The 72,089-nt window shown below is 37.0% G+C and overlaps 2 protein-coding genes across 2 annotated transcripts in view; both read left to right on the forward strand.

Annotated features, from left to right (window-relative positions):
- The first annotated feature begins 9,269 nt into the window (after positions 1–9,269).
- Positions 9,270–56,823, forward strand: ZBTB41 (zinc finger and BTB domain containing 41). The gene is made up of 11 exons (XM_004375328.2): positions 9,270–9,365; positions 9,988–11,224; positions 21,885–22,092; positions 23,129–23,198; positions 25,143–25,290; positions 30,218–30,347; positions 35,240–35,335; positions 36,982–37,088; positions 38,558–38,663; positions 48,494–48,582; positions 53,032–56,823. Exons 2-11 carry the CDS (start codon positions 10,105–10,107, stop codon positions 53,685–53,687), a joined length of 2,730 nt encoding a protein of 909 aa, XP_004375385.1. The 5' UTR covers positions 9,270–9,365; positions 9,988–10,104; the 3' UTR covers positions 53,688–56,823.
- An 11,175-nt stretch (positions 56,824–67,998) lies between these two features.
- The window catches only part of ASPM (assembly factor for spindle microtubules), a 55,219-nt gene continuing 51,128 nt past the window's right edge, over positions 67,999–72,089 (forward strand). Inside the window, exon 1 of the mRNA XM_023730368.1 lies at positions 67,999–68,775. Coding sequence (XP_023586136.1) covers positions 68,479–68,775 — 297 coding nt within the window. The 5' untranslated portion in view covers positions 67,999–68,478. The remainder of the gene's footprint in view (positions 68,776–72,089) is intronic.

Genomic DNA, 72,089 nt, shown 5'->3' on the forward strand with positions numbered 1-72,089 from the left:
AAGTACCTGCCGCAAACCACGTTAATTCTTTATTTGCTCATCTATTCTATAACATTCCTGGGAAGTTGCGGAAGAGCAGAGATAAGGGATAGGAATCAGAGAAGGAAGGTTACTAGGAAGTTCAAAAGAATGGGCTTGCGGTATATATTTTAAAGAGGTCTCTGAAAACCCTCTACAAAGTGGGAAGCACTCTTTCTGCTGAATTCAGCAATTAATTTATGGATAGTTCCTGTTGTTTTCTTTGGTTTATGAATAGTACAAAATAATAGCTGTCTAAAACCCAATGAATATATTTAATGTCTTATACCTCATATCTTAGTTATCCAGTGCTGCTATAACGGAAATACCACAAGTGTATGGCTTTAACAAACAAAAATATATTCTCTCACAGTTTAGGAGGCTAGAAGTCTGAATTCAGGGCACCAGCTCCAGGAGAAGGCTTTCTTTCTCTGTCAGATCTGGAAGAAGGTCCTGATCATCAGTCTTCTCCTGGTCGAGATCTGGAAGAAGGTCCTGATCATCAACCTTCCCCTGGTCTAGGGGCTTCTCAGTGCAGGGATCCCAGGTCTAAAGGAAGTGCTTCAATCCTGGCTCTTCTTTCTTGGTGGCAATGAGGTCCCTCTGTGCTCACTTTCTCTCTCCTTTTATCTCTTACAAGATAAAAGATGATGCAGGGCACACCCCAGGGAAACTCCCCTTATATCAGATAAGGGCTGGAACCTGTGTAAGGGTGCTGCATCCCACCCTAATCCTCATTAACATGACCTAATCTTGTCTCCTTAACATAACAGACAGCTCACTCCCAAATGGGATCGTAACCATAGGCATAGAGGCTAGGATTTATTACGTGACACAAAATGAAGTATAATCAAACCACAAAATGGAAGACAATCACACAATACTGCGAATCACGGGCTAGCCAAGTTGACACATATTTTCGGGAGACACAATTCAGTTCTTGACACCTCATAATGCATGGAAACATTTAATTTTATTTGATCTTTAAATATTGTCTCATAGAAACTCTTCAAATAAATAACTAACGGTTTCATCTAGAAAATTGATCTGATTCACCCGTCACCATAAATAAGAGTCATATATAAGAATCTCTAAGCAGAAGGCATTGTCTGCCCTAACTATATAAATGAGTTCCAGCAATCAGTAATCAGTACTCCTTATTCTCACACCTCCACATACAAATTACTCTCAAGATTTGTATTGTATGACACTACCGGGATCAAAAAATACTTTTCCTCTAGTTAGCAGAGCACTCCCTAAGGCAATGTTCAACTATTTTCCAACGTGCTTGTGTTTTCATGAGAAGGTGACAGACCTTCTCATTCTTTGCCCAGCATGTGACATGCTCTGGCTTTAGAGTCTGAAGTCTAGCAGATGCCATCACATTAACCATGAAGATACATGTTTATATTAAAAGAGTTAAAAATATAAAAAAGTAGAAGAAATGAATATCATATATTACTCCATTGCCCAGAGAGAATCTCCATTAATATTTTGGGGTAATGTGTTCCAGTATTTACTCAGTGCAATTCTTTACTGTACATGTGACCATATCATACGAACAAAAAGTAATCTATTTTTTTCTGCTTTAAATTACAATATAAACATTGTTCTCTGTACATTTTTGCTTTTACAATGTATTCAGTTGGAAATTGTCCTGATACGCTGAAAAATTTATATATAACTTTGTTTTATTCCTGATGCCCAGTCTTTTACTCCAGTCTCATTTACTACTGGAAAGTCTATCTTTTTGCCACAGATTTCAACTTTTAATGTCTTTACGTAGTAAATTTGCCTATGAATTTGAATCTGTTTTGGGACTTTCTATTCTATTCGGTTTCATTCTGTGTCTCTGTTCATGTGTCTGTCTGATACATACTTTAACTGCTTTAATTAGGATTGTCATACGATACTTTATGTGCACTTAAAGTACACAATTTTATGAGTTTTGACATGTGCATACACTGGTGAAACCATTACCACAATCAAGATAATGAACAAAAGTTTCCTTGTGCCCTTTTGTAATCTTTCACTTCCTGCCCTCCCAGCTGTCACCAAGCAGCAAACTGATTGGCTTTCTGTCACTGTAATTTGCAGTTTCTAGAATTTGGTATAAGTGGAATCATTTAGAATATGCTTTTTGTCTCCTCTTATTCAGCATGATTATTTTAAGATTCATCTATGTTGTTGCCTGTATTATTAGTTTGTAGTTTTTATTGTTGAGCAGCATTATTCCATTATATAAATATATAATTTGTTTATCCATTTACATGTTGATGGACGTTGGGGTTGCTTCTAGTTTTTGGCTATAACAAATAAAACTGCTATGAATTTTTGTGTACAAGATTTTGTGTGAATATATGCTTTTATTCTCTTGGATAAGAGTGGAATGGCTAAGTAGTATGGTATGAGTAACTTTATCTTTTTCATAAATTGCTCAACTGTTTTCCAGAGTGCTTGTATCATTTTACATTTACTTTAGGAGTATATGTGAGTTCCAGTTGATGCATATCCTCTCCAACATTTGACATTTTCCGTCTTTATTATTTTAGTTATTCTACTGGATGTAAGTGAGATCTCATTGTGGTTTTAATTTGCATCCCCCTTAAGACCAAGGAGGAGCCCTGGTGGTGCAGTGGTTAACGCGCTTGGCTGCTAACCGAATGGTCAGCAGTTCGAACCCACCAGCTGCTCTGTGGGAGAAAGATGTGGCAGTCTGCTTCAGTAAAGATTTACAGCCTTGGAAACCCTATAGGGTCACTATGAGTCAGAATCAACTCCATGGTAGTGGGTTTGGTTTTGGTTTAAGACCAGTGAAGACAGTTCTGGTGGCACAATGGTTAAGAGCTTGGCTGCCAATCAAAAGATTGGTGTTTTGAACCCACCAGTCACTCCTTGGGAGAAAAGTTCTGGTGATCTGCTCCTGTAAAGATTACAGCATAATATACCCTATGGGGGGCCCTGGTGGCACAGTGGTTAAGAGCTTTGCTGCTAACCAAAAGGTCAGCAGTTCAACTCCACCAGCCCCTCCTAGGAAACCCTATGGGGCAGTTCTACTCTGACGTATAAGGTCGCTATGAGTCAGAATCGACCCAATGGCACACAACAACAACAAAATCAATGATGTTGATCATCATTTCATGTGCTTATCTTCTTTCATGAAGCCTCTGTTCAAATATTTTGCTCATTTTATATTCATTTGCTATTTTTCTTATTAATTAGTTGTAGGAGTTCTTATTATATTCTAGGTATATGACCTTTGCTGGACACATGTTTTTCAAATATCTTCTTCCAGTCAGTGACTTGCCATTTTATTTTCATAACATTGTTTTTTGAAGAACAAAGTTTTTAATATTAGTAAAGTCCAATGTATTGATATCTTTGAATGTACAGATTGATTTGGGGGTAAACATATTTACAATATTGATGATTCCAGTCTATGAATATAAATATTTCTTAAATTATTCAGGTCATCTTTAATTTCTCTGAGGTACATTTCAGAGCAGGAGTCAGAAGACTATGGCCAATGGGCCAAATTTCACACATGGCCGGTTTTTGTGTGACCCATGAGCTAAGAGTGTTTTTTACATTTTTAAAGGATTATAAAAAATAAAGAAGAATATGGGGCAGAGACCGTATGTGGTTCATTAAAAAAACAAAAACAAAAATAAAGCCAGTTACAGTCAAGTCAATTCTGACTCATGTCAACCTCGTGTTTTGGAGTATAACAGTGCTCAACAGGGTTTTCAGTGGCTGTGATCTTTTGGAAGATTGCCAGGCCTTCCTTCCAAGGCACCTGTGGGTGGATTCAAACCTCCAACCTTTTGGTTAGTAGCCAAGTGGTTAACCATTTGTGCCACTCAGGGACTCATAAATTCTAGGATTGTTACTTCCCGGCCCTTTACAGAATAACATTTGCTGACCCCTGTTGTAGAGAATTGTGTAGAGAGGTCTTGAACATAATTCATTGAATTTATTCCCAGGTATTTTATATTTTGATACTATTGATAAAATACATTTTTATGATTTAACTCACTGAAAATGTAACAGGCCTAGTATAAAGTAGTTGTTCAACAGATACTCAATGAATAAATGAAGAAAAACATTTTAATTTTCAGAAATAAACTTGCAAACATGTGGAAACAGCCTGTTAAAGGATGTTAAGACCACAACCAATCAGCAAAAGGAAGATACTGAGGAGACTTTCCGGAGAGTGCACATTCCATTTCTGGATCTGGGCTTTGTGCTTCTGTTCTCTTCTACCTGCTACTTCCTCTGCCAGAGATCTCTAATTTCTTATGGATATGAAAGTTGATACTACATGTATAAAGACATTACTTTTTGAATTCTCTTGTCTTATTGTTCATTGCTGATATAGAGAAATACTATTTTATTTTGTTTCAGCCTTGTATCCTGCAACTTTATTAAATTAATAATTTATCTGTAGTTTTTTTCTAAGTATTCAATCAAGTCTACAGTAAATAATGAAAATTTTATTTTTTTCCTGTCCAAACCTTATAACTTTTGTTTATTTCCCCTGTATAAAACCTAAATTAAAATGTCAAGTCAGAGAGATATTAGAAAGTATCCTTGGCTCATTCTTAAATTCTGTGGGTATTTTTAACATTTTATTGTTAACTATGATATTTGCTATTTGTTTCTTCTTGTAGATTTCATTTATCATATTAAGAAGGTATTAAGGTATTTTCTATTACTAGTTTGTTAAGGTTTTTAAAAATCATGACTGTATGTTGAGTTTATCAAGTATTTTCTGCATCTGTTGAAATGATCAACATTTTTCATCTTTTATTCTGTTAACATGAAAAATTACATGAGTTTATTTTAAAATGTTAAATCTGGTTGTCATGGATTGAATTGTGTCCCCCCAAAAATGTGTGTATCAACTTGGCTAGGCCATGATTCCCAGTGTTGTGTGGTTGTCCTCTATTTTGCGATTATAGTTTTACATTAAAGAGGATTAGGGTGGGATTGTAACACCACTCTTACCCAGGTCACATCCCTGATCCAATGTAAAGGAGTTTCCCTGGGGTGTGACCTGCACCACCTTTTATCTCTCAAGAGATAAAAAGAAAGGGAAGCAAGCAGAGAGTTGGGAACCTCATACCACCAAGAAAACAGTGCCAGGAACAGGGCACTTCCTTTGGACCTGAGGTTCCTGCGCAGAGAAGCTCCTAGACCAAGGAAAGATTGATAACATAGACCTTCCTCCAGAGCCAACAGAGAAAGCCTTCCCCTGGAGCTGACGCCCTGAATTTGGACTTGAAGACTTCCCTTGGAGCTGATGCCGTGAATTTGGGCTTCTAGCCTAGTGGACTGTGAGAGAACAAATTTCTCTTTGTTAAAGCCATCCACTTGTGATATTTCTGTTAGAGCAGTACTAGATGACCAAGACACTGGTATTCCTGTATTGAATACAATTGAGTTTTCTCTCTCTTTCTCTTACACACACACGCACACACACACACACACACACACACACACTTACTTTAATTTGACTATGTTTAGGAGTTTCGCACTTAAGTTTCAGTGAGTTTAACCTGTAATTTTTAATTCCCGCAATGTACTTGCCAGGTTTTGGTATCATGATTATGCTGGCCTCATCAAATGAAGTATGAAGTGTCCTCCCTCCTTTTTTAAATAAATTTTTTTGGCAGAGTTGTGCAAAATTGGCAATATTTAGTAGTATTTCTTAAATGATAGGTAGAGTTCACTTATAAAACCATCTGGAATGGGATTCTTCATTTGTGGGAGGATTTTTGATTATGAATTCAATTTATACACTAAAAATACGACTATTCAACTCTTAATTTATATTTGATTCTAATTTTCTGTTATGTTTTCCTAAGAATTTGTCTGTTTTTACTAACTTTTCAAACTTATTGCCATAAAATATTTTATAATATCCTCTTGTTAGTTTTTTAATGTGAGTAGACCCTATAGTGATACCACCTTTTTAATTCCTCAGGTTATTTGTTGCTCGTTTTGTTCTTGACTATTGTTGCCAGTTACTTATTTAATTTCATGAGTCTGTTCAAAGAATAAGCTTTGTTTTTCAAATAATTTGTCCATTTCATATAAACTGCCAAATTTATTTGATTTTTTTTTTTTACACTGGTGTCTTGTTAATTTTTTAATATCTGTGGGACATGTAATGTTCCCGTTGTCATTCATGATATGGGCATTTTCTCCCCTTGGTCAATCTGGCTACAGATTTATCAATTTATTTTTATTCAAAGAACCAATATTTGGCTTTGTCAGCCTACATATATGAATTTTTCTATTTCATTCATTTCTGACTGTATCCTTTTTATTGCTCTCCTTTTACTTAATGTTTAATTTACTCTGATTTTCTAACTTCTAAAGTCTCACTTATATGCAGTCTTTAAACATATAAAGACAAACATCCCTCCGTGCGTGACTTTAGGTATAGCTTACAGTTTTCCTATGCTGCATTCTCATTCTCATTTGATTCAGATACTTGCTGATTTTTGCTGTGATTTCTTTTTTGAATCATTGATTATTTGGAAATGTGTATCTTAATTTTCAATCTATGGAAACTTTCTTATTATCATGATTATTATTGCCATTTATTGATAACCTAATTACATCGTAGAGAGAGTATTTGCTTATTCTTTTTCTGTTTTTTTTGAAATTTGTTGTTAATTTCTTTATGGCCTAATACTTGATCGATTTTTGTAAATGTTCCATATGTATTTGAAAAGAATGTGTACTCTGCAGCTGTTGGGTGCAGTATTTCACATGTGTTAATTAGGTCAATATTGTTAATCATTAAAAAAAAAAAAGCTCCACAGTCTTACTGCTTTTTTATTTGTTTGTTTTGTTTACCCAATCATTACTGTAAAAGGTATGTTAACCCGTTGCCGTCGAGTCGACTCTAACTCATAGCAACCCTATAAAAGATGTGTAGGTGGGTTAAAAAAATCTCCCACCATACTGTCTCACTCCAGTTCTGTCAATTTTTAAAGAACAGATTGATGCTATTTTGTTAGGAGCTTGTATCTAATTGGGAGTCCTGGGTGGTACAAACCATTAACTTGCTGGATTACTAACTGGAAAGCTGGTGGTTTGAACGCACCCAAAGTTGCCTTGCAAGAAAGGTCTGGAAATCTACTTCTGAAAAGTCATAGCTTTGAAAATCCTAGGGAGAACAGTTTCACCTGTAACACAGAGTCACCATGAGTCAGAATCAATTTGATGACAATTTTTTTTCTTAAATATAATTATTTTGATCATTGCTGCATTCATATTTATAGTCCCTGCTACATTTCCAAGATTTGGGTATTTATAAAACGTACTGTTCAGTTTAATCAAGCATGCTGTAACAGGTTAAAGACTGGCAAATTTCTTCAGAACAGTTAAATTGATTTGTGTATATAGACTCACTAATAATGGAAAGTTTTTGGAATTTTTAGATTAATTGAACAGGACTCATCTAAATAAAGAGTTGTCATTATGTCTTTAACAGGGTTTACACAACAATTAAGAAAAAAAATCTCTTTAATGGTTTATGCATGCATTTGCTCTTTTATTAATAATCCTGCCATAGGGTTATCTACTTTATAAGTACACTTTCTAAAGTATTCAAAATTTGCACTATTGTTTCTCTTTATTGTATATTTCTCTATTTTATTATTAAAATTTTTTCTTTCTGTATCTTTGGATTTATTTTCTACCTTATTTCAGTTTTCTGTTTATATATATATATGTAAACCCAAAAACCCACTGCCATGGAGTGGATTCCAATTCATAGCAAGCGTTGGTGGTGTAGGTGTTAAAGCGCTTGGGCTGCTAATCAAAACGTCAGTGGTTCAAACCCATCAGCAGCTCTGGGAGATATGTGGCAGTCTGCTTTCATAAACGATTTACAGCCTTGAAAGCCCTATGGGGCAGTTATACTGTCTTTTAGGGTCGCTATGAGATAGATGTATATTCACAAGTGTATATAACTATACGATTCCATCTATATTCTAAGTACTAATATATTGATAGCTTTCACTTCTCAGTTATTTTGATAATTTTTTATTTTTTTAAATTTCTTCTCTAAACGTGTTAAACATACTTATTTTCAGTTTCTGATAATTTCAATATCTGCAGTCTTTCTGGATCCCAAGGCAGCAGATATTGTTTTTACAGTTCATTCTTTTTTTTTTTTTTTTTCCAGTGTGGTTATTTTTTGCTGGGGGCAAAAAATTCATATTACGGGTGGTATGAATCCTTGTCAGAATCAAGGTAAGTGTGAATTTTGGGTGGGGATTATCATGGAAGTTTTTTTTTTCTTCTTCTCATCCAATTTGAGGACAGGCACATTTCCCCCAAAGTCTCCCTCTCTCCTTGGGAGGTTTTTTTTTTTTTCCCTTCCTGGTTCTTCCACTGAGACTGTTGTCCTAGGTTTGCAGCTATGTGTGTGTGTGGGGGGGGGGGTGGCCTCTAATTTGCCCACTCATCCTATTCGATCTCCGCCTTTGTCTTATTTTCCTTGTCTGTAAAACCACATCGTCTAGGATCTTCCTACTCAGATGTGGTCCTGAGACCATCAGTATTAGCATCACCTAGGACTGCTAGAAATGCAAACTCTCAGGCACTGACTCCAAAAGTCGTCCTCTTGGTTTTTTTTTTTTTTTTTTTTTTTTGGCTTCCCTTCCTGTCCTACCAGCTGCACACTTACACTTACGTAGATTTTTTTTTTCTGTGTACAATAAAAAGTTTAAAAAGTAACAGTGTTAGGGGTTTAAATCAGAAAAATAACTGATGTCAAGACCACTTCCTTGATGCGTGCCAGTGTGTTTGCTAGATGCGGCTTCGGGGAGATGAGAGTGTTGCGTGGTTGATTGCGAACTATTACACGCATCAGAAAAAATAAAATCTGTTCTGTACTAATGCTATTCTTCCTGGGTCTCTCCACCTTCTTCTAAGAAACCCCATCAGTCTTGCCTCGCTTTCCCTTCTCGCAGCAAAGCGCCGTCTACTTCAATCAAGGGAAGCCACCAAGCCACTGCGAAAACCCAGAGTAACGGATTTGGGGCGTAGCTAGCGCCTCCGAAGTAAGAACCTGCCGAGCGTGTGCAAAGGAGGATGCGCGCACATGCGCAGTGGCCGACGTCGGGCTGAGAGTTGGTCTCTCTCCAGGCGCCTGGGAGGCTGCGCGCGCGGTTGACGTGTTGGGTGGCTGCGGAGGCGGAGAGGCGCTGGGAGGGGAAGTGGGATGGGGGGAGGGGGGTGAACCCGGAAGTGGGTAGGCGCTGGAACGATCGCGCCCGGAGTGGAGCTCAGCGGCTGGGAGCCAGCGAGGGAGCCCCAGGTTCCCGGTAATGGATCTGTGGGGCGTTTGCCCAGGGAAACTGGGGCGGGAAGGGTAGCGGGTTCACCTTTGGCGAGCGCATTCTGCGCCTGGCCAGGGCCTGTTGAGTCGCTTCTGCTTCGTTTAGTCTCTCCGGTTGACCCCACTCCTACTCTGCGCCCCTCCCGGGGCTGTCTGCCGTCGGGTGGTTTTGGCCGAGGGACGCTCTCTGTCCCTCAAGAGCTGTGCCTCACGCGCCCTGGGGAAGCATGATAATGGAGAGACTCAGATTTCGCGGCCGCGACGGCCTTATTGTCACCATCCCAGCGCCCGTAAACCATGACTGCAGCACCCCTCAACCTGCACCGTCAGCGCTCTTGGAGGGATCCCTTTCTTTACTGACAGATTATTTCCACCCTGTTCGTAAATAAGGCTTGGAAAGTGTGCCCCGGCTTCCTTAAAAATTATTCTTTTGTTGGCTGCCTTTCCTATACCGGCCCTCCTTGTTGTCCGCTTAGCCACGCATGTGAGTGTGAACTGAGACTGTATCATAATTCAGTTATAATTTAAAAATGATTCGTTGACAAATGCGATTGAATGACGTAGGATTACTTTGTCATGGAGTTATTTTATGTGGTTCTTTTTTGCAGACCATGAAACCCTCGGGCACGCCCCTCCGGAAGCTGTTATCTAAGACAATCTAGTTTTCTTTCATATTTCCCTTAAGACACTTATGAAGTTTCTTGTTCTGAAATTGCTGTACTGCAATGAAGAAAAGGAGAAAGGTTACTTCAGATCTTGACGAGAAGATCCATCTAGGCTATCATAAAGATTCTTTAGAAGGAAATGGTGCAGTGGAGTGTGACCAGGTAACCTGCACTCCTACAGAAAGACCAATTCCTGAAGCTCTTCGCTGTTACCAGGACCTTCCTCCCTCTCCTGATCAGAGAAAACTTTTGAGTTCTTTGCAGTATAATAAGAATTTACTGAAGTATTTAAATGATGACAGGCAGAAACAACCGTCTTTCTGTGATTTACTTATCATCGTAGAAGGAAAGGAGTTCAGTGCACATAAAGTAGTCGTTGCTGTTGGCAGTAGTTATTTTCACGCGTGTTTGAGCAAAAATCCAAGCACAGATGTTGTCACTTTGGATCACGTAACACATTCAGTTTTTCAGCATTTACTTGAATTTCTATACACATCAGAATTTTTTGTGTACAAATATGAAATACCTCTTGTTTTAGAGGCTGCAAAATTTCTGGACATTATAGATGCAGTTAAGCTACTAAATAATGAAAACGTTGCCAGTTTTCAGTCTGAGTTAACTGAAAAGTCATCACCAGAAGAAACACTAAATGAGTTAACTGGAAGACTATCAAATAATCATCAGTGCAAATTCTGTAGTAGACATTTTTGTTATAAAAAGTCTTTAGAGAACCATTTGGCTAAGACCCATAGATCCCTTTTATTGGGGAAAAAACATGGGTTAAAAATGCTGGAGAGAAGTTTTTCTGCAAGAAGATCAAAAAGGAATCGAAAGTGCCCTGTTAAGTTTGATGACACCAGTGATGATGAACAAGAAAGTGGTGATGGGTCAGACACTTTGAATCAAGAGAATTTTGATAAAGAAAAGTCAGATAGAAATGATTCTGAGGATCCTGGAAGTGAATATAATGCCGAGGAAGATGGGCTAGAGGAGGAAATGTCAGATGAATATTCTGACATTGAAGAACAAAGCGAAAAAGATCAGAATGATGCAGAAGAAAAACCTGAGGCCGGTGATTCTGTAGGAAATATTCATGAGGGGTTAACTCCAGTAGTCATTCAGAACAGTAACAAAAAAATATTGCAATGTCCTAAGTGTGATAAAACATTTGACCGAATAGGTAAGAAAAGAAAGCTTGTTTTTTGTCTCTAATAACTCGTTTTTCATTGAATTTTGAAGGTGATAGTTAAAATAATTAAACACTGAACTTTGAAAGTAACTTTTTAAAGAATGCTGAGCAAAGGAGAATGCTTCAGTTTTCAACAATATTTTACCCTGTTGTTTTAAATTTGTTGTGATTTCAGGAATTAATTTAAATATGGTAGGCTAAATCAGGTTTTTTTTTCTCTTCCTCCTGTCCCAATGGTAGGTGACAGATTAGTAGTTCAAGTATTTGGTATGAAAGACACCAAAGTATCAATAATTATGTATAGCTTTGATTTGTTTGCTAACTTAGTTTCATAGAGAAGTGCCATTTTTGGGTTGTTACAGAAAGTTGAATTAGATTATATTAGATTGTAATTGAATAATTTGTCTGCTATTTCCCCTTGATGAACATGGTAATATGTGAGTTATAAATATAGTTAATTTCTCAGAATCTAGTACTGTTTAGAAAATGTTTAAAATATTAGACATTAAAAGATGACTAATATTTGCTAGTGAAATAATTTTAGAGGTGTCTTATATGAAATATTTTAATGTGAACTTTTTAATTGCAACAATTAAGCTATTTCAGGTAAATCGAAGTTATGAAATTGTGAAATACATTCAACTGCAGACAATGATAAAAGGACATATAAGTGGAATTTAACCTTGTAAAGTTACTTAATATAGGTTAATACATCTCCAGGTGTCTTTTAGTGTTGAGTTACTTATGTTATTGGTAATATTGGTTTTATATGGTATCAGTAATCATTTATTGTTAAAATATACTATGGTATATGCTATGGCATAACAATGGGTAACCTCTTTTTGTTTTTTGTTATACCTTTTTAATATTTTCCTCCCTGAATCGGAATGCTTTTTAACAATACAGTTAATAATGATTTATTGCTTTTTTACTTTTATACTGTTGTACAAACGTAAATAACTTTTCTGGCGTAACAATCAGTTGGAAGGGCGTACATGTACAAGTAACTTGTTAAAGTCGGGGGGGTAAGTGCTTTTGTAGTGCTATACGCAAGTACTATAAGGAGTACAGAATAACTTTTTTGGGTTAGGTATGGAAGAACATTCCATCTTTCTTAGACTTTATACTTTTGGCACATACTTCTGTATTTTGCCTTGATTTGACCTAATTTGACTTGAAGATGAGCGAGCAGGGAGGGGTGGTTCACACAAGGCATTGTAGGCCCAGCACGTAGATCTCAGACTCTTCCGTTGAACACCAGGCCTGTGAGATGCTTTATAAGAGCAGAATTCTGTGTTCAAGTAAGATTGGGAAAACTACATACTGTGATTCACAATCTTTGTTAACTCAGCCAAGTTCTTTAGTAAAGAAACCTGTTATTTTTGCTTAACCTAGCAGTTCCTCAAATCATTTTACCACCTGACTGTTTTTTGGATTACTTCTTTTAATGTTCTAGGAAACAACAGAGTTCTGTATACACAATCTGGAAAATACTGCTCAAGGTTAAGGGCTTACATACTAAGAGAAGGAGTTTTATGGCTTTTTAAACTAAGGTCAGTCTAGATAAGAAAAACCAAACCTGTTGCCATCGAGTCGATTCCAACTTATAGCAACCTTACAGGACAGAGTAATACCGCCCCATAGGGTTTCTGCGGGGTGACTCGTGGATTCGAATTGCCGACCTTTTAGTTTGCAGCGATAGTTCTTAACCACTGCACCACCAGGGCTCCAGTCTAGATAATAGTGGGAATCAATAGATCTCAGTGTAGGCTTTTGTGCAGCCTGCCTTTCTGAATGTGTTTTACATAGTGCTCTTCTTTTATCCACTCCCTCTTTTGATTAGCCTCATTGAAGCTGCTTTTCCCCAGTACTTTCTCATCTCCATTACATTAGTATGTGTGTGTATGTGTGTATCGTACTTATACTGGTTAAAAAGCGTAAGCTGTAGTATCAGACTGCCTGGGTTTTTTGAATCCTGGTCTTGGGTGACTTGCTTAACCTGTTTGTACTTTTGTTTCCTCATCAGTAAAGTGAGATGATGCTACTGGTACCTTCTCATAGGGTTATGATAAGGAATGGGATAGTCCTTGTTAGTCACTTAAAATATTTTGTGAAATTTAGAAGGTATTTAAAGAATACTAGCTGCTTGTATTCATTAATTTAACATATTTATTGAGTGTCGCTAATCTGCCAGATACTGCTAAACAAATATGAAGTAACATGTTCTCCATCATCAAGAATCTTAGAAAAATACAATCATACTACAGTAAAGATAGTTTTGTGTAGAGAATTATATAAAATGTAGACTAAGTGGACTGGTGGTTGGTAGAATGAAAACAGTATGTAGAAGGAGAAGATGCACGTGTCTTAAATCTCTTATCAGAAAGGAGCGCTGGTGGCGCGGTGGTTAAGTCCTGGGCTGCTAACCAAGAGGTTGGTTCGAACCCACCAGCTCCTCCATGGGAGAAAGATGTGGCAATCTGCTTTCATAAAGATTTACAGCCTTGGAAACCCTATGGGGCAGTTCTACTCTGTCCTAGATGGATTCTATGAGTGGACGTTAGACTTGGCGGCAATGGATTTGGTTTTAGGTTTATCTCTATTGGAAGTCCTACTTCTCTCCAAAAAAAAAAAACAGTTCAAGGTCACCTTCCAATCATCTTCTCATTCCTTTCATGGGAATCTCCTCACATTGCTTTCATAGGATTTGAGAATGTCCACCTAGAATTTTGCATGTTGTTTATCTATTTCATTAGATTGTTAGTATAAAGGTTACTCTTGATTTATATCCTTTGTAATACCTCAGAAAACTGAACACATTGCCATCAAGTCGATTCTGACTCATAGTGACCGTATAGAACAGAGTAGAACTGTCCCATAGCATTTCCAAGGAACAGCTGGTGAATTTGAACTGCTTACCTTTTGGTTAGCAACCAGGCTCTTAACCACTGCACCACATGGGCTCCTGTAATACACCAGGTCATTTCGAATAATAAGTTTTCATTAAGTGCTTGTTTAATTGAACTAATTTGAAAGGTTTGGTCTCTGACGTGTAAGAAACAAGTTAGGCTTCTTTTAATCTTCTAACTTGGCTGCCTCAGAATGGGTTTATGAGAGATAATGAATAAGTATGAGACCTTCTGCTGGAACCATTAGGTCCACAATATGCATTCTACTAATTTGATTCCGTTACTTTGAATCTTTGATCCTTTCTGATGTATTTAATAGTTGCTTGGACTGCAGGTCCAGATCCAGTTGTATTTTTACCTAGGCTACCAGCTGTCCTCTTCTCAGTTATTCTCATGCAAATAAGAATCCCTTGACCTTTCCCCTTATACCAAAAACCTAGTGGGTGAAAAGGCAGAAATACGGAGAAGATGACAGATGGAATAAGAGAGAAAATTTGGATAAGATTTTTCACAGAATTTATCTTTTTTATTCCTACAGAGAACTAAAATCTTTCTTTGGATTAAATTCATAATCTCCTCTGGAAGTGGAGAATATTTTCTACTTTTTTGTTAAAAATGTGACTTGCTATTAATGAACACTAAGAGAAGTACCATCCTGATAGAGATTCCACTTGGTTCTTAATAGAGAAGAGTTGTAGCAGGAGCAAAATTCTATACTTTAAGGCTAAATATTTTATAAGGATTCTTTAAGGTATGCTGTTAAGAGTAAATTCAAGGTATAATTTTAAGATTAATAACATCAGATATATAATGAGCTAATTTGATGATGATTCTCTTTGCAATAACTTTGAAAAAATTTGATATAATAATTTTTATGACCGAAGGGGGAGTAAGCTCTGAAGCACAAAATCAGATCGGTTAATGTGAAAATACCTTTTGTTTGTGCCTCCTGATTTGGGACATAATTCATATTGGGATTTAGTTTCGAAAAATACTGTGAATACAATTTCTTAATATCTAGTTTGCTTTCTGTTGATGAACAAGAATGGGTGGGTGTAGTTAAGTATTCTGTGAAGGAATATTTTTTTTTCTAAATGAAACTTTATTTGATAAGTTTGAAGTAAAAATTTTAACTTATACATTATTTTGTATCCCCTTTACCTCCCTCCCCGTCGAAGAAACAGATGTAGATGTTAAGGGTGTTTATGCTGATGAATCCCTCCAGTCCTCAACTGCACTCCTCCACCTATTGATTTAAACCTGAGACTTTTTTGGGGATTTGCATTTTTTTACCCTCTAGCTCCTTGAGATCTGCTGGGCCCAGAGTTTCTGCAGAAGTTGTGTCTCTTCTGTTTTTGTTCAAAAATTTAAATCCACAGAGGCCCTGCAAGACCTATGTGTGTAAAATTTGAATTAATAACTTAAAAAAGAAAACTTCCTTCACTTTAGAGATTCCTAATGTCCTTATAATGACAAATTTCTGTATTTTCATTGATCTTTTTTGACTTTGCTGAGTTTATTTTAAATGGTTGTTAAAAGTCATTCGCTTTCTCTAATTTTGGCTATTTCGGTTTAAATTTCCAAACGTTTTCTTTTTCGTAGTTAAATCTTTTTGAGTCTACTGGTCTTAGGAAGATGGAAGTTGAGTAGTCAAAATAGTTTAAATTTTTAATTTAACTGCGATTTTGATGGTTTTAATATTCAACTACATGTAAGCATAGAAGAAATTCTTGACTTTAATTGAAGAGAAAACAGTACTGTTAATTTAACATCTTTCCAGCAAAGACACTCTCATAGGAAATAAAAGATTTGGTGAAAAAATTTCTCAAACTTGAAGATTTTTATTAAGTTCCTGTTCCTGTTCACTTGGAAATAAACATGAGACAATTTAGACATTTGAAGGTTGATAGGTTATCTTTTAATCTTGAAACTCTATACTAAACATGTACAGTCAATCCCTAGTTAAGAATGAGCCTGTTCTAAACATCATCTATAGGTAGTTATTTAAAGACTAGACTGTATACTTTTTTCATTTGTGTAAATATTTTTTACCTTGGGTATGTATTACTTTTTGGAATGCTGGTGGTGCAGTGGTTAAGAGCTACAGCTGCTAACCAAAAGGTCGGCAGTTCAAATCCACCAGCCATTCCTTGCAAACCCTATGGGGCAGTTCTGCTCTGTCCTATAGGGTCGCTGTGAGTCGAAATCGACTCGGTAGCTAATGGGTTTTGGTATGTGTTACTTGTGTAATTTAAAAAGCAAGTTTAAAAAAAATGAAATGTGGAAACTTTCACAATCAAAACTTTTTTCTTTTAAAAGTCCATACAAAGATGTTCATACAATGACCTGTATCTTTTCCAAATTAAAATATGGGGTACTAGTACAGACTGATAATGTTTGGGTTCTGACTTTGGTGCCTCATCTCATATCTAATTGGTGCATAACAAATACTGAGGAAGGAATCAATATAAAACATGCCAGATTACCATAATAGAGAAAGAATAAAATCAACTCAGAAAACATTTTCCTAGAGAAATTATGTTATAGTAGTTGTTGCAGAGCTGTAGTGGCACAATGGTTAAGAAGTTGGCTGCTAACTAAAAGGTGGGCGGTTCGAATCCACAGGCTGCTCTTTGGAAACCCTATGGGGCAGTTCTGATCTGTCATATAGGGTCACTGTGAGTCAGAATCTACTCAACAGCAACAGGTTTGGTTTGGTTTTAGTTGTTAGATGCTCAGTTTCAACTCATAGCAACCCCATGTAACAGCGTAGAACTGCCCCTCAGGGTTTTCTAGGTCATAATGTATGCTCTGGTTATAACCCACAAAAAGTAGTCAAAATCAGTATTTTTCAACCTTTTTGAGACAGTTCAAAGTCGGAAATATACAACATACGTATTTACATATATGTGTGCATACATAAATTGAAGCAAAAATTCATGAAATTTATGTGAATGCGTTCTGATATTTTCTACTTTATTCTATTCCTTTTCTTTTTCCAACCCTGATCACAGCCGAAGGAATTGATTTCATGAACACTGATGACCGTTAGTTTGTAAAACCCTAATCTTAAACCATAATGTCGTTCAACTTTTTTTTATAGAACCTATTGATTATTTGTGGTGTTTCTGAAAATTTGTTCCAGATTTCATCTAGGGACACACAAGAACACCTATCCCCTAAAAAGTCTCAGTGTTAGATCTCATCCCTTGAACACAGCAGGGGAAGTGGTGGTGGGTATGTACGTGCATGGGTTAAGTGGAGGCTATGCCCCAGCAGTGGCAGAGAGGGAATTGAGATGCTAGGCAATTTTAGCAGTGACTAGGGGAAAAAGAGAAATTAGCATTCTCAGGGAGCTGAAACCCCAGCTTGGTCTGTTGTAATGGATATTCATAAATCAGTGTACCTATATTTATATTTGAGGTATACTTACATTTCCATACTGTGGTTAGTAATACATGTAATAATGATGTTAGTGGCCATCAAGTCCACTCTGACTCATGGCAGCCCTATGTGTGCAGAGTTAAAACTGCTGACCTTTCGGCTAGTAGTTGATAGACAAGAAAAACAAATGTGTGATGAAAAATTCATTAGGTATTTAAGCGCTTAACTGTTTCGGTATTTAAGCGCCATCCGGGGACTCCTAATAATGATGATAATGGCTAATATTTGTTAGTGCTTACTATGTGCTGGTTGTTCTGACTGTTGTATATAACCATTTACTTCTCACAAAAATGCCATTAGGTGTTACTAAACTCAGATACAGAGAGATTAAGTCATTAGCTTAATTAAGGTAACAGCTGATTTAGCAGGTGCCTGAACACTGAGTTTTCGACTACATGCATATGGAAAAACGTGTAGACCATTATCTAGTAATCTGTGCTTGAATACCTAATGAATTTTTCATCATACATTTGTTTTTCTTGTCTATCTGTGAGATACTGTTCTCCTTACCTTAAGGAAATTACCTTGATTTCCTTTCCTCAGTTTTCTTTATGTGGTAAGTGCAGTGTAATTCATTTTTAAGGAACTTTTACATAGTATACACATTACTTGTTTATTAAATTCAATAATATATACATACATCTAATAAAAAGGAGCCCTGGTGGTGAGAGAGTTAAGCGCTTGGCTGCTAACTGAAAGGTTGGAGGTTTGAAGCCACCCAGAGGTGCCTCAGAAGACAGACCTGGTGATCTGCTTCTGATAGGTCACAGCTTTGAAAACCCAATAGGGCAGTTTCATGGATTGAATTTTGTCCCCCTAGGATATGTGTCAATTTTGCTAGGCCATAATTCCCAGTATTGTATGGTTGTCCTCTATTTTGTGATCTGATGTAATTGTCTTGTGTGTTGTAAATCCTATTCTCTGCCTGTGGTTAATGAGGCAGGGTTAGGTTATGTTAAAAAGGATCAAGATGGGATGTAACACCCTTACAGAGGTCACAGCCTTAGTCCGCTGAAAGGGGAATTTCCCACGTTTGTGGCCTGCATCACCTTTTATCTTACAAGAGATAAAAAGAGAGAAAAGCGAGCAGAGAGGGATCTCATACCACCAAGAAAGAAGAGTCAGAAGTGGACTGCATTCTTTGGACCCAGGGTCCCTGAACTAAGAAGCTCCTAGACCAGGGGAAGATTGATGACAAGGACCTTTCCCCAGATCTGACACAGAGAAAACCTTCCCCTGGAGCTGGTGCCCCGAATTCAGACTTGTAGCCTCCTAAACTGTGAGAGAATAAATTTCTCTTTGTTAAAATCAGCCATTTGCGGCATTTCTGTTATAGCAGCACTAGAAAACTAAGACAAGCAGTTCTGCTCTGTCATGTGGGAACACTGTGAGTTGAAATCAACTGGACAGCATCCAACAACAACATACCTAATAAGTTGGTGAATTTATTTTATTAAGTAGAAAAATAATTATGATTATTTTTTTCCCTCAGTGTCTTTGGGATATATTGAATTCTTTTAATTTCCATCATATATATATAGGTTTAGGGAGTCCTGGTGGCGCAGTGGTTAAGAGCTCGGCTGCTAACCAAAAGGTCAGCAGTTTGAATCCACCAGCTACTCCGTGGAAGCCCTGTGGGGCAGTTCTGCTCTGTCCTGTAGGGTTGCTATGAGAATCAACTCAATGGGAACTTTTTTTTTTTTAACATAACATTTATCTTTTTTTAAAAGTACATGGCTGAAACATTATCCTTTCACATTAGCTTTGGCCTGAAGAATATTTTTAAATTTATTTTGCAGGACAAAGAAAAACTGACCTTTTAATTGAAAAATTGCTCTTCATATCGATGAGGTTTTTTTCTTCTTTTAATGGTGTTTGCTTGAAAGTATCCTTCATTGAAATTTCTACTTTAAGCTACTAGTTATGTACATTCACAACTTAGATTACACAGTAATAATAATGGCTAATATTAATTGATAGCTTATAATGTGCCAGACATTGTAAGTGCTTTGTGTAGTAATTTACTATTTCATAAAACAATCCTGTATAAATACCATTATTATCCTAATTTTTCAGAGGAGGAAGGTTCGAGGCACAGGTTAGGGTCCAGGGTCATATGGCCTGTTATTTAAAGGTCCAGGATTCATATCCAGGTTCCTGGAGCTAGGGTTTGTGCCCTTCCCATGGTACTGTTCTACCTCTGGAATGTGAAGATTTACGTTCTAAATAAGAATGTAAAAGACTCTTATTCTAAGTAGGAATATAAATAAAAATCCAAAACGTATCATTCTATTTCAGCTTTTTAATTGCAACTTTTTTCTTTAGAATGCTGTGTTAAAATTTCTTGATTCTTTCTACTGGAAATACCTGTAACATTTTACAGAATTCAGACGTGTACTGAAATTATAATGCAAATTTCACCTCAAGTATAGCTCTGGATATCTGTCCATCATACCTGTTCATGTTTTCCTTTCCTTCCTTTTACTTATGCTGGCTTATGCTTTAACAGTTTAGGATTAACACATAAACAGATGTGATTTACTTATTTTCCTAATGTCTTACAACCTAGAGAGATTTTATATGAATAGGTTATAGAGAAGTGTTTTATAACATAGGTTTTGTTCAATATTCTACATTCATAGTGTCATTTCTAGACTACTTTCTTCAGGAAGTGAGATGAAAATATCATACAAGGTATATAAGCATATTTATCTTTTTTATCATATTTTTAATAAGCCTGTCAAATCTGAATATTCTTTTCAACTTATGGATATACATGTTGTTATTAGGTGCCATCCAGTTGGTTCCTACTAATAGCGACCTTACGTACAACAGAACGAGACACTGCCCGGTCCTGTGCCATCCTCACAATCATTGTTATGCTTGAGCCCATTGTTGCAGCCACTGTGTCAGTCCATCTCATTGAGGGTCATCTTCTTTTTTGATGACCCTCTACTTTACCAAGTGTGATATCCTTCTCCAGGGACTGATCCCTTCTGATAACATGTCCAAAGTATGTGACACATAGTCCTGCCATCTTTGCTTCTAAGGAGCATTCTGGTTGTACTTCTTCCAAGACAGATTTGTTTGTTCTTTTGGCAGTCCATGGTATAATCAGAGTGAAAGTAAAATATGAAAATAACAAAGTCTTAAATGATGAATAGATCTTTTGCTAAAGATTAATTTTCAATTAAAAAAATACATTTTAAAGTTTTATTTAAATCCAAGAAATTTACTAACACAATTTTCAGCAAATTTCCCAAAATTCATATTTTCTAAAATATGTAAGCATGAATAATTTTTTTTTTAATGACCTAATGTTTTGAGGAAAAAGATATGTATACAGTAGTCCTTCCATATCCCCAGGTTCTCTGTATTCATGGATTCAACCAATTGCGGATCATTATTCAGAATAAAAAAGAACCAAAAAGCAAAACTTGAATTTGCGGAACACCGAGCCCTACGCTGAATCCACAAGAATGAAGTGCTACGTAGGCATCCCTGCTGTAGCCTCCCGCAGTCTCACACATCCTCAGTCTCCCTAGCACTCCTTGTTTGAGCATTGTTCGCCTCGCGTCTGGTTTGTTCACTACTTGGGTGGTGTGCACCCTTTGTTTCTGTTAAAAAATCGCTACTAAAAAGCAATTAAGTGGTCAGAGCAATCGCTCAAAGGTTAAGAGGGAGTGAAAGTGCTCTCTCTCCATAAAAAAGTAAAAATCTTAGATCTTTTGAAAAGTAACATTTCACTTGCCAAAGTGGGCTGTGAGGTCGGTAAGAATGAATCAAACATTCACACATTAAAGCAGAAAGAAACTGAAATTCTTTCTGAAAGAAATGGTCTCTGTTTCCTGATAAAGTGCTTGCAAAAACTGAGAAAGTGTTAAGTGTGAGCATTAACGACTATTTACATAGCATTTGTATTATATTTGGTATTATAAGTAATCTAGAGATGAATTAAAGTATACAGGAGAATGTGTGTAGACTATTTGTAAACACTAAACCTAAACCCATTGCTGTTGAGTTGATTCCGGCTCATAAGGGACTTGAGCATCTGTGGATTTTGGTATTGGCGGGGTTCCTGGAACCAATCCCCCAGGATACTGAGGGACGACTGTACTTTGAGCAGTAAGCTCAAGGCAGTAAGTTTTTAAGGTTTATCAGAGGTAGAAATTTAAGTAAACTTTTTTCTAGTCTTGTGTGTCTCAAATATGCTATTAAGAGATTTTGTTTTATTGTCAAATTTCAATCACTTTGTAGTAAATGTACTGAATTTAATTCTAATTTCTCTCCTTTTATAGGGAAATATGAGAGCCACACCCGTGTTCACACAGGTGAGAAGCCCTTTGAGTGTGATATTTGTCACCAGCGCTATTCGACAAAGTCTAACCTAACTGTTCACAGAAAGAAGCACAATAATGAAACAGAATTTCATAAGAAGGAGCACAAATGCCCTTATTGTAATAAACTTCATGCAAGCAAGAAGACTTTAGCCAAGCATGTTAAGAGGCAAGTATTATCTTGCTTCCATAATACATTTTATTGTGCCTTCTAATTTAAATATGTAGTAAACTAAAAACATCTATGGAGGGCTTGTCTCCAGTTTTTTTATTACTTAACATTTTGCAGAGGTTACAAATTAAGAACAGCAAATGTTGGTTGGTTCATATTTTTCATTCATGCTTTTGAGATGAAGTTTTTTGATGTGAAAACAACTGTAGTCCATAATACAGAAGTTGAAGGTAGAGCATTTTGGTTAGCCTGTTTTCTATCTTGTTGTCTTGGTTATCTAGTGCTGCTATAATAGAAATATGACAAGTGGGTGGCTTTAACAAACAGAAAATTTATTTCTAACAGTTTAGGAGGCTAAAAGTTCAAATTCAGGGTGCTGGCTCTAGGGGAAGGCTTTCTCTCTCTTTCAACTCCGGAGGGAGGCCCTTGTCTCTTTTGAGCTTCTGCTCCTGGGCAGTCTTCATGTGGCTTGGCGTCTCTTTTCCCCAGTCTCTGCTTCTCTTGCTTACTTGTCTAATCTCTCGTATATCTCAAAAGAAGTTTGATTTAAGACATACCCTTATTAATCCTGTCTTATTAACATAACAAAGACAACCCATTCCCAAATGGGATTATAACCATGGGCATAGAGGTTAGGATTTACAACATATATTTTGGGGGGACACAATTCAGTCTATAACACTTGGGGTTTGACAAGTATGCTTTCAGAAAAACATGATTTTAGAACTCTAGGAAACTGATTTTTCATGCTTAACTTTGTCTTCAGTGTATAGCACATTATCTGTAAATAGCTCAGTCCCTGAATGTGTTTAAAATATGATTAGATTTTCCTTTGACTATTTCTGCATAAAGTTAGGTATATATATAATTTATTAAAATGATAGTGATAGCTATATTCTTAAAGAACTCATGTACGTATTTCTTTTAAGAAAAGAATCAGTGCGTGCTGCTTGTAATTACTTGTGAACAGATTCATATGGAATATTGACTTAACTAATCTTTTCCTAATAATCTTTTTCTTTTTCTCTGATAGATTTCATCTTGAAAATGCACAAGAATTTATTTCTATTAAGAAGACTAAGAGTGAAAGTTGGAAATGTGATGTAAGAGCTTTACATTTTTCTTTGTATTAGAAAACCAAAATAAATGTAATGCTGCCTTTTGGGAAAGTAAGGTAATTAGGTTTTAAAATAATACAAATTTTTTTTATACAAAATTATCCTAGTTTTGGTTGTTGTTGTTGTTGTGAATTAAGCCTTGTATTGGGTTAGTTTTTAGATGATGGACCTGAGAATGGAAATCCTAGTTTTTATTTTTATTGTAATCATTATACCATGTATTTACAGTTGTGTATATAAGCTGTGACAATACTATTACAGAGAGTATCAAATGTTAGAATTTTTCCCTGTATTTCTGGTTGCTACATAAAAACTACCTCAAAACTTGATGGCCTTGAACAACTATTTTATAATATTCCACCATTTTGTTGGTTAGGATCCAAATTTGAGACTGGACTTTGCTAGGTAATTTTACTGTTCCACATGGTATCAAGTGAAGTCACTCAGAGGTATTCAACTAGTCGATGGTCTGATCTGGAGCGTACACTTCTAAAGTGGCCACTCATGGCCAGCAGCGTGGTGTTGGCTGATGGCTAAGAGCTCAGCAAGGACTGTGAGCTCAGAGCTTTGATTCTTCACCACTTTGGTCTCTTCATGGGGCTACTTGGGCTTCTTTCTAGCCTGGCAGCTAGATTCCAAGAGTGAATGTGTATTCCAAGAAGCCTGGGTAGAAACTGCAAGGTTTTTTATGGGCTAATCTCAGATGTCCCAGACATCACTTCCACCACCACGTTCTATTGGTCGGACAAGTCACTACAGCCAGTGCAGATTTAAGGGGAGGGAAATTAGATTCTACTTTTTGATAGGAAAGAAGCCCTGGTAGCACCGTGGTTAAAGCGATCGGTGGCTAGCCAAAAGATCAGTGGTTGGAGACCACCAGCGGCTCTGTCAGAGAGAATGAGACAGTTTACTTCTGTAGAGATTAACAGCCTTGGAAACCCTGTGGGGTCACTGTGAGTTGGAATTGACTCAATAACAGTGGTTTTGGTTTTCAGTAGGAGGAATAGCAAAGAATTTGTGCACATCTTAATTCCATCACACCCATAAATTACTTTTTCAGTATTTAAGTAAATATTATTTAAAGAAGTCACCAGCTGTCAGTTTGTCTTCCTTAATCACAGGCAGTAGTTTTTATATGCAGCAAAATTCTTACCATTTCTCTGATTTCAACTTATAGGAATTGGAAGTTAATTATTATTTGAATGGGCATAATATGGTTTCTTCCTCTTGGATTATTTAACCTTACTCAGCTTTATTATCCTAGGTTGTAAAATGATAATTATAAGAATTATATCTACCTCATAGGATTATTGTGAGAATTAATCAATGAATTACTTAGCATTGTGCCTGGTATATAGTACATGCTTTATTATTATTATTATAGTGGTACCCTGCTTTTTTTTAATCTGATGTCTGCCAGATTTATTTAAAAAGTATGCCTCTTCCTTCTGACCACTTAAAGAGATAACATTTTAAAAAATTTTTTCTGTGGTTTCTTACTCATATTCCTAAGCAAATGTATGGTAACAATAATAAACCATTTGTTTGTTACATCTAAGTCATGTAAAATACATATTTCATGGATTTAGAAATCCTCACTAGAATTAAGTAAGATTACTATGTAGCTCTATTAGAGACTTAAGGAGTTGAAATTCAGTTACTTTTGGTACTAATTTAAAATAATTCCTAACTATATTTCCTCCAGGGCATTTTCTGCACAATTAGAAAATAATACTTGTGTCATTACTAGCAGTTTATCTTGTTAGTACAAATATAATCTTATTGTATTGATTATACTTTTGGTAAATTTTCTGTTGGGAGATATTTTTCTTTGACACTGAATTTCTGTGTTTTTTTTTCCTTATCATGAGCTTCGTATTTTAATTTTTAATTTAAGTTCTCTTACATTTTATGTGCATTTTCATTTAGATTTGCAAGAAATCTTTTACTCGAAGACCACACTTAGAAGAACATATGATTCTGCATTCTCAAGATAAACCTTTTAAGTGTACCTATTGTGAAGAACATTTCAAGTCACGGTTTGCACGATTAAAGCATCAGGAAAAGTTCCATCTGGGTAAGCAAGTTATTTTTTCTGAAAGTAGTCATAGCAACTGTTGATATTGTTGATTATCACAAAGTGCTAGAGGACCTTGTTACTGTTCAACCACTCTTGGTGAACTTTGGGTATTGGCTTAGGAGCGGGAAGTCATGTAAATTGGCGGGAGTACTGGATTTGCTGCCATTCCCGGAGGTGGGTAAATATGTTTATTTATAGTTGATTGGTGGATATGTTTGTGAGTGCTTGGGGTGAGACATTTTTGTTTTGGAAAAAACTTATTTTACTTTTCAGGAAGTGCAATCTACTTAATATATTTGGAATTCAGTATGATATTTGATGAGTTTTCTCCCTAATGCTATGGACAAGGTGGAAACTTGTGGGCTGGATGGTAGTAAACCCATTGCCATTGAGTCAGTTCCGACTCATGGTGACCCTGTATGTGTCAGAGTTGAACTGCACTCCATAGGGTTTTCAGTGACTATAATCTTACAGAAGTAGAGCACCAGGCCTTTCTTCCATGGTGCTGCTGGGTGGATTCGAACTGCCATCCTTTTGGTTAGTAGTCAAGCGCAAACTGTTTGTGCCACCCTGGGACCTGGTTAGGTAAATATATGACCATTAATCCTAATAATGAATTATTATTCTCAGGTACACGTCTCTTCCTTCTCCCATTCAGTGTTTTTATTGACAACTTGGATAAAAATATATACTTCATGCTTATGGATTTTGTAGATGACATAAAACTGTCAGAGGTAGTTAACATTAAAGCAGAAAATAAAAAACAAAAAAGAAATCTATATGCTTTACAATTGGTCAAAGCAAACTAAGTTAAAATTTAATTTAGAATAACCACAAAACTGATAGGAATATCTGACTTTTAGTCATTATAGCTTGCAAAACTGTAAAAATGTATAGAATCCAGTCTTCATTTTACAGGTGGGATTAATAGCATGTAATATGACTGACAGAAAACAGTGTGGCTTTAAACTGTATTAATAAAAGTGTATTGTTCAGAACTAGGGAGGTCTAATCCTGAATTGATCTGGAATATTGTGTTCATTTCTGGATACCACATTTAAGATGAATATTGATAAATATATACTCTAGCGGTGGGTAATTACAGTGACATAGGGTCCTAAAATCATGTCATGTGAAAAACTCTGAAGGACCTTGAAATATTTCATCTGGGAAAAGGAGATAAAGCAGCTGTCTTCAAATACTTTCAGGCCTCTTTTATGTAATAAGGAATAGTAGTATGTAAGAGTGATATTTGCTGCAAGATTATCTTAGTGTAGCCCTCTCTGTATTGCCTTTAATAAATTGTTCTTTCATAGTATTCCATCTCAGCATTTCCAAGAAGCCCTTTTATGAAAACAGTTTAGTAGTTACCAAAACTGGTCAGAGACATGTTCACAATTGCATATTGCATATGAGAATTTTTTTTTTTAGACTTTAGTTCCAGGAAAAACAGCTTTCTTTGGGGAATTGATGAGTTTCTTCCTTTTTGAATTTAAACCTGTATGCATTCTTCTTGTCCCACCTTTTAGAAGCATCATAGCAAAATATAGGGTTTTTTTTTTTTTTTTTGGTTAACATTCTTGTTTCCACGTCTTTCTTCGACTTATTTCAACTTTTATTTAATACATCACTTAGTAAATAAATAAACATTCTAAGATATTTTCAGTGGGTGGATAGTCTAAGGAGTAGGTTCAGTTTCAAGAAAAACGAAGTTAAGAATTAGAACTTACAAGTTGAAGTGACTTGTTTTGTACAATAATTACATTCCCTCCAATGAAAGTGCATAACTAGATGCTAAGCTGATCAGTTGTTAGAGTTATTGAAGAGAGTATTCCTGAAAAGGTGGTCAATCTAAAAGATTTTCTGGTTGTCATTGTTTTATTTAGGCTAATTTAAAAGATTTCTTATTTTTCTATCATGCTTTAGTGGATCAGTAACAAGAAGTATTTCAGAAATGCTAGGCAGTAAGGGTTAGCTAACTAAAGTTCACTAAGGAAAATCCCCAAGGGAGGTACCTTCAACATTCAGTTTAGCATTTATTGAGTAACCACAAACTATATGATGAGTCTGTGTTAGGATCTGGGAATACTGTTCTTGCCAAAATAAATTATGGTCCAGTAAATAACATTACATTATAATGCCCACACAAGTATTTTACAGATAATTAGGTAATTGCATAATTTTTAATCAGAGTCAACATTAGCTAGGTTGTATTCACAAGAAAAAAGTTTAATAGGATGCATGATGTAGAAGTCTTTACAGTGAGACTTGTGTTCCAAGTCTGACTAAGCCACTTAACTGTGTGAGCTAGACCAACGTCCCAGAGCTCCAGTTTCCTCATTTGTGAGACAGGGTTAATATCCGTCTCATAGATATTGTTGTGAGGATTAAATGAGGTAATGATACCCAAGTACCAAGCATTGTGCCAGACATAGTTTTCTTTCTCTTTGAATATATTATTTCTAGTATTAGAAGTTTTATATAATAACATGTTACGTGTTATTTTATTTCTGGCATTATAATTTTTAATACTTTCAAGACCTATGAGAAATATGGCTTACAAAATAGAAGGGTAACTTTTCCTTTTTGTTGATAATTAAGAAAAAAAAAGAACCAAGTAGAATACTGCTTTGAGTATTATATGTCGTTGCTGTCATTAGCTGCTGTGGAGTCAGCCCCTGACTCCTAGCAGCCCTATGCACAACTGAACAAAATACTGCCCAGTTCTGTCCCATCCCTATTATTGGTTGTGGGTTGGACTGTTGTGATCCGTAGAGTTTTCACTGGCTGATTTTCAGAAGTTGATACCAGGCCCTTCTTCCTAGTCTGTCTTAGTCTGGAACTTCTGCTGAAACCTGTTCTGCATCATAGCAACACAGTCTACTACTGACAGACAGGTGGTGGCTGTGCATGAGGTGCATTGGTGGGGAATCGAACCCGGGTCTCCCACATGGAAGGTGAGAATTCTGTCACTGAACCACCACTGCATCTCTGGGTATTATACACATATATGCTTAGCCTCCTTTGCATCTCTGTCTATACTTCTGTTCCTTTGAATCACTGTGTATTTTGGATAAGTGGTTCTCAAAATTTTGTGTATGTCACAATCAGCTGGAGGGCTTATTAAAATACAGGTTGCTGAGCCCCACCACCAGAGTGAAATTCATTAAGTCTGGAGTGTGTGGCCCAAGAGTTTGCATTTCTAAAAACTTCCAGTGATGCAGATCCATCACCACACTTTGAGAACTGGTTTAGATTATTCAAAGCCACATTCATACTACTTACATTAGGATTATATATTCTCTAAATCCAGGAGAGAGACATGTAAGTAATGCAGTCTATACAATTAGGGGAGAAGAATTTTAATATATCTGTATTTATTAGTATAAAAGTTGTAGAGTTTGGCTGTAAAAAGTCAGATCTTTTATTCTGTCTAGACAGTTGCCATGAAGATCTGCTTTAGTTCCAAATCAGCTTCATAATCAAAATTCAGAGACTTAACTGTATGCAAAACTGGATGTCAGGATAGGGGGAAAATGTAGTTGTTATTTTTAAAAAAAAAAAAAAACCCTGATAAGTAACTGAACATGAGAGAGCATGCTCCATTTCTTTTTTCGCCCAGCTGGAGCCTTCAGCTATACAGGGTTTTCAAGAAGTGGCTGGTGGGTTTGAACTGCCGACCTTTATGGTTAGCAGCCATAGCTCTTAACCACTGCACCACCAGGGCTCCATACATACAGTTATTACATTACAAAAAGTTTTAGTGGTAGATATTTTACTCTTCTCCTAGTACACACTTCTGGAAATATGCTAATCTTAGCATTTTTATTTCCTTCATCTGTTTATTTTAACTATGTAGATGCTGACTCTTCTTTCCCCAATTTCTTGGAGCCTTTTTGGGAGGTGGGAGGTGGAGAGATTTTTCATAGTACTTAACACAGTGTTAGGTATGAATTAAAAATCAATAAATACTTGTTGAATTAATAAATGACACAGATCCCATGGAAGATGAAATATTAGAGATTTTAAATGAGAACATGTTAAAGATAATATTGTGGTCATCTCTCATTTCTAATGTGCAAAAACATGTTGAAACTATCCCATAACTACTGTGGCTACTGAACAATTTTGATTTTGATTATAGATATGTTTCTGAATTCCAGTGTCCAGGTGTCATTTTCTTTCCACTGGCTATTACAATTAATTTTTCATTAGAATTCCTTCTTAAGTTACCCCTCCAAATTCTGAGACATTTTCTTCCAGATATACAGCTTCTGTGAACTGTATCTGCTCTGCTTCTTTTTCACACATCCTGTGTCTTCCCTTTAGTGTGCCTTCCAGTGGAACTCTTGTTCTTACCATTTGCTTATTCAGTAAAATCAGTGTAATTTGAAGTCCAGTTAGTATCAGTAGTACTCTGAGAAGTCTGGGTTGAATTCTGTAACACTAAACAGAAGTCTGCAACAGTATTTTTCATCTACTCAAGATTACTAAAAACTTGCGGTTATTAGAATCAGCAGTATATTTCTGAACCATAAACTCTCAAGTTCTCTGTTGTTCTTCCAAAGTTTATTTCCTCCTTTTCCTGGAAGTTTGGTATGTAGCATATTCTATACTGTTCCTGTTGGATTTCAGACTGGTAATTGGTCATTTAAATTTGTTAACTCATTAGTTTATTAAACATTTATTGTATGCCTGTTATATGCCAGACCCTATGTTCAGTTCTAGGGATATAGAGATGATCGTAACCTGCCTTGTAAGAGTAAACAATCTAGGAGGGAAGAGAAAGCTATAAATAAATAATTTTAATGTACTGTGATATATGCAGTAATAGTGATAGGCATGAATTTATACCATGCCTATTAAAAATTTAACTTAGTATCTGCACTTTAAACTTAAATGCACACTTCTCTTTCCTTTTTAGGTCCTTTTCCATGTGATATATGTGGTCGTCAGTTTAATGACACTGGAAATTTGAAGCGCCATATTGAATGTACCCATGGTGGAAAGAGAAAATGGACTTGCTTTATCTGTGGAAAATCAGTACGAGAAAGGTGAGACATTACGTACACACCCAGACAAATTCTGGTACTGTTATTTAGAAATAATTAATCATAGAATTCACAGAAGACTTAGGAACTGGCAGCATCGTATGCCTCTGGAACTGGGGGTAAAGGAGAGGAAGAACAAGGAGCATTACGATAAAACTGTTTTAGAAATTAGATCGTTAGATTCCCTTCTGCCACTTACATAGGCCCTTGCTGCTGTGTACCTACTTCCCACGCCATGGGGCAGACACCTGGAGTATTTTTCTTCTGGACAGGTAAAAATAGGATTTCTAGACTGAAATATGTCAAGTTATATGATTAAATGCATTCTGAACGCTGAAAACAGGGAGTCCCAGCTCTTATTCTCACTGACCTCTTAGCTTTTAGACTTTGTCATCCAGATCGTAGATAGAAGATGATTGCCTGAAAATCTGAGCAACCTAAGGACAAATTTGTTCTGTAACAGATGGCCCACCCAGATCACCTACAGTGATACAGAGTCATCAAAACACACCGACACTACTCTTCAACCTTCGCATCTATTTTTTAGCCTGAACAGATAGTTTATCATCTGTTCAGATAGTTAAGGATTACAAAGCATAGGAGGAAAACCTTTAAAATAAGAGATAGCTTCTAACACAAACAAAATGAAAAGAACTTGACGAAACAGATTATACAGGAAGAAGGAAACTTCAAAAAAAGAAATAACCATTAATATCCTTAGCTGAAGATACAGAATCCATTAAACAAGAAAGGATACTATATAAAGGGATCACTCAGATAACAAACCAGAGCCCTCAGAAATTATAAGTACGATGGCTGATGTAATGACCACAATGAGTAGTTGGAGGACAAAGTGAGGAAATCTCCCAAAAAGTAGAGCAAAAAGATACAGAAATATGAAGTAAAGATTAGAACATTAGATGACCAGACAGGAGGTCCAATATCTATAAAATTAGGAGTTCCAAAAAGAAAAAACAGAGAAAATGGAGAGGGACGAAGTCATCATTGAAATAATTCAAGAAAATGTCCCAGAGTTGAAGGACACATAGGAATGACCCATCATATGCTTAGGACATTAGATAAAAATAAACCTACACCAAGGACATCACTGATAATTTCAGAACACTGGGGACAAAGAGAAGTTTCTCTAAGCTTCTAGGGCAGGAAGAAGATCACATACACTGAATCAAGAATTAGGATTACTTGGATATCTCTCTTAATAGCAACACTAGAAATAAGACAATGCTCTGATACTTTCAAAATTCTGAAAGAAAATGATCTCCAACCTAGAATTCTGTTCTCTTTCAAACTAACAATTCAGTTTGAAGCTAGAATAAGGACATTTTCAAGTTCTCACAATTTTTCATGTTTTCTTTCTCATGAAGCTACTGAAGGATGTACTCCACCAAAATGAAAGAGTAAACCAATAAAGAGGAAGACGAGGGTTACGGGAAGTAGGAGTTCTACACAGGAGAGAGACAGAGGGAGTTTTCAGGATGGTGAATGAAGATCCTAAAAAGTTAGATGTGTAATATATGTAATGGGCAGTCAGTCCATACTAGTAGTAATAGTGACCCAAGATGTGTTGAGGGTTGTCATTACTAAGGTCTTCGCTGGCATGCTTTCTCATTTAACAGGTGACAACATGCTAGAATTTGGCTCAGATTCTAATTTGTGCTCTGCCTCTTTGTAGAACTTCTGTGTGTTTATGAGGTCCCTACTCTTGTCTTTATGCCCTCCTTCTTGATTTAACTGATGTCATGCATTTCATTTCATAGAAATATTCTTTTTTGACTTATCCATGAGAGTTAGAGGTTGGCCATGGTAAACCGAACAGCAAAATATATAGAACAGCCCTCTCACTTTGACCGTATTTCCAGTACCTGGTCCATTCTCCTTCTGCCAGATGCTCCAACTGTGGTGAACCCTATGTTTCCCAGTGTTTATTCACGACCCACTGAATGTGCCAGAAAGAACTCTTGTTACCTGTTAGGGAAGCTGCAGCCAGACTCTGGTCCAGAGATGCTGTTTACATTATTTTCTGGGTACGTTATCAAATAGTGGCAAGATTATTATGTTTATGCTTGCTGCTGAGTTTTGCAGAAGCGTACAATACATTGTTTTGTGATACAGACATAGGTAGTAAAACAAACAAAAAGCAAGGGAATGATTAACATGAATGGTTATTTCTGAGAGGGGAGCTGGGAAGGATGAGATCAGGTAGGAGCATGCAGAGGCATTGTAAGGCGTAGTAATGTTTGCTAACTTAACCTATATGTAAGTACTTGTTTTGATACTATAAACAGTACATACACATTTTATACTCTCTCGAGTATATAAAAGTTCCATAGTTTAATGAAAATTAGAAATGTCACTTCTTAAATTAGACATGGATACGATGGTAGAATAGGTAACCCATTATGTTATATTTATATAAAAACCTGTACTTACAGATTGATAAATTATAAAGTTTATTATATGCATTACAAATTCATTTTTCCCCCTTAGAGATCTTTTTTGTGAAAACAAAAAGCATACAAACCAAAAAAAAAAAAAAGAACAACTACTGAAATTCTCCCTCTTTTTGCTACTAATAAGTCTTGGGGATCTGTTTCCGTGAAGATGCCGCGGAGTAGATTCCAACTCATAGCGACCCTATGTACAACAGAACAAAACACTGCCTGGTCCTGTGCCATCCTCAGAATTGTTGTTATGTTTAAACCCATTGTTGCAGCCACTGTGTCAGTCCATCTCATTGAGGGTCTTCCTCTTTTTCACTGACCCTCTGCTTTACCAAGCACGATGTCATTCTCCAGGAACTGGTCCCTCCTGATAACATGTCCAGATTATGTGAGATGTAGTTTCACCATCCTTGCTTGTAAGGAGCATTCTGGTCGTACTTTTTTCAGGACAGATTTGTTCATTCTTTTGGCAGTCCATGGTATATTCAATATTCTTCGCCAACAACGCAATTTAAAGGCGTCAATTCTTCCATGGTCTTCCTTATTCATTGTCCAGCTTTCACATGCATATGAGGTGATTGAAAACACCATGGCTTGGGTTAGGCATACCTTAGTCTTCAAGGTGTGATATCTTTGCTTTTCAACACTTTAAAGAGGCCTTTTGCAGCAGATTTGCCCAATGCAATGTGTCATTTGATTTCTTGACTGCTGCTTCCATGAGTGTTGATTGCGGATCCAAGTATAATGAAATCCTTGACAACTTCAGTCTTTTCTCCGTTTATCATGATGTTGCTTATTGGTTCAGTTGTGAGGATTTTTATTTTCTTTATGTTGAGGTGTAATCCATACTGAAGGCTGTGGTCTTTGATCTTCATCAGTAGGTACTTCAAATTCTCTTCATTTTCAGCAAGCAAGATTGTGTCATCTGCATAACGCAGGTTGTTAATGAGACTTCCTTCAATCCTGTTGCCCTGTTCTTTTTCATATAGTCCAGCTTCTCAGATTATTTGCTCAGCATACAGATTGAATAGGTGTGGTGAAGATTACAGCCTAGGAAACCCTATGAGAAAGTTCTCCTCTGTCGTATAGGGTCTTACGAGTTGGAATTGCCTTGATGGCACACAAAAGCAACTTAATACATAGGGATCTAGGAATATTTTGAGAGCTATATCCCACAAAGCTGGGTACACCTGCAGATTGTCACTTGGCAAGCATTTGTGGACCTTGTAGAAGAGCACCATCTATTGACAAAACTCTACCCTCATTTCACATTCAGACTTTAAGCTCACTAGGAATGTGATTGACGTAAAAATCAAGTAGTAGTGGTGACCGAAAGGTCACTCATTTGCTGTTCATTTTCTTTCTTCCAAATAATTTGTCAATCTTTACTCAGCAGTCTAAATATGTAGGAAAACTCTGACTATTAGAACTTCAGGAATTGTTAGTGATATACTTGGAACAGTAATGGTTACACAGTAGCCCAAATCAAGGGCCAGTGAAACTGGGGGAGTTAAGAATAGTAATAATTGTATCTTTCATTTGAATTTCCGTTTTTACATTGGCATCTAGAAGTTAGACATACCTATAAAGATTTCTTTGCATTAGAACATTCTTTCAACAAGCATCAAATACAGATTTGGAAGAAATAGTACTGGTGAACTAGATTCCGTAAATATCGTTAAACCCTCTCCATCAAAATTCACATCAGTTTTACTTAATTCAGCGGTGATGGTTGAGCATCTTTTATTTGTACTTCTTGAAAGTTTGCTTAAACTGTATAGTTAAAACTCTGAGCAGACCAATGGCAGAGGTGGCCATAGTTCAATATTTTTATTTGTTTTTTTCAGGACAGAGACATAACAAACATGGTTGATGCTAGGAGAATAGTCTAATAAAGGGCAAAACTAGTGTGAGAGAAAGAGGGGAGAATTGCCATATCTGTTAGCTTCAGTGCCATTCTAGGAAACTTTCTAAAAATCTGTGTTTAATATATACAGCAAAACCTGGAAACCTATCAGAGAAGGAAAATGCAAATATTTTCCTCTAGAACGAGCGATAGAAAAGTGGTAAGTCTGCATCCTGTCAAAGGTGGGAAACTTGTGAGACCCAGAAAAAGAAGGCAGTCCTGTTGACCTCTGGCTTTCACAGGTTTCACTGTATACCTGCTGCAGTGGGGACACTTCCGACTCATAGTGACCCTATAGGACAGAGTAGAACTGCCCCATAGGGTTCCCAAGGCTGTAATCTTTACTAAAGCAGACTGCCACATCTTTCTCCTGCGGAGTGGCTGGTGAGTTCGAACTGTGACCTTTTGTTTAGCAGCCAAGTGCTTAACCACTGTACCACCAGGGCTCCTTAATATATACATAGGCATTAAAAAAAATCTTTAACAAAAAAAAATATATATATATATATGTATGTATGTTTTAACAGAACTACGTTGAAAGAACATTTGAGAATTCATAGTGGAGAAAAGCCTCATCTTTGCAGCATTTGTGGGCAAAGTTTTCGTCATGGGAGCTCATATAGGTAAGTCAAGCCATTTTTTCTCCTAAATTACCTCTCCATTTTTATTCTATTTTCTTATCATTCCTTTAGTTAAATATGTTGAATTGAAACATTTCTTAGCACATACTGTTTTCATTCTGCGGCATAAAATACTGTTAAATATTTTCTCGTCACCAAGTTCACTTTACTGTTTAAGCTGTCATTTAAATGTTTTTCATTACTTCTTTTTTTATAAATTTTTTTTTCATTACTTCTCTTTGAATCAATCAAAATTCATTAAAACACTGGTGTTTTTAACTTAGTGTATTATGTCACTCTTTATTATCAAATAATACCTTGATATGAAAGTATAGCAAAATGGAAAACTCTGGGATTCTCAATTTTAGAAAGTCTTGTATGCAATAGTTATAACTTATTCAATTATTTTTATGGCTGAATCCCTGACCACATTTGCAGTTTATGAGAGGTTTTTTTTTTTCCCTTATGAATAAATGATAAGTTACCACTTTTTATGAGATGTGTGTACAATTTAAATTGTTTAATTAATACTCAAGAATTCTAATATTAAGGCTTTAATATTTACACTTTTATTTAATACTTACCTTTATTGAGGTCCCTAGGTAGTGCAAATTCTGCTGCTAACCTAAAGGTTGTGGTTCGAACCCACCCAAGTGGCACCATGGAAGATAGGTCTGGCGATCTGCTTCCATTATTATTATAACCATGAAAACCCTATGAAGCAGTTCCACGGTGTAACACACGGGGTCACCATGAGTTGGAACAGATTTGATGGCAACTAACAACAACAACGAGCTCTGTGTCCAATTTAAATTTTTTTATTAATACTCTTAAAAATGTTAATTTCAAGGCTTTAATATTTAAACTTTTAAATAATATTTACCTTTTATTAAGTATGAACAGAATATTTCCTCTTTAGGTGCAGTCTAGTCAGTTTACTGATTGTGGTTGTGGCAGAATAAACATCTGGCAGTTTGAATGAGAAAGCTATTCATTTCTCTAAGATTTATATAGATACAGGTTTGTGGTGATAAATTAAGTTGAAATTAATTTTGGTAATCTAAACGTTTTATAGTTTGCCTTTGGGTGACTATAAAATGAGCCACACTAAATAGTAAAATGTAAGTTCTGTAAAATCTAATACTTATAAAATACAGTAAGTTCTCAATTGTTGGTTTATAAGTGGCATCAGTTGTCCAGAATAAGATTAATCTATAATTACTTGCTGTTTTGTTTGCTGTCATTGTTATGTGCTTAGCCACTTGTACCTTTACCCCATGTGTCTGATTCTTACTCCTTCATGATTCACTTCTACCTTTAATATCTTCAGAGTTGGCTCGTCAAATAGATAACAACCCTAGACATTTGGTAGGTTGAGTGAAGTAGATTTAGGATCTACTAAGTTAGGAATGAATATCATCTGGAAGTGGTGAGAGCATGTGCAAATGTTGAAATGCTTTTTTGAAAGAGATAAATAGGATCCGTGGTGTCAGGTGGTGAAAAAGGAAGATTCTGAAAGTCATACAAATGGAACAGTTAATCTGTGAGGGTATTGAGTAAACATCCTTGTTTTTATTATTTACAGTTTATCAAGCTTTTTGTTTCTGTGTTACCAGTTTTAGTGCTGTTCAATTTTTTTTTCCCCATAGACTTCACTTACGAGTACATCATGATGATAAAAGATACGAGTGTGATGAATGTGGGAAGACATTTATTCGTCATGACCACCTTACAAAGCACAAAAAAATACATTCAGGTAAGTTGTTTTTTGTGATTATTCTTCCAAAATCCTTTAAAAAAGCACCTGAAAACAATGTAATATTACATCATGTTTAAGTTGGCTATAATTCTAATAATTTGGTTTATGTTGGCCACCCCTCTATAATGCTGGTTCTAAAAACAATTTTAAAAAACATCTGAAAGGGGCTTAATTCTATGACATGCTTTTGATCACTGTAATTTTAGTCAGTTGGCCACTCCTTTCTGACCATAAAGTATATTTTTAAAGTTTGATTTTAATCAAGTTCTCAAAATTTACATTTTGTGTATTACATGGGATTATTTACAATAATTGCTCTTGGCACTGCCTTAAAGGGAGAAGCCAAGGTAATATTTCTCATTTGGATTGGATTTGAGAAGAAGTTGGCAAAAGTTTGATGTTTAAAGGGAAATGATTATAATTGGATGTTTATATTTTAGTGAAATTTGAAACCCTGTTTTTGGAAAAGAGTACCTTAATGACCCTGATCAGTTTCAGATCTTTATACTGTATTCATAATTTTTATATTCTGGGGATTTCTTTCATATTTTCCTCTCAGATTGATGTTCAGGAAGTACTGAGAGAGCCAACTATGTGAGCACAGTAATGGGAAAGAGCCATCTGTATGAGCACAGTAGAACAGGTGATTATTATTATTATTATCAACACAATTTAAATATAAAGTATGCAACATAAAGTAATTATTTTCAGTGATCCTTATGAAGCAGTTTACAGTTGTTATCACCACTTTTAAAAGAAGCTAAAAGATCGAAGGACTTTTTTTTACTGGAATTATGTATTTTCAGTCTTAGGAGGAGAATTGTAAATTCCAAGTTCTAGGGGTCACATGGTTTATTTGCACACTGGTATTAAGTTTAGACACTGATTTTTAAAGGCCAAGACTTTGTAACTGAACTTAAGGACCAGAATAAGAAATTAGACTCATCTACAATATTCCTTTGTATCTGTATTTTGGCTCATTGCAAATGGAAGAAATCCCCACAGATGCAGAATCTTTTAAAAGTAACACACAAAGATCTGAAAATGTTCAGGTCCTTTTTATAAGCAGTAAAATAGCCTCGTCTTGATTTAATGTTCATTTGAGATGTTTGATATCTAGCTATATATATTCTTTAAAAAAAAAAAAAAATCCTATTTGGAAGAATTTTCATTTATCTTGCTCTGTTACATTGAAAGGTAAGATTCGAAGTCTACAACAAAAGGCTACTGATTTCCTCTCCAACTGAGGAAAGGATTCACATCATGAAAGTAAGCGTAGATTTTTTGAAGAAAGATACGTAAGTGAGAAGTATAAAGCAAATAGTCCAGAATTAAGGGTGACTTGACTTTACTGATGTATTTCTCACTATGTGATCTTACTGTTTGGTAATTTGTTCTTGGAAGAAAAAAAAAACCCCAAACTGAAATACATATTATACTCAAAATATTTGGGTCTTTATTTTCAGGTGAAAAGGCTCATCAGTGTGAAGAATGTGGAAAATGTTTTGGTCGTAGGGATCATCTCACTGTTCATTATAAAAGTGTACACCTTGGAGAGAAAGTGTGGCAAAAGTAAGTGAAAAGCAAAGTTTTTCAGAATTACTACGGATAAGTCTGTAAGAGGAAAGTTGTAACTTTTCTCATGGTTCATTTTATTTAATTGTGGACAGGTTGACCAGCTCCCTTTCTCTAGCTTCTGTAACTTCTCTGTAAAACTAAGGAATTGAGCAAGGCATTTTTCCCCCTACTTGTTTTCAGTGATTCAGAGGTAAGGAGATGGTACATATTGAATTTAATGACTAATAGAAAATCTTGGTGGTCTTTGGGGATTTCGTTTATCTTAATGTTGCTGTGGCTGTTTGAGAGCTGAGTATATTGCCTGTATATTACACTTAATAAGACAGCATTAGGAAATGTTTGTAGGCAAAATTTAAATCTGCTTCTAATCACAGTAAACATTTAAAGTAATATTTTATTTAAAGGAGGTATGTGCTGTCTCAGACACCAGTTTTTTAATACAGTCTAGATATCTAAATTTAACTGAAGTTTGTTGCTGAGTGTAAATGTTCAAAGAATTCATCTTCTTGGCCCAGGTATTTTGGGGCAAATAATAAGTAAATAGACATGGTCTAAGGTTCCAAAGAACTAAGTTTAATGGCCTGAGCATACATAATTCAACTATTTATATGTATACATATACAAATATATAACCTGTTGCCGTTGAGTCGATTCTGACTCGTAGTGACCCTATAGGACAGAGTAGAACCGCCCTATAGGGTTTCCAAGGAGTGGCTGGTGGATTCGAACTGCAGACCTTTTGGTTGGCAGCTGAGCTCTTAACTACTGCGCCACCAGGGCTCTGTACATACGTATACATATATATACATGCGCGCGCGCGCACACACACACACACATATAGATATAAAGATATATAGATATAGATAGATACATAGGGGCCCTGGTGGCACAGTGGTTAAGAGCTCAGCTGCTAATCAAAAGGTCGGCAGTTCAAATCCTTGAAAGCCAGTCCTTGGAAACTCTGTGGGTGTTGATTTCTCTTCATTTTTTTGTATATTTATTTATTATTACATTGATTTTGTTCATTGGTTTGCTCATTGAATCAATGTATTCATTTTATTCATTGAATTCACGTATTCATTAGGTGCTAGGAATTTTGCTAAGTGCCGGGGTATAAAGATTTATATGACATTGTACGGAAAGAAGAATAAGAACTTCAGTGTATGTATGAATGGACAGAAAATGATCTTAGAACTGCAGACTTAGTTGCTCACGAGTCTCAAACTTTTTTTCCTCAGGGTCCCTTTATTCCCTTCAAAGGTATTGAGTATCTCAGGAGCTTTTGTTTATATAGACTATATCTATCTGTGTTTACCATGTTAGAAATTAAAACAGGAAAATTCCAAATCATTATTTACTAATTCATTTAAAAATAACACCTATCATATGCTAACATAAGTAGCAATTTTTAAAAAAAAATAGCTACAAAACAAAAAAATTTAGAAGAGTGCCGTTGTTTTACATTTTTGCAAATCTCTCTAATGGCTTAATAGAAGACAGCTGGATTGTCTGTTGTAATATGTAATTTTGGTTGAAATAATGAAGAAAATCTAGCCTCACATGGGTATGTACTTGGAAAAACGAGGAGTATTGTTATTGAATATATGGGCAATGTATTCAGTGTATTCCCAAAGAGCCACAGCAACTTAAGAAAAATGAAATCCTCAAAGAACACCAAGATTTGATATTAGTCATTAACTTCAATATATCTCAGAATTTTCAGATAATTGTGGATATTCTTGTTTAATTGTACAACAAAGCTAAACAAGTGGTAGTTCCTTAAAGGTTAGTTGTAATGTGACTTCTGAAACCAGCTTGATAAAGTTTTCATACTCTGTTACATTCAGTCCATTGGTGTGTCTTGTACTTTGAGTGGATCTTTTACCCATGCTTAATTTTATAATATCATGTATATTAGTGTTCGTCATTTTGAAAATACAGGTTCCTTGAGTTAGCTAGATTTTCCAGATGTTAACTCACTTCACAATCCCTTGTCAGCAGATCACATTTGTTAAATATTGTCTCTAGTCTTTCAGAAAGGAGTATTTGGAAGCTCTCAAGATCACAGGGACAGATAGAAGTTTTCCAAGATTCATATTTTCACTTGAAAGCTCAGATTTTATCATTGAAAACAAATGTTATCAGTTGTTTTCCTTGAAATGACACTTCATTTAATTTTCAAGAAAGTGTCTGCCAAATACTCAAGTCTGTGTAACCATAGTTTGTTTTTCAGTCATACTTTCAAGTATGAATGGTATTCCGTGAAGAAAGTGGCTGCTTCAGCTCACAACTGAAAGTTTCACAGGTGCTTTCCCTTGAGACAGCCGTCATACTTTAGTATGCAGTAAGAAGCGCTTCATGTGTATTTCTAATTTCATCACAGAAAATATTAAAGACAGAGGTCTGAAAAGTAGACATATAATAAAATGAGTAATTTTTACTGCTTCATCCAGGAAAAACTGGCCATTTATTTTTCTGTGAGTGCGTGGTGGAGAATGCGGTGACTGTTAGTAGTTTGGTACCACTGTCTTGTTTAGTGCTAAGGTGCCAGCAGTCTTCCGCATTGTTGCTTTTGCATCATTAGTGTAAATGTCAGCACAATGAAAAAAGTAAATGATGGCTTAGTATTCTGACAATAGTTTTCGTCTTGTGGACCTTATGAAAGGGTTTTGGAACTCTTTCCCCACCACGGACCTGGGAATCTATCTGCTGTCTAGGTAATTGTGGAATCAGAACCTGTAGACTCCATTTGCTGCAAGACTGGCGAATGGTGGATCTAGAATATGGAAACTCATAGACCATTTTATGGAACTTGGACTTTATACTATGTGATGAAAAGCCATTGAAGATTTGAAACAAGAGAGTTGACACAGTTGGATTTATATTTAAGTAGATTAATCTTATTGATATATGGATGCTGGATTTGAGGTGGATAAGTCTGGAGGCAAGTATATCAAGCAGTTAGAAGGCTATCATAATCTAGGTAAAAGATGGTAAGAGCCCAAGTTAGGGAGTGGAAGATACTTATTTGAAAAATATTTAGGCCCTGTTGACAATACTTGATGACTGACAGCTGTGGGAATGAGGGAGTGGGAACAGTCATGGATGATTCCTGTTTTCAAGCCTGTGTGGATGGTACCAGCCACTGAGATAGAGTATATTGGAGATGGGGTAAGTTTACAGAGGGGGATGATGAGTTGTTTGGTTTGTATTGAGTTTGAGATGTTCAGTACAAAATATCAAGAGGAAGTTTGATAGTTGGCTATTAGTCTAAAGCTCAAGGGTGATGTCTAGGCTGTGGAGAAAGATTTAGGGGTTGTGAACATATAAAAGCAGATCATCCTGGGAGAGAATGTGGAGAGTGATGAGGAGTAGCACCCTTCTTCCCACCAGTTATTTTATGATGTTTCTTCTTCCCTTCTAAGCTTTTCAAAAAGGTGACTTAATCTTGGTATCCATTTTTTCACTCTCCATTTGCTGTTGCAACCTGACCTTACTGCACTTCTCAAATTGCCATCAGTATGACTGCCTTATTGCCAAATCCAATAGACATTTTTCAGTCTTTTTCTTACTAGGTACCTCTGCTTCATTTAGAGCTGTTTATCACTCCTTCCTTGAAGATCTGTACCCTTTAGTGTCCATGTGGTGCCCTGTTTTTTCTTTGTAGCTGTCCAGCAGTTTCTTTATTGACCCTCTCACCTGTCTATCTACTAAATGTGACTTCCCCACTTTTCTGTTTGGCCAGCTGCTTTTCTCACTCTACACAGTTTCTCAGTGCCAAATGAGGTTTAAGACCATACATTTGTAGTAATGCTGTTGCACACAGTTACATGATCATATTCCAGCATTGCTTCCCTAAACTGTATCCAGGATTAGTATTATCCAGGTGAAATATGCTGGAAAGATAGAGATGCATATAATTAAAGATTAAAGATGGATATAGGGATATGAACCTTATAGAAAAAAATGTGTATGGGATATTAGATAAAAAGACAGTATAGGGGTGTTATATGTATGTATGTGTAATATAGATATAATATGTGAAATTCACGCACACACATAATACATACACATATACACACACACGTATGAGGAGCCCTGGTGGTGCAACAATTAAGCGTTTGGCTGCTAACTGAAAGGTTGGCGAACCCACCCAATGACTCCATGGGAGAAGAACCTGGCAATCTGCTCCTGTAAAAATTACAGCCTAGAAAACTCCACGGGGCAGTTCTACTCTGTCACATGGGGTTGCTATGAGTTGAAAATCAACTCAGTGGCACCTAACAGCATACATATATATATGAGTTTATGACTTAAGGCCTAGAGGTTGGAAACGGAGGCTAGACTGGACTGAGATTAAAAGAATACAAGCCATATTGAAATGATAAATACTGATAAATGTTCTGGTTATCTACTGCTGTTTAACAAATTACATCAAAGCTTAGTGGCATGAAACAACTATTGTGTATCACAATTTTGTGAGTGAGGAACTCGGAGGAAGGCTTGACTGTGCAATTCTTTGGCTCTATATGTCATTAACTGGAATGACTTAGTAATGTTCAGTTGACAGTTGGGCGGGTCTGGATTGTCCAAGATAGCCTCACTCATATGCTTAGCATCTTGGTGGAGACAGCTAGGCTCAACTGGACTATTCTCCCTCACTGTATAATCTCGGGACTACTCCAAATGGTCTTTCCAGCAGGGTAACTGAACTTCTGACATGGGCCCTAGTTGCCAGGTACAAGTGGCAGGAAGTGGAAACTGCCAGTCTTCTTAAAAGCTGAGCCTTGTAATGGCATCACTTCTGCCTTTTTCTGTTGGTCAGAGCAGTCATAGGTCAGCCCAGATACAAGGAGAAAGGAAATGGGAATTCTCAAGCTCATAACCCAACCTCCAGCTTCCCCACTTCCAACAGATAACTTGTCCTCTTAGTTCCAAAGAAGGTTGAAGCCATGAGGAATTTTTTCCATGAGTAGTCTGTAACCTTTTCTTATTTTCTGTAGTCTGAACTTCTCTTGTTCGTAAGAGTAGATGGCCTTTCTTCTTTTTTAAGGATAATCCTTCCGTTTCTTCTGATCCTGCCTCCTGATCCTATCTCATCAGGAACCTTGTTCTGTCAGTTATGCTCCCTCTCTCCTGTGTCTTCAGCTTCTTTTGTTGTATGGAGGGAGAGAATAAATTTAGTTACTGACATACTGAAGTTGAGGTAGAGATGTCTAGTAGCTACCAAAGTCACTCTGTTAACTGACATCTAGCTGGCAGACGGGAAAGACACTCTTTTCTCAGTTTCTAAATTTCTTCACCTAGCAATGACTTAATTTTACTTCCACTCATATTCTATTGGTAAAAGTTAGTTTCATAACCCCAACTAGGTGGTAACAGGACTAGGAAATTCAGTCTTTGGATGAATATCTGTTTCCCAGCAACAGGTCTACACTACGTAAGGGGAGCACGAATCTTTGGTAGGTAGTCAGCTGTTTCTGCTATAGTCCACCTCTCTGGTCAGTCAGTATTTGTGCGTACCCTTCTTTTCACCTACAGAACATACTTCCACTTTCCTAAGGAGACAGTTCAAAGTCTCATCAATTACTGCATCTAGCTCAAGGTCTAGGATCTCAAGGTGCTGCAGAATCATTTACATCAGGCTGATGTATGTGTCTTCTTATGATCTGACAACTTATGAATTAAAAGCAAAGTTATCTGTTTCTGCCATCCCCCAAAACATATATATACAGTGGTGGAGCAGAGACAGGATAGTACTAATAAACACTCCCATTTGGAAAAGGAAATAAGAAGAAGACACAATAGTCTATCCACAGTAATTATGAAATTCTACAGAGCAGACTTGAGCTCATTTGTAACATATGCTTAATCCGACACTTTCTGTTCACCTTTGTCACTCAAAGCTTTTCCCAGTCATTTCTCTTAATACTTTGGGGTCCAGCAAGTATCATCAGTGGCCATCAATAGCCAAAACATCCTAGTACCCTGGATCTTTATAGTCACTTCCTCCAGAATTATAGGCTCGGTAGATTCTTGTTCTGTCTTCCAGGTTGCCAGAAGCAACGATTCTACCAAATGCATACTGTAGATCTACAGCTTTGCAATCAGTAATATATTTTCTTCACCAGCTATTCATTAAACATACTCCTGGTACCATTTTCTGTTATGCTTCGTCAGATTCAAGCAACATGAGTACCTCTTACCTTATATCTAATTTGTTTTATTCATTTATATTAACTGCATGTCTCCTTCAGGCATGTGTGTTTGCAATCCTTGCTAAATAAGGGCAGTCCACACACACACACACGCACGTATATAAATATATGTATTTTAAGTTAGAAAACTATTGACAAAATAATGATGAAAACCTTTACTTTATTAGCTAATTAGTATACAACAAACCAACATAGCTTCCCAAGAGAATAAAAATGGCCAATGGAAAAATATGACTAGAAGAACTAAACTTTGCTTAATTTCAGGCATGTAAAATTATTTCATGAAATCTGCCAAAAAAAAATTAAAGCAGCCCTTCTTTTTACATTTCAGTATCCATAAATCTGTATCCACGCATGTATTCACCTATCTGTAAGTTCAGCATGTTTTTTTAGTTTGGCTATCACAGCAGTAATCCCAAAGTAAGTCCTACTTAGTCATCCATCACCTAAGAATCTGAATCCTGCATCCGTGATGAAACTGTACAATGACAGGTCTAGCTTCACTAATACCTCACAGTTTAGTACTGTTCAGTGTTTCTACCTCAGGCTGAAGTAGTGATTAGTTAGAAAGAAGAGGTGTAGAAGGAAAGTAAGTCAAGGCTACAAATTTTAAATTTCCTATTTTGTAAAAGAGAAGCATAAAAGATAATTGAAAGGAGAACCTCATGCATTTTTATTGTGGGACTTAGCCTTATGAAAATAGTTTTGCAAGCTCTGAATGTTGGCTAAAAACCTGAGTGGATCTCTGTCTAAAACCAATATTCTCTTCTTTGCTGAACTCTTAACTACTTGCTTTTCTTTCAGATTATATTTGACCTTCTTTTCTTCTCACTCTAGACAGACTTTCTAGAAGATGAGCTCATTCATTCTGATGGTTATCTCTAGTCCTTCTGTGTCTGTTCACTCCCAGATCTGTCTCTTGGATTTTACCCCCAACCTTCATGCTGGTTATACATTTGTCCTCTGGATATGTGCTTGGTTATCACATAGATACCTCAGATTTAACATATCCCAAACAGAACAATCTTCCTCTCAAAACTGCTTTTCATTCTGTTTTCCTTATTTGAGTTGCTGATAAAAGCATCAATACAGAATCATCCTGGATTATTCCTTCTGAGTTCTTCTGATATTTTCATCCATCTCTAGCACAACTGCTACTAGCTTAGTTCAAATTCTTTTCATCTCCTACCTGAGTTATTGCACTAGTCTCATTCTTTACTTCATTCAGTTCAATTAACGAATGTCTACTTAGCTTTTATGTGTCAAGCATTGCACTAGATTGCTAGAGACACAGTGTGGAGGAAAAAATATAACCCTTCCCTCGTGGACCTTACAGGCACTAAAGAGCCACACGAATATGTATGAAATTACATTCTGAGAAGTATTACGAAAAATATCTACATGGTACCATGATAGCATATGAAAGACAAAATTGGCCTTGTTAGAGAGGTTAGGAAAGACTGTTTTGAGGAAGTGATCATAGAACTGAAAATCAAGGGAAAAGCAGGAATTAACCAGGTGAAGAAGAAAAGAAAGAGTAGGAAAGAGGAACAGTGCTTACAAAGGCTAGGTGGTGGGATAGTGCAGATGAGTTCAAGAAATTGAAAGGACAGTGTCTACAGCATAGATATCAAGGAGTGTGGGGAGGTGATATATAGTGAGACTGGAGAGGTAGATACATAGGGCTTGGACCCATTCAAGGCCTTAATATATTTTATCTTTATCCTAAGTCCACTTTGAGACAACTAAAGTGCTTTGAGCATTTTTTTGTTTTTCAAAACATGACTCTGTTCATAGTGTAGACCAAGATTTCTCAGTCACAGCACTATTAACGTTTGGGGCCAGATAGTTCTTTGTTGTAGGGGGCTGTCTTGTACATCGTAGGATGTTTAGCAGTATCTCTGGCTTCTACCCACTAGATGCCAGCTAGCACTACCACCCCCCAGTTGTGGAGAACAAAAATGTCTTCAGGCATTGCCAAATGCCCCTTGGAGGGCAGAATTTCCCTGGTTTGGTACCACTGCCTTACATGTTCTGTAGCATTATGATTCCATTAATAACCCTTTCTGTATGTACTCATGGTGACCCTGTTTATATTTGCATTTAGTACTTACCTTGGATATGAATGGAATAAGACAAATCAAGCATGGTGGTTAGGAGTCTCTTCTTAAGGTTGTCAATAACACCCCCAATTCACTAAATCCAAATGATCTTTTTTAATGTCTGCTTCATCAAATAGAAGTAAGTTCCTGGAAGACAGCATCTTACACGGTGTTTTTTTAAAGCATAGCTACTCCGTAAGTGTTGGGTTGGCTGAATTGAGAAGTGTGAATGACTTGTGAAACCTTAGACATACTGTGCTGCTGTTTAATTTGATAGTAATGTGCTGAACAGTTCACGAAATCTCAATGGGTATGTTAAGAGCAGACTTCTTAGAGAACATTATAGTAGTCTAGGTTTAATTATTTTGCCATGTTGCCATGTACTCATTAGATAAGAATTGTTTTTTAGGTAAGGTGATATGGTGTTCCCAATAACTACCACTTAAATGCTGATCATTTTAAAACTTTTTATATTCAAAACAATTAAAATTTGAGCCTAGAAGCCTAGGATTTGTTTAACTCCTAAACAGTTACTCTTAGGCAGTATGCTGTGCTGCTTATCACTAAGTTAACTTTTGTGTATTTATAGCTTTATTTGTATGTTTTTATCTATAATGAAAATAAAGAACTAGTATTTCACTCTTTTATTTATGTATAAATTTATCTTATTTTCAAGTTCAAATTTATAACATTTATTGATTATAAAGTGAACCAGTGAGAGCAGCGCCTGTTGAATGCACATTTTGAGTTTGCTGCAGTTTCCTTTTAATCAACCTCGGTATCTTAATTCCTTTTTTTTAAAAAGTTAATTACAATATAGTTTATATGTAGTGAAATTCCACTGTTTTTGGTATGTAGTTCTGCAAGTTTTGACAAAGGCATGCAGTCATGTAATCACATCCATAATCAAGATATAGCATAGTTCCATCACCCACAATTTCTGTCATTCCCCTTTGTAGCCAGCCCCTCCTTTTACCTTCAGCCCTCCATTTATCCGTTTCCATCCCTGTAATTTTTCTCGTTGATGTTTTTTTAATAGCAAATGATAATAATACTGAAAAATGCTCAGTGATTTAAAGCAGTTGAAAATCTGAGGACAAATCTCTATAGATTTGTCCTTGAGTGATGCAAACGGTTAACATGCTCAGCTGCTAACCAAAAGGTTGGCGGTTTGAGTCTACCCAAAGATACCTTGGAAGAAAGGCCTGGCTATCTACTTCTGAAAAAATCAGCTGTTGAAAACCCTGTGGAGCACAGTTCTACTCTGACACACTTGGGGTCACCATGAGTCAAAATTGACTGGACCACAACTGATTTTTTTGTTGTTGTTAATTATAACTGGAGGAAGAAGAACCAGAGGTAAGGTTGATACTTAAAGAGTATTTCTGTGTTCTCTTAGAGTTCTGTGCTTTGTTAATGTGAGAATTACATATAGAATTATAGTTTATTTTTATTATGTTATCTATTAAAATTATATTTAAAAACTTAAACCTTTTTTTTTTAGATATAAAGCAACATTTCATCAATGTGATGTTTGTAAGAAAATTTTTAAAGGCAAATCAAGTCTGGAAATGCATTTTCGGACACATTCAGGTAAAACTTAATATGTTTATATAAGCTTGTGTATATTTTTGTGTAATTATTCCAGAGTAAATTATGGGTATTTAAATTTTGTTGTTCTTGGTTAAATTTTTTAATTTTTTGCCATTAAGATTTTTACACATGGTAATACAGTTCATGTTATGAATGAGCGATGTGCTCTACTGTATAAGCTTCAGTATTTTTGAATATTTTTTCATAGAATTTAGGGAAAGTCATTTACCATAGGCAGTTTACTCAACTTTTCTTCTCATTCCCCCCGCCCCCACTTTTGGTTGTTCTGTGATTCTTCTTTATGTTGCTTTCTGAGGATACTTCATAGACTTTGGCTGTCTGTTTTTGTTTTTTTCTTGACTTTTATAAAGAATAATTCAAATACGATCTCATAGTTCTGCTTACCCAGTCACTAATACATAGTTTTTCTTTTTGTATGGTGTGTCGTGATCTATAGGTAATTGTGGTAGAATTCTTTGCTTCCACTCGTTTCCCAAAGTCATTTTCTAAATCTTTCTTTTTCCTCTTGGGAATGCTATCATATCCTGAAATACAGTGTATGTTGGATTCTTTCCTATATGTTGCCTTAATCCTTGTGAAGGTAACATTTTTTAAATGTGGTTTCTTTCTTCCCTTCCCTTCCCTTTCATTCTTTTTTTTTAAGAAATAAACCAGTCTGTGCATTTATGGTTGCTTTGTTTTATATTCAGTTTGGATTTTGTTGTGCTGCTTTTCTGGGAGAGAAGAGTTATTGATTTTGTAAATATTAGAATAGGAAATTACTAGATTTGGGCAGTTTCAATAGCAAAGAGTTGCAGTTGTACATAAAGGATGTATTACTGACACAGTGATGCTGTTAAAAACAAAATCATACCCCATTCCAAATGCAAAAGTTGTAATTTGGGGATACAGAAATAAAGTGAGGAAACTCTCTTTTCTGTCTTCCACATTAGTTATAAGTAATCAGCCTGGTAAAATTCATGACTTGAAAAAGATGGCTATAGAAGCTTAATTCAAGACCAATGCTGATTTAAGAATTGCTAACTTCAGGAATTATTCAGAGGAGAAACTGAATAAGGGCTGACCTAATAATTGCATTAAAATATTTGAAAACACTGATTTATGGTAATTGGTTTTTGCCCAATGACAAAGTGAAATTTCCATCTCTGGATATGTCACAATTAGTTGGAATTACAGACAAGACTCTTTGCACATTGAAAATTTGAGGAAATGAGCTCTATTACAGAATAAGGCCAAGATTATGGCTATTTTGAAATGAGAGAGAGAAATCATGTAAAATAGGTGTCAAACTTTTTCTCTGAAAAGCCAGATAGTAAATATTTTAGGCTTTGCAGACCAGACAGTCTCTATCACAGCCACTCAAGTCTGCTGTTGTGTCATGAAAGCATCCATGTATAGTGCGTAACCAAACGAGCATGGCTGTGTTTCAGTCAAATTCTATTTATCAAAACAAGTAGGAAGCTGGATTTGACTTACAGGCTATCGTTTGCTGATCATCTAAAGTGATCGGCAGGCTACTCAGATAGGAGTTCATACAGTGGCCATTCCAGGAACTGGTCACCATGTTCTTAAGGTCATTCCTGATATTTTTAGGTCCAGAAATTCAATTTTGTCTTTGCACTGAGAGTTATAGTTTGAGGCGTCCTTCATAATAACGACCTGAAAGAGATTAACCAGAATTTAGTGATAGACATACCTTCTAGAGCTTGAGATATTAATGTGTACTGGCCAGAGTATCCTTTTTCTAGTATCAAGGAAACAGAGTTGGCAAATTTATAATTAGAAGGAGAGTTGGTAAATGTAGATGTAGAGTAAAATTATGTGGTACTCTTACGGAATCGTTTATAGAAGCAGTGGTGAAGGCTGTTGAACCATCTTTACCCTCACAGCAGTGCATCTCTGGTGACCATAATAATTTTGTTCTCCAGATTCTATTTCTCTCATCTGGGTACACCTCGTACATTTTTATATACTGCCAGATTGTTGTTCTTTGAGACCTCCTTAACTGGATTCCATACACACCTTTTCTCTTCTGCTGTTCTTTCTCCAGATGAGATACAATATAATGGATAGGTTTCAGTTTTGGTTAGGTCGGTACACTTGATTGCTTCAGTACCTAGCCCAGGGCTTGCAAATAGTAGGTTCTCGATAAATATTTGTGTTATGAATGAATTTATCATGTTTTCCTATGACTTCTCTCTAGTTTCTTTGATTTTTTTTAAAGCCCCATGTTTAGAGAAATTAATTGGAAAATGTATATGAAATTTTCTACAAATGTGTTCTGTAAGTGTAATTCTCAGAGTATGGTGATTACATCTATTTGTTAACAGGTATCTTGTTGGAACATAATACATTCAGTTAAATTGGCATAAAGCTGATAACAAATTTAGGACTTGATTTTACCCATGGCTGAATTTTTTATTCAAGGTGAATTTTTTTTAGCTGTTTTTACTGAAGAATAACATATAATGTGCAAGAAATTTTAATGAACAACCCTGTATATTTTTATAAATGAATACATCTATGTAACCGCTACTTAAATCAAGAGAAAGACAGCATTACCAGGACTCCAGACACATTCCCTGTGGCCCCTTCTAGTCAGTAACCTCCTTTCAAAGATAATCACTATTTTGACTTACATCTCTAAAAATTAGTTTTGCCAGATTCGTCTTCATGTAAATAGGATTATACAATATGTGTCTGGCTTCTTTTATTCAGTATTATGTCTGGAAGATTCATCCATATGGTTGCATGTAGTAGTGGTTTGTTCCTGTTTCTTTTCATCTGGATATGCCACAATTTACCCGTTCCACTCTGACGGACAGACACTTGGCTTACATCTAGTTTGGTCTGTTACGAATAAAGCTGCCTTGAACATTCTTGTCCATGTCTTTTCATACACATATACACTCATTTCTCTTGTGTATATACCTGGCCCTGAGATTGCTGGTTCATAGGATATACCTATGTTTTACTTCAGTAGACACTACTAAACAGTTTTCCAAAGTAAATTGTACCAGTTTACACCTCTACCAGTTGTACATGAGAATTCCAGTTGCTCCACATTTTCACCAGCTCCTGGTCTTGTCTTTTTTGTTTTGTTTTTACTTTCAGCTATTCTGATGAATATGTAGCACTGTTTCAAAGTGGCCTTAATTTGCATATGTCATAAGTATTAATGTTGAGCATCTTTCTGTATGCTTATTGGCCATTTAGATACTCACTTTTGTGAAGTACGTGGTTAATTTGCTCATTTTCTTAAATCAGGTTCTGACTGATTTGTAGGAGTTCTTTATAGTCTGGATATGAGTTTATTGTTGTGTGTGTGTGTGTGTGTGTGTGTGTGTGTGTCAGCTATTTTTTACAGTTAGGTTCTTTGTGTCCTCTTTACGAAATTAGAGTCTATGTTAAATTAGTTCATCACTTTCTAGACAATGTAAAGACCTTACAGTGCCCTTATCTCCCTCTTACTTTTTATGCATTGGATGTATTTTAATTCTACATGTATTTTAAACCATATAAGACATTGTTATTTTTGTTTTATATAACCAGTGTTTATTTAAATTTAACCATGTATTTACCTTTTCCTGTTCCTTCCTTCCTGCATTACCATTTTTCCATCCATCTATGTGAAGAATACCCATTGATATTTCTTTTAGTGCAGAGCTGCTGTCACCAAATGCTCTTACATTATGTTTGTCTGAAAATGTTCAATTCCCAGCCAGCGCACCTCATGCGTAGCCACCACCCGTCTGTCAGTGGAGGCTTGCGTGTTGCTATGATGCTGGGCAGGTTTCAGCGGAGCTTTCAGACTAGGATGGACTAGGAGGAAAGGCCTGGCAATCTACTTCCAAAAATCAGCCAGTGAAAACCCTTTGAGTCACAATGGTTTGATCTGCAACCAATCCTGGGGATGGCACAGGACCAGGCAGTGTTTTGTTCCATTGTGCATGGGATCACCATGAGTCAGGGGCCGACTCGATGGCAACTAACAACAGCATAGTGGAAATAAAAGCAAGCAATAATAGTAATAGTAGCCATAATAATAGCCTAGGAAACACTTACCATGTGTCAGGTACAGAGCTAAGCACTATTACTTCATGTTCTCATTTAATCCATTCATCAACTCTGTGAGATGGGTATTATTATTCCTCCATATTACAGATGAGGAAACTAGACTTAGAAGTTGGGTAGCTTGCTTAAAAGTTTGGCTAGTAGGTGGTAATAGCTAGAATTCAAACCCAGCTCTTTGATGTTTAAGCCCATTCTCTTTACCAGTTTACTGTACTGTCTCCAGTTTGTAATAGCATGCAGTATTATTACTATCACTACGTACTTGCAAGTATTCACCTGGAGATTTTACTACTTAAAATCATTGTCTTATCAAGTGAGTGCATTTTACACTTAATTTCACTTTTGTTCTTACAGGTGAAAAACCATACAAGTGTCAAATTTGCAATCAATCTTTTAGAATTAAGAAAACTTTAACAAAACATCTAGTTATTCATTCTGATGCTCGACCTTTCAACTGTCAGCACTGTAATGCAACGTTTAAGCGGAAAGACAAGCTGAAATACCACATTGACCATGTTCATGGCATAAAATCTCCGGATGATCCTCTCAGTACCTCTGAGGAAAAACTTGTATCATTGCCAATAGAGTACTCATCTGATGATAAAATTTTTCGAGCAGAAACAAAACAATATATGGACCAGACCAAAGTTTATCAATCAGAAGCCAAGACTATGTTACAGAATATGTCTGCTGAAGTATGTGTTCCAGTAACATTGGTTCCAGTTCAGATGCCCGACACTCAGAGTGATCTAGTGCGTCACACGACTACACTTCCACCATCTTCTCACGAGATCCTTCCTCCGCAGCCACAATCAACGGATTATCCACGAGCAGCTGATTTAGCTTTCCTGGAGAAATATACTCTTACCCCACAGCCTGCAAATATAGTTCATCCAGTCCGACCTGAACAAATGCTAGATCCTAGAGAACAGTCTTATCTTGGAACATTACTGGGACTTGATAACACTACTGCTGTACAAAACATTTCTAATAATGAGCATCATTCATGAGTCAATCTAAACATTCCACAGACTTTTTGAATGGTTGTGTCCTAACGGTAGCCAAGAGCTGATGGCTTTTAAATTAGTAGAGCTGCTATTTTTTTCATTTTCTCTAGCTTCTCAAGTCCTCAGAACAGTTTCAAATCAAGAAAAATATGTATATCTGTTGATTGAACATAAGAATATTTTGACATTTTAAGGCATATAATATTCAAAGTGAACATTTTTAGGATTTTTAAAGATTACTTAGTGCTAATTTTTAATGGTTTTTATTCGCTGCTGACGTTGTAAGTTTTTTTTTTTTCAATCATCAGTGGAAATTTTTGTTCTTCTATAATCTCGTTCCTCTTTTCTCCCTTTCGTGTCATCCAAACAAGTTTATGGACCATGGAGCCTTTAAAAAGGAAAGTAAGAGTATATGTTGCTAATTCAACTGTTCCTTAAGATTCAGTACTATTTCATCCAGGTTTTTTTTTTTTGGAAATTGCAATTAGGAATTTGAATTTATAAGGAGGTGTTGGCTATTTCTCTGTTGTTCTCCCATCTGTCCATAATTTCAGATTATCATTATCCCTTGAACTTTTGACAAAACCAGGCCAGAAAGCTAATGTCAGATTAACCTGTTAAAATGACATGTAGGATTGAAATAATTATCTAGATAATTGGTTTTTGCCTACATTTTAATTATTATAAGAAATGTAAGTGTAAGTCTAGGCATTAAATTATACAAGTTGAAAATATGTTAATAGAGAAATATAAAAGTTTTAACTCCATCTTTTTCAAGGTAAGCTTACCTCTTGTATTTTATCGTATATTTCAGGAACATTAATAGGTCCAGCATATATCTTTATTCACTAAAGGAGGAGCAGTTATAACTCATTAGTGAAATTTAATTGAACAAGCTACCTTTGGTTTCATTTACCTTGGCTGACTGAAACTTTGGGAAACAGAACCTAGATATTTCAAGTATAATTATTTTGTTAGAAAAGATGCCAGTATTTGTGTCTTAACCACACTGAATATTGTTTACTTTAATTAAATGGAACCACTACTTGTGTTCAGATTTACATGTGGTACAGGTTTTTATTTTTGCCTTTCATATAAGGATAATATCTGTAATTACCCTTGATTTTTATTTTTCTGTGAGACAGAAGTTGAGGACTTGGTGAAAGGAAATAGCAGTTACAGCAAAGCCTCACTGATTAAAATTAATTGAAAGAAAAGCCAGTCAGAATTATAAAATACTTTTAAAGATGTGCACTTTCAATATTTTCAAGTCAATTTAAACTTAAACTAGGATGATGTTTCCTAATAGTTGCTTGAAGGATTAGAATAGGCCAGGATGATTAATTATTAGCATGTCGTCTGTATGTAAACTACTGGAAAATAACAGTTTTAGAAGTTTCCCTTTCAGTCTTGTTTACACTACTAATTGCTTTAAGCACTTTCTTTGTGTAAACTATAAAGTTAGGCCCAGCCCTTGTGAAAAAAAATCACAAGTAAAATAACAAACTTTTAATTAATAAAATTTAACGACTTAATAATGGGGAAAATTGTTTGCTGAAGCACTTAACAAATGGAGGTACTTTTCAGGAACATTCACCATACTAGTGAAGAGAAAAAAAAAAAAATGTTATGAATTGAGGCATTTAACCAAAGTAACTCATGAATAATAAAACCAACCTGAGTTTTGCCTCACTTACCATAAGGGTTTGGTTGTAATTATCTTAGGATCAGTGGACATAGTTAATGTATTAATTCTTCTTTTTAAGCATTCTTATTTACTTCTGTGTGGAAATGTTATATCTGGGGTACTTACACAATTGAGCTTGACTATATGAGGTACTATTAGTCTGTTAGTCTTTCAAATTGACTTTAAAAAATATATTTCTTTATGATTTCTGTCATAAAGACTGACAGGATTTTAAGTAAAAATCTTAACATAGTGAAAAGAAATCATACATAAAAATGTACCCTGCCTTACATTTAAGCCAGTGTAGAAAAGATTAGACTTCTAAAAAGGTAAATGGTATATATGTGTGTGTGTGGTATATTATATGTTTAGTGGCAGAAAAAAGAGGGTGTTGCATTTTCACATTGAAAAGAGTACTTTGACTTTTGCAGGTATTTACTTGAGGGTTCTTTTAATAATAATGTCCTAATGCTTTAAGTATATGATTTGATTTGTAGGAATTGGTTTACATAGGACTTTTCTGGAATACATCTCTTATTGTAAAGTGAAATATAATTGTATTTAGTTATTGTAAATAACTTAAACTTTTATAGTGATTTACTGTTTTATAAAATGCTTTCATATATGTTATTTCATTTGAACCTTATAACCAGCTCTAAAATAGAAAGGTCATGCTGGATTCCCAGTTTAGAAGTGAAGAATCTGAGATTGAGAGAAGGGACTCAGTTAAACTCACATGGGTAATAAGTGGCAGAGCCACTAGAAGGAAAAGAAAACTAACGTTAATGAGTGCTTACTATGTGCCAGGCACTACATTCTCTCATTTAATCTTAAAGAGGTAGTATAATTCTTATGAAGAATCTCAAGAGGGAAGCAAAAAAAACTAACCTGCTGCCTCTAATTCCCAAAAATAGAAGAAAGTTTAAAATTGTGAAAACCTCATGGATTTGGGCAAACTGAATGTATATAAGTTTTTGAAGTTGGCATGGAAAATATGAAATGAGGCCTACTCTTTTCAGTTGACCTTTTGTAATGTTTGATTTGGAGTATTTTGGACAAATGTTCCAGTAACTCTGAAATCTATTATTTCTGTAACTATATTTAAAATTTTGAATCTTGTAACTATGTTTAACCTCATTCAGAATTTTTATTTTATGACCATAATTTATTATTTTAATTTTTTTAGCTGATAGCAGTTAGCACTTAATCTGTAAATTGGATTAATTTATCAAGTGCAGAAATTTGTTAACCTAATTGGTTTTTACTTACATGCACCAAAGATTTTTAGTAGGTATTAAATAGTTTAAAAGAATTTAAATTCTTTGTTGTGTCAATAAATACTTGTCCAAAGAAGCACAGTGGAAGACCTAGGATTATGGATTTTTTAAAAAAAAATTGTTAGTTTGAAAACAGAGACTAAGTATTACATGTTTGTGTTTATGTTTATAAAAATAAGAGCAGAAGAAAGTACTCTAGGAATACTCACACTGACAAACCAATTACAAGTAAGAATACTCAGTTTTCCTCAGTTTTAGTTAACTGAATGTTATCATTTAAATGGACACTATTCAATATTAAATAATAAGCTTATTTTTTACACTACACTGTTAAATGATTTTTGCCTTAGAATTTTTTTTAAGTCAAGTTGAGGTTATTTTTGTAACAAATCCCCCCCTATTTTTTGCAGCCTAAAATACCATTTAAAGTTAAGGTTTGTTCCTCATGCCAGCAAGATTTAACCAACAACTGTAAAAACAGTGGTCTTTGCATACTTCTAAGTAACTTAGACGTTTATTGCTGGGGAGAGGAGTAGCAAAAAATAGGGTTTTAAACTGGTGCTTTATTAAGTGACTTCCTTTTTAAGTGATGGTAGGTCATTAAATAGGTAATGCTAATAATTTTCTGTCAACCTTAAAAAGTGTCAAAACATCTTTGTTGGGTGACTATAAACTGTTAGTTAAGGGCTAATAAATTAAATATCATTCATTGCTTTTCGCTCTATAATTACAGTCAAAAACACAAAGTGATATGTTCATAGGCTTGAATATTCTTTCCACCACATCACTCTAATAGATCATTGGTGAAAAGTCTGATTTGAGGCATTAGCCCTTTAACAGTGTGTCCTTTTATACCCAGTCTTTTTCTGGATTGAATGCTTCGTGCCTTTTCAATGTGTTGTAGTTGCTTAGAGTTGATTCTGCTGCCTAGGTTGAACTGGTTAATAAATGATTGTTTTGTTGTTATTGTCATGGGTCTTACGTTATATGTTGCCTGCTGGTTAGGCAACTTTTTTTTTGTTTTAGATTGCTGTATGTAGGAAAACTCACTAAGTACTAGTGTGAACATTTTCTTACATGCTTTATACATCATAATATTTTATCTCTAGTGTGGCCTTTAGAGCTACTGTGAAGCCACTCCTGGGCGTGTCTCTAGATGCTTATTAGAGGAATCTGACAAATAAAATAAGAGTAAATGTGTCTGCCTCTCTGTCCTGCCCCCTCCCCCACTTTCTTTTGCTTCCATTAGGAACTAGGTACCATAACCACACAGCTCTGCACTAAACAGCTTCTTATTTCAGTTTGCCTAAAACTGAACAAGAGGTTATGGTTTGAGATGAGTTACTCATTAGGAGCAGCAACATTCCAACCAACGTATACAACATATAACTTGATAAACTCAGGAAAAATTGGGACTTTTAAATGAAGTCATACTTGGATTATTCTGTGATTCAGTGCCAAATTTTAAATGACTACAAATGTATTCTTTAATTAAAGGAATAAGTAGCATTTCTAAAACTTTAAATAGTATTATGTGAAATATTGCTGTTAGAATAATGAATAATGTGAGAATAATTTTATAACCAGTTTCTAGGAACTATAAACAGTTCTTCCTTAAATACTCCTCTCTTCTTTTGCACATTTCTCTATGGCTATAGTCTGCATTTTCATTTTTTTATAGGAGAAAGGAAGTCCTTCCCCCGTATTTCCTCTAAAATTTCTACTTAAAGAATGCTAGCATGCTTTCTGCTGTTCATCTTTGGAAGCAGCATTAATAAGATAAAAGTAATAGGATTAGGTTGTGTGGATAACGAGAAAGGTTTTGGTAGAGAGAGAGAGTGCTTATGTTTTTGTTTACTCTTCATGTTTGAATTTGATGTGTAGTAGTCTTAAGGCTGTGGCTAATGAAAGTCCCCAAGCTATGTTAATTTAGCCTCTGCAGCCATTTATATAAAGAGAAATTAAGGATTATATTCAGAACATAGAGGTTATACAAAGATGGGCATAAGTTTTTTTCCCCAAAATTCTTGAGTAAAGAAGTAACTTCAGTGTTTGCATTACTGTTGGAGATTCTAGAACATTTCTTGAATGAAAAGCATGCACACATCTCTTGGCTTGGTATTCCTGCTTGCTTTAAAGTTGAACAATGTACTGTGGTGTAATTACAAAATTCTTACTCCTTCCAGCAATCAGACAGTTTTTATCGTTGCAGATAAAACTATTACAGTTGATGAGTGTGGCTGCCAAAAAAATGGGTACAGAGGTGGGCATTTTGCATTTAGCTGCTCTATGTTGTATATTCAATGTTCTGATTAAAGGGATTTATGATGTACATTAAAGTGGAAATGTTTTTAAACATAAGTTTCCAGTCTCAAATCATAATTTTTGTTTTTAATTATTAAAGATACTTAAAAAACAATTACAAACAAAAAATCTAAAATATCAAAATTTATCCTTTTGTCAGCTGTGTGTGAAGTATCTTATGAGTTTTATACATATTAGGTTGTCTCATGTTTCTTAAGTATAAATGTCTTTATAGAAAAATTCAGTTCTCTGTGAAGAATAGGAAGTGTATTGTATATTGAACTACTCCTTTGTGTTATTTTGATATTTAAAATAAACGTAAAGTTCTTTGGTCCTAATAAAGCATACTTAGGTTTTATTGAATTGCATTTTCATAGCGTAGGAATGCAGTACTCTGCATGCCTCCTTAAAAATTGAATACAAAGACCGTGAACAGATGGAAAACCAAATATCACGGGGTACGTTTATTTACATTTTATGTGTTTCTCATAAGCAAGGTACTATTTCAAAATATTTTATATATTATATGTATTAAGCTATTTAATGGTTTTCAAATGGCTATTATAAATTCAAATATTAATAATAACTAATAGAAGTGGTCATATTATGCTGTTTTTTGGAGGGAAATCTGAACGTAGCAAAAGTCCATTAATCAGTTATTAGATATAATACAGTGGTCTTTTTTGCCTCTGCTCCCCTCATTCCCAGGCTCATGCATTTTGGCCATAGGAGAGGTGGTTGGTGGTTTAAGGCATAAACCCTATGCTGTACATTAGTACCCCAGCCTTGCAAGGCGCTGTCTCCAATCTGGCACCATAACTGAGTCATCAACAGGCCATTCTCTATCAAGGCAGCTGCTTTTAAGCATTGGAAGATCAGTAACTTCAATGGACATGAGACCATTTCTGCAGAATAAGTATTCTTATTGGAGGTAATGTTGTGTAGTGTGCTCAGTTATCTATTGCTGTGTAACAAATTACCCCAAAACTAGGTAGCTTAAAACAACAAGCATTTATTATCTCACAGTTTCTGTGGATTAGGAATCTAAGAGTAGCTTAGCTGGGCTGTTCCGGTTCAGGGTCCCTCATGAGACTGCAGTCTATTCAAGGCTATTAGGCTTTCTCAAACATGTTCCTCGAAATCCTTCCTGCCTCTAGCTACTGCCTGGTTCCAAAGCCACTCCTGCATTTTTAGGTATTTGTTATAGCAACACCCCACTTTTAGATTCTAAAATCTGTGTTATCTATTGCTGTATAATAAATTACACAAAACTTAGTGGCTTAAAACAACAAACATTTATTACCTCAGTTTCTGTGAGTCAGGAGTCAAGCAGTGTCTTAGCTGGCTGGTTTTGGCTCTAAGAGTTTCTCATGAGATTGTAGTCCAGGTGTTAATCAGGTCTGAAAACTGGTGGAATGGAGGCGGGTTTGCTACCAACCTCACGTGGCAGTTAACCTCAATTTCTTACCACATGGCCTCGTCTCAGCTGTCTACGGGTATGGCAACTATTATTCCCCCAAGAAAGTGATCTGAGAGAGAGAATAAGAAAGAATACCCAATATGGAAGTTGCAGTCTATAACCTAATGTTGGGAGTGATATTTCATCACTTTTGCCTTATTAAGTTTGTCAGAAGTGAGTCACTAAGTCCAGCCCACACTCAAGGGAAACAAATTAAGAAGCTTCCCCTTTTGAAGACAGAAGTAACAAAGATTTTTGAACATATTTTTAAAACCATTACAGATTCATTGGTTAGAGAGAAAGCATTCTGTAAATCCATGGATAGTGGAGGCACTGTCTGTACTCAGAAAATGCATCTATCTCAGAGATGCAAAATATTGCCCTTTCTGCGATAGAAAGGGTTTAATGGGACCAACCTGCCACAGGTAACTGGCTGGTCCCACTGCAGAATGGAGTCATATTGAGAGTTGAGCACTCAGCAGTGGCGTATCAAATTAGGGGGAGACCATGTTTGAGGTCATTAGTAGCCTCCATCCCTACTGCCATGACCACTTTGTAAATGGGTTCACTGAGCAGTCAGTGCGGTGGTTGACATCCACAGGATAGCTTGTTTTGTTTACCTGCTGATGGAGCTCCTCTGCCGTGGATGGTCTATGATGGGCGTTTAGACGGGATATACGTTTCTTATCATTCCATACCTACTTTGAGAGGTCAATTTACATACCCTCCCACTTGTCCCCAACTTTCCATGTTTGTTTTTCTTATTTATATCTGGACTACCATACAGATCTGTACATAAACCAGGCTTTTTTCTTCTTCTGTGAAGTAGTAACAAGGAATTCCCTGTTTTCCATAGGTGTAGATTGACGGAGGGGCAACGAAGTAGTAGGAGGAGATAATGGTCACCTGTTTTTGCAGCTTGCTTGTGTATTCTTGGCCTGCTCAGTTCTGGTCTTGTGTATGCCAGTTTTGTTTTATAATGGAATGTTGCTTGCCATATGCAAGTTTATGGTTCTTTGGTTTAGAACAGGGGTCAGCTAACTTTTTTTGTAAAGGATCAGCTAGTAAATATTTAAAGCTTTGCAGGTCATACAATTTTGGTCACAACTACTCATCTCTGCCTTTGTATTTGGAAAACAGCCATAGATAATATGTAAGTGAATGGATATGGCTGTGTTCCAATAAAACTTCATTTATAAAAAACAGTATGTGCCAGATTTGTCCTGCAGGCCAGAGTTTGCTGGTCCCCAGATTAGAAAATAGTTGTAGATGGGCATTTGGGTCGTACGGTCACTTCTCCAAATGTCCACCGTGATCAAATAGCAAACCCAGGAGCTGCTTTTCAAATGGTAGATGCTTGTCTGCAGAAGAGGGCATAGCTTTACCCCCAAATTGAGTTTTATGCTGTGATGCCTCTATTAAAACTTTCCAGAGGCTCTGTTCTGTGTCTCTGACTGCCATATGGTATAAGTAGCAGAGCCCTGTGAGTGTTGCCTCTATGAGAAAGGATCCTGTAACCTGGATACAGCTCAAAAATGTCAGTCTTAGAGTTACTAGGTAAATGGGATGGACAGACATGCCTTAATAAATTATGTGTTGCCTCCAAAATCTAAAACCCATTGCCTTTGAGTTGATACCAACTCATAGCGACCCTACAGGACGGAGTAGAACTGTCCCCTAGGGTTTCCAAGGAGCAGCTGGTGGACTCGAACTGCCAACTTTTTGGTTAGCGCCAAGCTCTTAACCACTTCACCACCAGGGATCCCCAAAATCTAAAGAGGCCTTCCAAATGGTACAAAAGTACAGCAAGTTGCCTGTCATTTTAGAGGAGATACGTCAGGTTATCTCAGACCATTTGGATCCCTAAAAACTTTTATCAATATGGTAAAACCCTGAATTTTGTCACACTTTATCTCCCACTTTCTGGCCTGCATTTGTTTTTACTACCAGCGTCTAGAGTTCTTGCAACTGTTGGGAGAGGCAGTTCATCATGGGCCCTGAACAACCCTTAACATTCTTGCTAGGTTTGCCAAGAATGCAAGGCACTGACTCCTCTTTACCCAGGCCATCTCTCAAGATGGCAGTGAGAAATTCTGAAGGATAAGGTAATGTCTCCCCTCCTCCCCCCGACAATGTGCTATAAAAACAGTTGATTCCCAAGTTCAGTGTGGTACACTCATGTAATGCAACCCACTGTGTGCAGGCATCCATCATAGGCTCTTTGTATTGTCTCCATGAGACTTAGGGGGCAAGGGGTGCCAGTGCAAATGAACATGCTAACTAACACTCTGGCTACTGGTTTTTCCATGAGTAATAAAGTCCTTTTTTTCTTAACCCAAGAGTCTTTTACCTTCTCCCAGCATTCATGAAATTGGTAAGCTAACTTGTTAGCTTTCAAGTGATGTAAAACCTCAGACCCTCACAATTCTCTTCTTGACAGCTATTCTTTGCTCACCAGGTTTAACTAGCAAATGTCTTCAATGCAATGACCAATGCAGTATTCTGAGAAATCAAGAAGATCCAGGTCCCTTTGGACAGTATTACAGCATAGGCAGAAGACTTGACTACCCCTTAGGCATGGTAGTTGTCTTGATTATCTAGTGCTGCTATAACAGAAATACCACAAGTGGATGGCTTCAACAAACAGAAGTTTATTCTCTCACAGTCTAGCAGGCTAGAAGTCCAAATTCAGGGCATCAGCTCCAGGGGAAGGCTTTCTCTCTGTCGGTTCTGGAGGAAGGTCCTTGCCATCAATCTTCCCCTGGACTAGGAGCTTCTCAGCACAGGGACCCCAAAGGACACACTCTGCTCCTGGCACTACTTTCTTGGTGGTGTGAGGTCTCCCCAAAATTCATGTCATTGCCTCATGTAAAACACATTCACCCGATCATATCATAGCAAAAGTTTTAAATCAACTCCAAGTCCAAAATCCAAAAATTCTTCATTTGTAGAATCTAGAATACAAGCTATCTGCTTCCAAAGCACAGTTGTAGAACAGGCACAAGGTAGACATTTCCATTACAAACGGGAGAAATTGGAGGGCACCAAGCTAGCCAGCAGAACACATTACCTTAGCCTCAAGGCTTGAAAATAATCCTCTGTTCTCTGACACCATTTACGCAATGGCCCTGCCCTCAGGCTCTGGATGTTGGCTACACTCTCCGGTTTATGAGTGGAAGCCCTTCTGCCCTGGGCTTCAGCTCCTCATTCCAGGCCCACTGGGACAGCAGCTCTGCTCCATCGCATTTGGGCGGCTCCACTGAGTGGCAACTCCACCTTCTCGCCCCTGTAGGCCCCATTCTTCTGGCCCTTAGACATGGCAGCCCTTCCCCCTCAACTTTGGGCAGCAGATCTGGCCCCATCCTGCTGGCACTTGTGACTGGCAACCCCACACTCTGGAACCCCGAGTTGGTGAAGATCTGTCTGACTCTTTGAAACCTAGGAGGCTGTGGCTCCACCCTTTGAGATGCCAGAGGTTGTGGCCCTACCCTTTGAGACTCAGGCAGGTCTGCTTCCTGTGTGTTCCTTGTCTCTTCAGCTTCTGTTTCCTGGTTTCTTGGCCTCTAGGCCTCTTGGGCTTCACTGCCTGTCTTAGTCATCTAGTGCTGCTATGACACATACCACAAGTGGATGGCTTTAAGAAAGAGAAGCTTATTCTCTCACAGGCCAGTAGGCTAGAATTCCAAATTCAGGGTACCAGCTCCAGGGGAAGGCTTTCTCTGTCAACTCTGGAGGAAGGTCCCTGTCATCAGTCTTCCCTTGGTCTGGGAGCATCTCAGCACAGGAACCTCAGGTCCAAAGGACATGGTCTGTTCCCAGCACTGCTTTCTTGGTGGTTTGAGGTCCCCATCTCTCTCTGCTCACTTCTCTCTTTTATATCTCAAAAGAGATTGGCTTAAGACACTATCTAATCTTGTAGTAGATCTCATCAATATAACTGCCACTAATCCATCTCATTACATCATAGTGATAGGATTTACAGCACATAGGGCAATCACATCAGATGACAAAATGGTGGACAATCATACAATACTGGAAATCATGACCTAGCCAAGTTGACAGATATTTTGTGGGGGACACAATTCAATCCATGACACTCTCCATATCTGCCATGCTGGGGCAAGTGTTCCAAAGCTCTTTAACTCCACTGATAAGTGCCTGGAGGCACCTCACTCAGCCAGTAAACTGTCGCCTGAAGGCACTCAGCTCTCTTGCCTTGGGTAGTCAAGCCTAGCTCCACCTGTAAGTGCCCAGAGACACCCTACTCCTCCAGGAAGCCTCCCACTCAAAGGCATTCAGCTCTCTCACTCTGCGGGTTGGCTCCAGCGTGGTCTCCCACTGGTCTCTAGTTCTGCTGCTGCCGTTTCTCTGTTACTGCCGTTTCTCTGATGCGGCTTCTCATCATCTGCACCATCACCGGTGGTGTAACAGCCCTCCTCATTTCCTTCTGAGTTCTTACCAGAATTGTGTTTGACATCCATAATTCCACCAACAGTCTCTTCAAGGAAATCCAGGCTTTTACTGTGAGGCATTTTAAAACTCTTCCAGCCTCTATCCATTCACAATTTCAAAACTGCTTCCACATTTAAGGTATCTGTTAGAGCAGCACCGTATTCTCTCAGTATCAAATCCTGTCTTGGTTATCTAGTGCTGCTATAACAAATACCACAAGTGGATGGCTTTAACAAAGAGAAATTTATTCTCTCACAGTCTAGGTTAGAAGTCTGAATTCAGGGTGCCAGCTCCAGGGGAAGGCTTTCTCCCTCTGTCGGCTCTGAGGGAAAGGTCCTTGTCATCAACCTTCCCCAGCTGAGGAGCTCCTCAGCAAGACGACTGCATACCACCAAGAAAGCAGAGAGAGCCAGGAGAATAGCATGTCCTTTGGACCCAGGGTTTTGCTTCTTTACTTTAGTATTGCTTTTTACTTTACATCTTGGAGGAATGGGGAAGAGGGTTTCAGGGGCTTCTCGACCCTTTCTACCATAATCGCCTTTACTCCTTAGAATTGGAAACCAGCGTGAGAATTCTGCCAGTTACTAAATATGTCTACTCATTTTGTATTCTGGAACTGGATGAATCCCATCCTACTGGGTGCTCTGAGAGATTCAGGCCTAGATGCCATCTATCCCCTAATGTCCACAAGCTTCCATCTAACTAGTGGTCCATGGTGTCATTTTATGTTTCTGCAGTGTAGGAGGAAGACAGAATCTAATAACCCCTGGAAGGTCTGGGTATTCCCCTTTCCCCACTCCATAGTTACATTGGTAAATTGCTGCAGTTCTCTCTGGAAGAAAGTTTGCATTAAGGTTGATAGTAGGTATAAATTTTCGGTGACTAATAATTATTAGTATGGTGACTCCTGTATTGTAAGGTGTATCCATGTTGCAGAATCTTTTCTCATAGGGGCAAGTCCTTTCCTTAGTTAAGGGTCTGTGGGTCTGTGGGCTTGTTAGGTTTCTGCTCTGCAGATCTAGATTTTTTCTGCATATATATGTCAAGCGGGAGCCCTGGTGACTTAGTGTTTAAGAACTGGGCTGCCAACCAAAAGGTTGGCAGTTCAAATCCACCAGCTGCTCCTTGGAAACGCTATGGGGCAGTTCTACTCTGTCCTGTAGGGTTGCTATGAGTCAGAACCGACAGCGCCTAACAACAACAACATGTCAAGCAGAACCCATCTTATTTATACTGATCCCTTGATCAGTAAGCCAGTGCCACAGATCCCTACCTGTAATTACTACTCAGTCCTCGACATGCTGTGGTGCTACCATCTTGTCTGTTAAATGCCACTATCCTTTATCACTTGTAGGCTCTATCATTCACATTGGGATAAGATAACCCGTTCTCATAGCATCCCCTACCATCCTTCCTGGCCCATTGGAAACAGTTATCACAGGACTCTTCAAGGATATTCGAGTCCCCCTCATCAATGTATTTAATGCCTTGGTAAAGGGAGAATTTCAAGGGGCATGTATGTTTTGGGGTGGCTGAGTAGGTTTCACATATAGATGCCCTCCAACATTCCCATCTTTCCAAGCCTTTGGACTCTACAGAATGCCATGGAGGTTCCAGCATTTCAACCTAATTGACTGTAAACAACTGTTGAAGCCAGCCAGCAATTAGTGAACCTAACAAACTATGAAAGTCGTACTTGTGTCAATATATTAAATGGGTAATGTGCACCCATTTAAGTGTGGAGAATGGAAGTGGAGGGGCAGATAAAAAATTACAAATGTAGTTCATTCTTTTTTTTTTTTTAAATTGTGAGCCAACAGCTATGCTTTATGAAAAAATCTATGAAGTGTGAGCATATATGAATAAAATTATGCTATCATCATGTTAAAGGAGTTGAAGGAAACATTTGAGTGATTTTTTTTACCTTAATAGGGCTGGTATTTACATTGATTTGATGAATAACATTCACAGTATGAAATAATAAATGTAAATTAAGCAAATTTGAAAATGATTAATATTAGAATTTTTGTTAAAAATAAAATTATACATTTTTATGTTTCAAGAGTAGTGTTTTCATTGTGCATCAATCTTGAAGGATTAAAAAAAATTTTATTTGTTTAAAAATTGTTGAAGGTAACAGGGTTCAACCTCAGGCCAAACTGGAGTGTCATTGAACATAATTTCATATCTCAGCTTCCTCATTTTGTTTTTCCACCCAGGGACTTTTCTTTCTACATGTTTTGTGTGCCCATACGCACATCCATACATTGATTTTTTTTTTTTTTAAGGAGTTCGCCAAAGTAAATTTAGAGGCCGCATTGTATACTGGGTAAGAGCCAGACTGGAGCCAAACTGCCTGGGTGCATATCCCGGCTTTGCCACTTCCTAGCTAGCTGTATGCCCTTAGGCAAGTTACTTAACCTCTCTCTCCCTCAGTTTACTCATCAGTAAAATACAAATAATAGTAGATATCTCATAGGGTTGAGGTGAAGATTGAGATAAATATGTGAAGTGCTTAAAACAATCCCTGGCATATAGTAATAGTACTGTGTATGCTATAATATTAACTACCAGATTGTTATTGTTGCTAGTTGCCACGGAGTTCTGGCGACCACATGTGTTACAGAGTAGAGCTGCTCTATGGGCTTTTCTTGGTTGTAATCTTTACTGAAGCAAATCACCAGGCCTTTCTTCCTCTGAGCCAGTGGATGGGTCGAGCTGCCAACTTTTAGCTTAGCAGCCAGTGGCAAACCACTTGTGCTACCCAGACTTCGAAGTACTAGATAACTACAATTAAAATAAAAGCCAAGAAGTTATTTGTCAAAGGCATTGCCTGTCAAAAGGTAACTTATGAACGACTGGGAATCTTAGGTTTCATTTACCTTGTGTCATGTTTCCAGCATCCCGAGGTAAGAATCCGAATGCAAATTTACTGAGCCCTGGCTTTGGTCGGTCACTGAAATAAGCACGTTCACACTCACTGTCGTTTTAATTTTCCTCATATTGCTCCCATTCAGCCCCAGGAAACCGCGCAAGTAAATTCATATAATTCTGGGCGGGGTACGTTGGATGAGAAGAGAGATTTAACTGTTGCCTACTTACGGGTTTTACCTAAGGTTGTGCCTGGCAGCTCCAATGATTACTACATTTATTTTGGAAACGCTGTTACTCTCCTCGCTTCAACACAACCTGTTGACAGAAATTCTAAAAGCGAATTTTACTAAGCAGCCGGTTTTAGGGAGTCTGCAGAACTACCTCACCGTTTTCGCTTCAGCAGCGAAGAGCAACTGGCGCCTGGTACAATTGTTTAAATTAGGCGCTGCCGCCTCATTGGCCAGTGGCTGCTGCTGCTCAGTGATTGGCTCTGTGATCAGGTGGGCAGTACCCGGAGGTGCTCATTGGTGGAAGCGGGAAGTTTAAACAAAGACAGAAAGCTGTTGCTGTTTGGCACCTCTTTTGAGTTTGCAAAGTAACGGAGTTCGTTTCCTTTTTTCTCGAGTGTTGGTAACTGGAAAAGAACGGTGGCTGAATCACCTTTCACGACCTCCACAGCCGGCCTTGAGGGGAAGCTGTCAGCAGTCTTGGTAGAGGTCCTGCGGGGTTCTCGGAGCTGTCATGGCGACCCGGCGTGTGGGGCGAAGCTACTGGGAGCTGAGCCCGACCGAGCGGAGGACGCCGGCAGTACTGCGGCGGCCCCGGGACGAAGAGGAGGCGGCTTCCCCGCCGGTCCTGTCTCTGAGCCACTTTTGCAAGTCGCCTTTCCTCTGCTTCGGGGATGTTCGCCTGGGATCCTCTCGGACGCTGTCTCTGGCCCTAGACAACCCCAACGAGGAGGTGGCTGAAGTGAAGATCTGCCGCTTTCCTGCAGCAGATCGGGGCTTTAGCATCTCTCAGCGCTGTTTCGTGTTGCAGGTAGGTCGTGGGAGGGGCGCCCCCCGGGCCACTGCCCACAGTCTCCGCCATCTTTCCTGCTGCCTTTATCCAAAGGGATGTGGCTTGAAAAATACCCGTAAGGAGTGAAGTCAATTCCTTTTCACTAACTGCTGTGGGAGAATCCTCGGCCCCTGTATAGAACGCCAGGGTAGAGGGTAACTTGGATGGTGACAGCACATTAATATGCGCTCATAGAATGTTTAAAGCATTTATATAGACTTGATGGCGCAGTGGGTAAGCGCTTAGCTGCTAACCCAAAGATCTGCGGTTAGAACTCACCAACCGCTCCCTGGGAGAAAGATGTGGCGGTTGGCTTCAGTAAAGATTGCAGTCTTGGAAACCCATAGAGCAGTTCTACTCTATCCTATAGGGTCGCTATGAGTCAGACTGACTGGACAGCAATGGTTTTTTGTTTTTGTCTATTAAATGTTGTTGTTGTAGTTAGCTGCCAAGGCAGCAGCACTCATGCACAATTGAATAAAACGCTGCCTGGTCCAGCGCCATCCCCATGATCTGTTGTAATCCATAGTTTTCATTGGCTAATTTTCAGAAGCAGGTCGCCAGCCCTTTCTTCCTAGTCCATGTTAGTCTGAAAGCTCCGCTGAAACCTGTTCAGCATCACAGCAACATATAAGGAAGCTTCCATTGACAGATGGTTAGTGGTTGCGCATAATGTACATTGACAGTAATCTAACTGCCATGGAAGGCAAGAATTCTACCACTGAACCACCACTGTCCCCATTCTCTATTAAATAACCACCCCCCAAAAAAAATTATTGTCATTGAGTCCAACTCATAGTGAGCCTATAAGGCAGGGTAGAACTGCCCCATAGGATTTCCAAGAGGCAGCCGCTGGATTCGACCTGCCGACCTTTTGGTTAATAGCCAACGGTTTAACCACTGGGCTACCAGGACTCTGTAGCAAATAGAGGAACATTTTAAATAGACTTCAGGCATTGTGAAAGGCTCTTGCAGTCCTAAATAAATAGTAATTTTATTGTCAGCCCTCTTATTTTTTTCTTAAAAGAATACCTGGAGTACGTTGATGAGAGCAGCTTTTCTGAGTGCTTTCTGTAGGGTCACCATGAGTCGGTATCGACTCGAAGGCAGCTGGCTTGTTTTTTTGTTTTTTTTTGGTGGGTTCTATCAGCCGTCTTAAGATGCATTTTAGTTTCCATAGGTATCTTTAGAGTCTAGCTAACTGCTTTTTCTGGTAAAATACTGAACTTTGATTTGGCTAAGTGTCTACAGCAAAAAACTTCTCTAGGGTTGTTTTCAGCATGCACGTGTGGTGTGTATGCACACGTTAGTTTTTTAATCCCCCTTTGCCGTCAGTGCAGTTTTAATAGTGAATCAAATTCCATTTTATAAATGTTGTCTCAGGAACCTCCCCCTTAGCTTTTACTGCATTGCACTGGCCAGCGTAATGTTGCATTCCTGTCACCAAAAAACAGAGAATTTATGTTCTTATTTTGACTGCTCTGGCTTTTCATTGAGAAAAACCAAAAAAGCCAAACACGTTGAAATCAAGTTGATTCCGACTCATTGGGACCCAACAGGACAGAGTAGAACTGCCCCCACAGGGTTTCCAAGGATCTGCTGGTGGATTTGAACTGCCGACTTTTGGTTAGCAGCCATAGGCTAGCGGTAGCTCTTAATCACTGCCCCACCAGGGCTCCTTTCATGGAGTAGAACCTCTGAAAGTGTGAAAAGAAACCATTAGCCATTTCACAAGGCAGTGAGAAGAGGCTCTGATATGAGGTCCAGTGAATTCTGTATTATCAGTGTTTCACCTACACTTCAGGACTTTACTAAACCCTAGTTTCTTTTATGAATGATTGCTTCTTATCCTTTCTATGGAAACATATTTCTACTACATAATACTTTTACTAATTTCTTTTGTCATAATGTGGAACTAAAATATTTTATCTTATTGGAATTTACTGTTTTATAAAGTTCACTGTTCTTGTTTTTTTTAAACCAGCTGTTTATCATGTTATATGGTTTTGCCTATAAAATGAAAACTCATCTTTTTTTCCTTGAAAAACAGCAGACACAGAGTTTGTTTTGTAACGTCAGGGTTTTGCATTTGGAAGAAAAGGTGATTCTATCTACCTGCCAGGCCTGTGGAGTCAGACCGCCTGGATTCTAATCAGGCTTCAAACCAGTTCTTTTTGGTTCGAATCCCTGCTAAGAATTTGCATTTCTAACAAGTTCCAAGGGATGCTAATGCTACTGGTTAGGGACCAGTTCTGAGAACCACTAGTAGAGAGAGCAGTGGTTCTCAAAATTTATTATACATAAGAATCACCTGGGGATCTTGTTAAACTATAGGTTCTATATCTGGGGTGGAAATGCAAATTCTCAGCAAGGGTTCTAACTGAATGAACTGGTTCGAAGCCCTGGACTTCTAATTACCAGCTGTCTGACTTTGGGCAAGATACTTAAAGCTTTCTGGACTCGTCATCTGTGAAATATGCATAAACATAATACCTGCATCCTAGGGATGTGAGGATTAAAGGAGTTTATAAGATACTCATTTAATCCTGGTAATTCCTTCCTTCTACTGGTGGGGGAGTAGAAAGGAAAGGCTCCTGCTGAATTTTTTTAAAAAGCACTTTGCTGTCTTGGAATGCCAACTCATGCCTACAGCAAAGATTGTTAAGCAAATGTAGGATCTATGCTTTTATTTTCACAGCTATTAGCAAAGTTTTGGGGGAAGGAGACATTGAATGGAGAGTTTAACCAGGGCCAGGGTGTTCCACAGGAAAATACTTGTTAGGCCTAGTTCCTGTGGTGAAGACTGAATCTCAAGTATCTTTTGTGAATTGAGGTAAATGCCCTGGGGGTGAAAATAAAAAACAGGCACACAGGAGTTCTACTCTGTTCTATAGAGTCGCTATGAGTAGAAATCGACTTGACAGCAATGGGTTTGTTTTTTTGGTTTAATGTAGCTATTGGCTGACAGCATTTCCCATAAAGCATGAGGAACAGTTGCTAGAACATGTAGTCCAGATGCTGTATGGACTGCCTATACCTGGGCAGGTATGCACATATGCCTGGAATGTAATAAGTGATTAATAAATATTAGTAATGATGATGATGTGGACTTCAGAGGAGTTTGTAGGAGGAAGGAGTTTTTAGTTCATAGTGCAGGTTCATTATATCTGAAATAGAAGTAGTGTACATATCTAAAGAAGTAGCAATATATGTTTAAATTAAAAACACTCAACTACAATAAAATGTTTTGGAGATTATCTGTTTCATTGCTTCCCTGAACAATTAAGATTTTA

The sequence above is a fragment of the Trichechus manatus genome, unplaced genomic scaffold (genome assembly GCF_000243295.1).
Source record: "Trichechus manatus latirostris isolate Lorelei unplaced genomic scaffold, TriManLat1.0 scaffold00035, whole genome shotgun sequence".
Taxonomy (NCBI): Eukaryota; Metazoa; Chordata; class Mammalia; order Sirenia; family Trichechidae; genus Trichechus; species Trichechus manatus.

Coding starts and splice junctions, on each gene's coding strand:
- ZBTB41 (XM_004375328.2), top strand. CDS start 10,105: ATGAAGAAAAGGAGAAAGGTTACTTCAGATCTTGACGAGAAGATCCAT. Junction 37,089..38,557: donor GCACAAAAAAATACATTCAG/GTAAGTTGTTTT, acceptor CTTTATTTTCAG/GTGAAAAGGCTCATCAGTGT. Junction 48,583..53,031: donor GCATTTTCGGACACATTCAG/GTAAAACTTAAT, acceptor TTGTTCTTACAG/GTGAAAAACCATACAAGTGT.